This window comes from Simochromis diagramma, unplaced genomic scaffold (genome assembly GCF_900408965.1).
Source record: "Simochromis diagramma unplaced genomic scaffold, fSimDia1.1 OVJJ01000297.1, whole genome shotgun sequence".
NCBI classification, from domain to species: Eukaryota; Metazoa; Chordata; class Actinopteri; order Cichliformes; family Cichlidae; genus Simochromis; species Simochromis diagramma.
The window spans coordinates 339,696-411,784 of NW_024386796.1; the positions used below are offsets into that span (position 1 = coordinate 339,696).

At 48.2% G+C, this 72,089-nt stretch overlaps 1 long non-coding RNA gene across 1 annotated transcript; it reads left to right on the forward strand.

The window, feature by feature from the left end:
- The first annotated feature begins 25,971 nt into the window (after positions 1–25,971).
- On the forward strand, positions 25,972–42,544 carry LOC120729310. The gene is made up of 2 exons (XR_005694885.1): positions 25,972–26,136; positions 39,466–42,544. It is a non-coding gene; the product is annotated as an uncharacterized LOC120729310 (long non-coding RNA).
- Positions 42,545–72,089: the final 29,545 nt, after the last annotated feature.

Below are 72,089 nucleotides of genomic sequence, written 5' to 3' on the forward strand. Positions count from 1 at the left end.
CATATCTGCGCCAAACTCGGGGAGGTGAAATCCCCTAAAAGAAATTAAGTAAGTCACCCCCAAGAATTTGAGCTTGCCTGGGTGTTTGTCCCTAGTTTAAGCCAAAATCCTAGGGGATTGAAAAAAAATCAGTGGGGGAAAGTCAAATTTTTTATGTTTTTCTTACCCTGGAAACAAGTTGGTCAATCATTTGGAATGTATCCTGGGCAAACTTGTTAAACACATCTGAACTAAACTGGCCAAAACTGTGAAAAATCACCCAACCTTTTAGTAGGTAAGAATCGAAGTAATACAAAGTTGTAAAAACAAGTTTGAAGCACTCTGAAAGTTGCTTGCAATTTTTCAAACTCTGTGCCCCCCAAAAAGTAATTACATAAAAAACCAAAAATGCATTCCATACACGCAAAAGTTCCCCCGCTAAAATTCCTGGGAGAAATTTAAGCAATGAAGGAATTTCCCCTTGTGCCATGGTTGCCACTAACCATAACCTCCCTGAAGCGCTCCCCCTAAGGAGGCAAGGCGGTTGGATATGAAACCCGACCTAAGTTTTTGTTTGTGGGAAAATAATTCCCCCCCTCTCCCCCGTTTCCCCCCCCCCCCTTTTTTCCAGGTACCTAAAGGGAGAAAAAGTGTTTTTCTAAAAAGGAAAAAAATCTCCAATTCAATGGTGGTAAACAAGACCTCTGGTTCAGAACAGTTCCTCCATGCAGAAAGGTTTTTTTGTGGATGTTTGTACGACTCGCCCGGGGGCGTAAGGAAAAAGCGACAGAAGTGTGAAGATTTGCCAAAAGTGCAAGCAAGTTTTTGCAAAACACTTGGACCCGAGGACAAGAGGGTGGAAGGTTTTGTCAGGAAAGAATGGAGTGTACTGGATAAAAGTCCAAAAAGGGCGGGGAGGTATGGGTGAAAGGAGAAGGATGGGGATGTGGGTGTGGATGATTGAAAAAAGTAAGAGGTTTAGCGTGGATATGGTGTTGTATGTAAAATGGAATTACAGAGTATTGTGGTGCAGAGGTAGAATATAGTTACAATGTATATAATATATGTACAATAACAGATAACAGTTAGCGAACAAAAAAAGAAAAAAAGAAAAAAAAAAAAAAAAAAAAATGGGGGGACCAAGCAGGTGGCCGCAAGAACGCAATGTCTAGTGAAACTTAAAAGCCTTTTGTAAAAACCAAAACTAAGTGTGTTTAAGGGTCCCAGTGGAATACGCCCTAAAAAAGTGAACCTTTTTCCTCTCCTTTTGAGTGGGAAAAACCCCAATCCCAGAAAGTGGTATTGATAAGGGAGGCCCTGTTACAAGGCTTTCTGCTATCTGAAAATCTTACCACAAACATGACCCAATAAATTGGACCAACAGCGTGTTAAGTAGAACCAGCCAAGGAGGCTGGCGCCCTGTGTTTTCCGTTTTGAGTGCAAAGTGGGTCCCCACTTTTTCCTGCTCCGGTAATATATGGTTTTCCCCCCCCCCCCCCCACCCTTTAAAAAGGGTGGTGAAAACCTGTTTAACAAACCCTTGTTAAGGTCCGTTTTTGGCACAAATCTCTAGTTTGTTGGTCAAAGTTGCAAGAAAAAAAGAACCTGTAGGGAAACAGCTGTTTTTTTAGCCTTTTTTGTCTGCCTCAGAATGACCTGACAGAGGAAAAACATGAAGAAGCACGTGCAAAAGGGTTGTCCCCCGAAAGCCCATGTTTGTTGAAAACAAATTGTAAAACTTTGCGGTCTTTAGGTGTGGGCTTTGCGAATTAACGAGGCCGGCAATAGGTGTAATGGAAAGTTTTGTGTGTTTTTTATTTTTTACTTTTTTCAGTATCATGAATATCCAAGGAAAAATGTAAAATACAGTTTAATAGTGGTTTTGGTAAATGTGGTTAGTCATGATGTTCAAAACAGAACCTCGAGTCCTCCCCTCATTTATAGAAACAGTGGGTTTTTTTTTTTGTTTGTACCCACTGTTTGTTTTTTTTTTGTTAAAGCTGGGTGTGTTCTATTTTCCTCCATGGCTGATTGTGTGGGCCTTCCTTTTCCCTGAGTATCACACACTGCTTTTCAACGTATCTAGCAAAAGTTGGTAGATGACCTGAGCAATAGTAGTTTTGAAATAAGGTTAATTCCTTGTTTTAAAAAAATAAAAATTATAGCAAGTTTTTTTTTTTGTGTTTTTTTTTGTGTTCTTTCAGCTTCAGTTGTGGAACAAAACATAACAGGCCCCTTAAAAGCAACAGAAGATTGCTTTCTTCCATGTTGCTTTTGTTGGTGGCAAAAAAGGGTGAGACTGGGCAGAGTGAAAGAGTGAAGTAAGGGAAAAGGAAACTGGATAGAGGGATGGATAGACTGAAGAGAAAAAAATGACAAAGGGGAGGGAAGATCATACACTAAAAAGTAAAACCGGCCCAAGCCTTTAAAGGGTTGTTGCCGGTAAGTAGCAATGCGGGGGTTGGGGGGAGGCAACAAGAAGTGTGGCGGGAAAGAAGGAACGCTGGAATGGTGAAGAGGGAGGGGAATGACTGGGAATGGGATAGAATTGGAAAGTGGGAGAGGAAAAGAGAGCGTGAAAAAAAATGCTTCCAGTGGCATCCCACGTTGAAAACAGCTGAGTGGAGAGGGGGAAAGCGGAAGTGGGCTACTCTATCTGAATTTGTGGCGGGGTTTTCCCCAAGTGAAATTGCATGCAGAGCATTGATACCAACACACAACACCCTTGGCCTTAGAGGTGTAGAGGCTGAGTGCTGCAGAAGAAGAACAAAACGTGATTCTGTAGTTAGTGTGTGGGTTACGTGTAACACCACCCTATAGGTGAACTGTGTGTGTGTTGGTGTTCTCAAGACCATGTTCTCCACCACGGAGGCGTGGCTGCAGCTCAGAAGTTAGAGCACGTCATCTGCTCTCTGTGATGCCAACATCAGAGTGTGCATGTTAGAGAGAAAGCACTTAAGCATAGAAAAAAGTGCTTGTGTGAATGAGGTGAGTTGTATAAAGTGCTTTGAAAGCTCAGTAGAGTAGAACAGTCTAAGAACCAATCCATTTACTGTTTACACGGGACAACAGGAGTGATTGTTTAAGAGCTGTGAGGGATCTGCTGCAGTCTCCACGCCTTCATTTTCCTCTAAATCTCATATTTTCCTTTTTCTTCTCTCTGCAGACTTCCTCTCTTCCTTCGTTTTACTTCCTTTGTTTCTTTACTTCCTGTTCCTCAGTGCCACCCTCCAAATCTTCAGTCTTTTTCTTCCTCGTCTTCCTTTAAAACTCCCAGCACTTAATTGACATTCAGCTTGTGTTTCAGCCAAATTGAATGTCTCTGTCCATTACACTGAGTGTCAAGGAGCGACTTGACGACGCGACAAACCAATTACAGCTCGCAGACGAGCCGTGAGACGTCTGTCCGCCGGTCTGTCTGCCTCTTTATTTACACGTCAACGTTTCTAAAAATGATCCTCGTTCACTTTTAATTACCACTTTATTGAAATGAAATGAAACACAGAAGAAAAACATCGAGGCGAGGAGATGGGGGAGGGTTGCAGTCAGTTTGAGGAAAATGATGAGAAACATAAAAACGGGATGGAGGAGGAGGACGGGAGAATGAAAGGATAATTGGAAGTGATCTAACTGCTGACCAAGCGATTCAGAGACAGCATGAGATGTAATGAGATTACAGAGAGCAGGAGTGTGAATCAGAGCTGCAGTCTGAAGCGTTGGCATGAGTATGATGCCAAGTGTGCTATATCTGTAGTTTATGGTATAAACCAGGGGTGTCCAACTCCAGGCCTCGAGGGCCGGTGTCCTGCAGGTTTTAGATGTGTCCTTGATCCAACACAGCTGATTTAAATGGCTAAATGACCTCCTCAACATGTCTTGAAGTTCTCCAGAGGCCTGTTAATGAACTAATCATGTGGTTCAGGCGTGTTGACCCAGGGTGAGATCTAAAACCTGCAGGACACCGGCCCTCGAGGCCTGGAGTTGGACACAACTGGTATAAACTGTACCGGCGTGTCTCTGCTGCTGACTGCGTGAACATCTGTTTTTGGACTCACTACATTTAAACATATGAATAATATTAATGCTGAGCAATAAACCAGGAGTAATTTTACACAGACAGTCAGTGCTGCTGATCATCGATCCTGGACCGGGCACCAGTCTAGCACATGAACATTCACACCTGTGGGCGATTCAGAGTTTCCAGTTGACCTAACCCCACTGTCTGTGGAGTGTGGGAGGAAACCTGTGGAGAACCCACACAGAAAGACCCCAGGCTGATGGTGGAGCTGAACCCAGGTCCTTCTGTCTGTGAGGCAGCAGTGCTGACCACCGTGCTGCTGATCATTGTGTGAATAATAAAACTACAGGCTGGCAGAAGTCTATAAGTCATCTATAAATGACTGTAACGTTTCACAGATGAGACGCTGTTATCCTCTGCAAAGGTTACAGCAACAGGATTTAATATCACGTGCCTTATAGAAGCGAGCAAGGGAGTTCCTCTTATTACTGTGTTTGTTCCTGACAGACAACACAAGACTTTTTCACGAACGTGGCTCGGCACACGGGATTAGCTGACAACGAGGAAAACAGAAGATCTCACAGTTTCTCTGTGCTCGTCTGAGTTTCCAGCAAAAACAAACAGACAGACGTGTCGGAGCAGGACTCTGTGGAAACCGAGAAAAATAAATTAGAGCGACGGGACGAGAGGAGGCAGGGAAAATAATAACGTCAAGACAACAAAGAAGGAGGGAGACAATAAAAGAAATGATTTTACAGCCTGATAACGGGAGCGAGGAGGAGCAGGGGGAGGCTGATCCGACTGAAGATGAGCAGATCGATCGTGTTTATCTGCAACGACCTCAACCACACCACGGGGGTCTTTCCTCGCCCGTTTCTCTCTCCTCACCTTCATCGCTGACATTTTCCAACATTACTGTTTCAGTAAATATTCAATCACATCTTGATCTTTTAGAATCACCTCAGCATCAATCTGAAGAGCGTCTGTCTGATTTTCTACAATAACTTTATTGGAGTAAACCGACATATGCATATCTTTTTTATAATTCCTTCTAAAGTCGCGAACTGACATCATCCGCCAGAGTTTGGAGATCTGTGATTGTGTTCACGTCAGGGTCCTGGGACGCCGGGTGTGACTTATATGACAGTAATAATTTTCTATTTCCTGAGCTCTGAGTTTGTATTTCTCATCTCCGTGTTTTGTTAGTCGGTGCTGTCATGTCGTAGTCTGAGTTACTTCCTGTTTTATTTTGATAGTCTCGTGTGTCATGTTTGGTTTTGCCTCCTGTGTGTGCCTCTCCCTCTGGTCTTTGTTAAGCTCGTTAGTTTCTAGTTTTTCTTCTCTGCCTGAGTTTTTGCACTTTTGTATTTTGTTGAGTTTTCTAAATGTTGCAGCACTAAAGCTGCGTGTCTACACGTTTGTCCTGCTGTTGTCCAGCTACCCTGCCGTGGCGTGACTTCGGCAGCTCGTTCTCATCAGGTCGCTGATCCAAAAGCGTGAAAGAGTACGCTTCTGCTCGTTGGCGCCACATTACTTCCAATCACAAACACAGACTGAGAGCAAAGCTGATGATCTGAATCGTGATTCAGGATCAGACGGTCCTCGGAGCAGGTTACGGTCCACAGCATCGATGACGAAGCCGAGAATAATTAAAGGAAGTTTCAAACATAAAACTTTTATTCCGAGTTGACAGAAAATGTCAAGTTTCGAGTTTAGTGCAGCTCACCAGATAAAGTATGAGTGGATTTATTCTTTTATGGAGGTGACATCGACCCCAAATAACGAGGAGTAATGAGAGTTATTAGAAAATACATTTTGCAGATAGTAACCTCGGCCCCGCTCGACAAAATGAGAAATATTCCAGCGCGGAGACGCTGCCTGATAAATGTGCTAATGGTGTCGTTCTTTATGGAATCCTCTTAATCGTCCTTCACCAACAAAGCTGACATTGCTCTGTCTTTTTTCTTCCCTCCTGAGCCCTGACACCACTCTGCAGTCTTTCACAGCCTCAGTTATATCTCTTTTTCATCGCTCTTTCATATTTGATGGAGGGTGAAAAGGCTGCGCACACTGTGAATAAAAGCTCCTTTTTCTATCTTCTCCAGCTGACTCTTAAGTGCTTTTTAGCCTCATGAAAGGAAGCAAAGCCAAATGAAAAGCAGGCTGGTTTTCATTAAAAATGCATGTGTGCATATAAACACTGCTCAGCCGCTCCATTAATACCAGCGCAGCGCTGAGCCCCGCCCCCCGATCGGCCCTGAGCTGCCAGGACTGACCTCGGAGGCGTCCTGTGGCATCGCCTGCCATCAAACGGGTTCTGTTTAGGACCCCGCTGTTCTGCTGTTCCCGGTCCAGAACCAGTCCCGCTCTGCAGCTGGACCCGCTGCAGGAAGATCAAAGCTCTTAGACCTGTCGAGTGTCATGTCCACCTGAGTGACATCACCAAAGCATGACTCGTGTATGCATGTGTTCAGACGCTGCCCATCAGCACGGATCCATCTGGCCTCTGGTCGCACACCTCCCACTCCACGGAGCCACGCTGTGGATCGAGGTCAGCGTGTTAGACCTCTCCGGTGTGGTTCAGCCTGCTGGGTCCCTGAATCACATCCGTGACTCTGATGATGTCATTGTTATCAGTTATCCAGGTGAGGACGTCCTTCAGCCACTCGCATGAATGCTGAAGCGTTTTACCCAGTGAGATAAACACATACCCGACTTTGTCCTTTGGTGTGGTTAATAACCGCAGACTGTACATGATGAGGCCTTTGACACCAAGAGAAGAGCTCATAGTCATTTCAAACATCTGTCTACAGATGTTTGGCTATCATAAGCTCTGTTTTCTCCTTGACGTCCACATTATCAGGCTTCTCCTCGCAGCCCTGCAGGTTGAAGCAACTTCAGGTTCACGTCCTGTTACGTTTAGTCTTCACAGCACTGCCATTCGGCCTATCAGAGAGCCAGAGCTAGCTGTCTACAGCCAGTCAGTCAAAGAGGCCACGCCCCTAATAATGCAAAGAGGTTATAGAAAGATCCTCCCCCTTTACAGGTGTGTATCAGGCTGTAAACGTGTTAATTTTAACACTCATGTCTGTGGGGACCTACTCACTGCTGCCTCTGCTGGACATCAGAGGACCTGCAGGTTTGGTGGATCATCTTCAGTTACAGTTTGCTGATTAATCGCTCTGTGAAGGTGTGTGTGACCTCTGACCTGATAACCATCAGTGCTGCAGGAGAGACTCAGGTCAATGATTTAGCTCTTTGTTTACCTGCCGAGCTCAGACCTGCTGTAACAGATGATGATCGTTAGAATTCAGCACGCACACACCACACACTCCTGCACTTACTTTTCCTGGTGCTTCTGCCGTCACATCCATCAGCTCAGCATCGATTGACAGATTAGGATCTGCACCTGCAGCAGGTTTCTGGTGTTTTCAGCCACAAACTTGTTCTTAAAATCACGACGGTGTGCAGTTTGTTATCTGCACAAATAACTGACTTCAGGGTGTCGGCAACGCCGCACATTTTCTATTCGCCTCCATTTAAATGTAAAGCAGGCAGAGCGAAAAACAAAGCGTAAAAACAGGCTTCATCACCGTCGTCCTCATCATCATCTGCAGGTGTGTTAAAGAGAAAAATCCCTGAACGAAGGTGCAGTCAGTCAGCGATGACACAAAGGCAATAAAACAGGAAATGAGTTTCACAGATAAGGAGTAGAAAAGGGAAATTAAAAAGATAAAGCAGAGTCATTAGAAATGCAAAGGTTCAGTGTGAGGAGCTCCTGAAGCTCTCAGGTGAGCCTGCGTACCTGTTTAGATGCTGCTCAGCCCAGATGTGACAAACCTCACACTGAAACTCATCAAGTGGAAACTGTCTTTTCTTTAAATGCTCTTCAGACTAACAGCAGAGAACCTCAGACCTCCATCTGAACCTCAAACCAAACCACCTCACCGAGGGAGCTCCACATCAGGACAACCGACCCCTCCTTCTGAGCTCGTCAGCCTGAGTCGAACACCACCAGGAGGAACTCGTTTATCTACTCGTGGTCAAACATGGAGGCTCAGCTCTGTCTTCACTGCGGTAGGCCGGTCACGTCCCTGCAGGTGCTGTGGTCCACACCTCGGTGTCTTCCCGACCTCAGCAACGAAACCCAAAACCCCAACGCATTCCCAATTCTCTTCCAGCCCGGAGGTGCTGATTCCCACCAAAACGTGCCCTGCAGGGATCTGGAACAGGACGTCAGCTGATGTCTGCTGGGTTCTGCTGGGTCAGTGTCTGCTGGGTCAGGTTCTGCTGGGTCAGGGTCTGCTGGGTCTCTCTGCCTTCCAGCTGGAGCCTCCTGACGGACAGTCTCGGCAGCTCCTGGATTCATTTTTCTTCCCGCTGTTTGCTGATATGGCGAGCTTGTTTTTAGCTCGTTCCTCCACAGTGAGCCGTTACCTGAACAGGTGCTCCTTCATACAGGACGACTTTGAGACTCGCTGACTTCTTGGTCGCACTGATCTTTGGTTCCTTTGCTCTTTGATGGGATGTTCTGGATTATCTGAAAGACCTTCATCCTTCCTAATGATCACGTTTTGTTGATTAACTACCAGAAAACTTTTCGGAACAGTCGTCACTGCTCGTTTATCAGAGTGAGGTCGTCACGAGGCATGCTGGGAAATGTAGGCTCTCCACAGAGGCTCCATAAGACTAAATTCATATTTGTGAAAAGCTGCAGGTGCCTCACGTCCTCCCTTCACAGCGAGTGTCAGATTAGTGGGACCTGACGAGGGAGCACTGCCTTTAATCAGTTCCTGTCTCCGTTGACGGAGCACATCTCATGTTATTAACCTTCATGTGAACACTGTAAACAAACGAAACACAGGCTGAACCTGCTTGGTTCATTTGCGACATCCAGCTTGTTAAAAGCAGGTTTGTTAATCAGCGCTGGCCAGAGTCCCTTCAAAATAAGACAAATTGGCTGAAGAGCGCAAGCAGCTTAAAGCTGTTAGCAGCGTTTGAAAGGACGCAGCGATTCACACTCTGACCCCGGCTCTAATTAATTTGGAGCGTGTTTACATGTGTGATGTCCACCTTCTCACAGCGCCGAGTGTAATTAAGGAGGATGTAAACAGGGTCAGCACCCCTCAGCGCTCCTGTCCTTCTCCTCCTCTTTAATAAAAGAGCTGGCTGCAGACAGACGGGTGGAGAAGCAGCCTGAGTTTACATTTTAATGCTGAGTAATTGCTCTGACTAAAGAGGGAACATTAAAGTACCAGCACACTTCATATTAAACACATATCCACATACGGCTTGCAAAGAGGTGGCGCAGTGGTTAGCACTGTTTCCTCAGAGTTCGCCTCCTTAATTTGCATGCTCTCCCCGTGTTGGCGTGGGTCGTCTGCTCCTCCCACAGTCCAAAGGCGTGCATTCAGTGGGGTTAGGTTAACCCACAGGTGTGAATCGGTCTCTATGTGTTAGCCCTGCAGCAGGTTGGAGACCTGTCCGGGGTGTCCCCGCCTCTCATACTCTCTGTGACAGCAACCCTGACAAGGACGAGCAGCAGAGAGTGATGTTTGCAAAGGTGCCTCTGAAAAGTGAAATCAGTGCTTCGACCTGTCCAGCAGGGGGCGACTGTTCTGTAAACTTCATGGTCAGCCCCTCGTTAAGGTCAGAGAGACAAACCGAAGGCCAGCCGTCCAAAGTTAACAGAACAAATCCTCAACACGAGGATAACGAGCACTGGGAATACTGGGAACAAACAGGCAGAACCAGAGCAGAGTGCAGGGCGGGGTTACTGACTGTAACATGATCAGGCAGGGTGAGGTCCACCTGTCAGGTAACACTCAGACATGTGCAAACGCTCAGACGTCTTCAAATGTAGAACCTGCAGGCAGGACGGGGTTTGTGGTACCTGAAGCTCTCTGATGGCTCTTTTTGCTAGAGCACGTTTGGTTTAATGATAAATTCTCTGCATTCATCAGATTGCAAACATTGTCTACAGGAAGTCGCGCCATGCCTGTCATTGGTGCAGATATCCACTGCTGCACAGGAAGCCCTGAAACCCGCTGCCTCCACAGGCAAAGTCACGACGATGGTTCCCAAAGTGAAGATAAGCCAACGCTGTGCTTCATACTGGAGCTATTAAACAGCTCACATTAGCGCATAAACACACAGTTTAATTCCTTACACTTCTGCTCATCTATTCCTGGCATTAAAAAGTCACAGACTGCACAGACTGTGCAGCAGATACAGAGTGTCATTTCTACTTGGCTGTGGTAATAAATGTTGTTGTGCTGACACGTTGCTTTTGGAGGCCAGAAGTTGCAGATGATGACACATAACAATGACTCTTTATGAATGCTTTTTCTCAGCGTCTGTGAGGAAGGACAGACGGGCAGGCCTCAAACCTGCACGCTGCTAATTATAATCATGAAACGCAACATGGACTCAGGGTCATGTTTCTGTCTTTGTGCACAAAAAAATCAAGATTGAAGAAGATTTAATGTCATTTCGTGCGGTATTTACAGAAACACACAGGCTGAAACTAAATGCTGTTTCTCACCAGCCTCTGCAGGGCAATAATCAGCAAGAATAAAAACACAGTATAACACTCGGGTGTAAACAGAGTCACTCACAGATGGAGAGAAATCCTACATCATCTCTGAGCTCTGGTCCCACAATTTCAATTCATTGTGTTCATAGCCATTAGTGTGGACGACCCTGTGAGGGGGGGTCAGTGTGAGCGGGAAAATGAGATTTCATGTTTCAAACGAGACAATTCAGAGAAAGCAAACAGCACCGGGATTGTCTGAGGTTCGGTGTGCTGCTGCTCTGCCTGCTGAGCCTGGACTGCATGTTCCCAAATGTTCCCAGCAGTACGAAGACCTCGTAAATGTTCCCTCGATGTGTGTGCGTGTTCCAGCAACGTGAACAGGCACAGCCTGCCTAAATGTTTCAGTTTGATTGACCAATCACAAGCTTTGGCCGCATGCACAGAAACAAACTATGACCTCCGGAGCACCAGCAGGTCGAGATCAGCTGTTGGCAGAAGGATGAACAGATTGGCTGTTGCCCCCCCCCAGAAACTTTTGTTGGGGGTGAGAGGTTAAAGGACAGATGAAAGTTTGTCAAGCCAGAGAGAAAGACATGTTCTGCTTTCTAAGAAATGTGTAATCAGGCCGGCTCACACCTTCTATTTCTGCAACTCTGTGTGAACCGAATTACTCATCCAGTTCCCGAGAGCCGGCCCAATCGTGCTTTCTTTCTGCCTGTCACGTAGAAACGAGGTGCAGCTCGTTAAGGCTCTGTCCCTGTCTCTGCTGTGATGAAAGGTTTAATATTGGCTCATTCCGATCTATAGCATCATTAATGCATGTAAATGTGATCACACCTCCAGCCTCGCACCACGCTGTCATTTAGGAAACGCAGCTCGGGGCTCGTTACGCTCGGGTCTGCAGTCATTAAGTGAAGCGACGAATCACACGGCTAGCCTGGACTGTTGCTCTTTAACTGCTTTTTAATGATCTCAGAATCAGCCTCATCACAACACTGTCTTTGATGGCCCTACAGTAGCTGTTGCTCTTTTATTTCCAGGCTCAAGGGCGATGCATCAGAGCCGTGTGATGTGCAGCGAGCCGCGACTCTACGTGACTCGACGCCAAACAGCGCTCTGAGCTGACGGCGCAGATCAAACGCCCGTCGGCAGATGAAAACAGCCCAGGGTGAAGATGCTGGCCGACCGCTGTGTGATGCATACGTCGTGCCTTCCTTTGTGAGCTGCTGTTTTTAGGAAGTGCTGATGGTGAGAGTCCTTCAGTCCTGTGAAGGGTGTCCACTCCACAGAGGAACTTCAGAGGTTTTTGTCTGCTAAGCAGAACGCTGAACCACCTGAGGGGGCTGGGTCTGTTTAGGCAGCAGACGGAGGCTGCATCGTGAGTCATTAACTGTAAAAATCATGCAAGCAGCTCCCAGGAAAATGAACCCTGTGCAGAGTGCCCTAAACCTGCGCTCTGTCTGAAGGCCATCAGGTGGTGACAGCTGCAGGAAGACTTCCTCTCTGACAAACGTCTGTGAAAAACAGCTCTCTGACCTTTGACCTCTGTAAACACTTTCCTGAAGTGTTCATGAGGGAGCCACTCATTTTGGGTCATACTGAATAACTGAGTGTATTTTAAAGAGAGACAAGCTGTTAGCCAACAATCAACAGGTTTCACATCCAGGTGAGCTTTGCTGTCATCATACTGATCCTCAGGTATGCAGCGTGAACACGGCTCTGACATACATGACACACAGAACACAGAGTCACATGACAGCAGGACAGCCTGCGGGTGATTCAGCAGACAGAGCAGATCCAGGAGGATTCTGCCTCTTCCTCGGAGATCTGAGTCTGACTAACTGTTGGAGCTGTAGCAGTGGATGGAGGAACAGATGGGTGGAGGTGAGTCAGCTGAGGCCGACGGAGGGACACAAATCAGCTCGGCAACATTTAAATACTAGTTTCTCATCCATCCATCCATCCATCCATCCATCCATCCATCCATCCATCCATCCATCCATCCATCCATCATCCATCCATCCATCCATCCATCCATCCATCATTATCCATCCATCCATCCTTCACTATCCATCCATCCATCATCATTATCCATCCATCCATCCATCCATCATCCATCATGCATCCATTAAGTCCTCGGTCACTCTTGAGCGATGTCCTGTTTGGTCTTTGATCCCGTTGTTATGTCTTTCCCTCATTTTATTTCTCTTCTCTCAGGTCCATCTGCTCTATATCTCCCATCTCATCAGTCTTTCCACATTTCTTCCATTTTTTCCCCTTTCATGTGCTCCTTTTCTTTTGCCCTGTATTGTTTTATTGTTTGTGTTGCTGACTTCTCTTTCTGTTCTTAATTCCCTCCATCCTTGTGTCCGTCCCTCGGGCTCAGAGCTTAAACACTCAAATCTTTGTGGTAAGCCTTTAAAAAGCCGGTGTTAAAGTGAAGCTTCCATCTGTGATGAGCCAACTCTCATTTAAATGCTGCTCTGAAACCAAAAATCACAACACAACAAAAACAGAACAACACAAAATTAGTTTACTTTTGTACAAGTTCAGTTTAAGGTCTTTGACATTTTATCGTTTGTATTGTTTCACTGGTGATGCTTTAACTAAGCACTTTCATCCTAATTGTGAGTTTTTCTAATTCTTAATAGTTTTTTTATAACCTGTCATTGCTTCATAATTTATTTTTAATGTAAATCAATTTAACTTTAATTTTATGGCCAATTTTTCTTTATTGTCTTATGCATGTGATCACTCTAGAGCTGTCCACCATATTGGACTGCAGCTGCAATCACATTCATTAACTCATGGCTGCTATTTGTTTTCCCACGCCTACTTTCTGCTGCGCTTTAATAGCGATCCTGTTGTTTCAGATAGAAGAAGGTGAAAAAACCTCTAATGGCTCTGACATAAGAAGCCCATCATGAACATAACTTATTGTCAGGAGATCAGACTTGCGACCCTCCATCTCTGGATGGCTGACGAGAGATGGCTAAACAACATCACAATGTTACAAGCTAACGTCATGCTGGCTAACATTGCAGTCTAGCGTCCTAAATCTTTTGAACTACTTTCTCTCTGATCAACAGTTTGATTACAGTCTCACATCACAGGGGTTTATTTGCTAAGTTTGAGTCTGCCCACTTTAAATCATCCACTTTAAAAAACATATCAGCGGCTAACAGCAGTGCTTGCTCACTGAAAACAACAAGTCACTGTCGTCAATCAGAAATGAGTTACTCTGACCTGTCGATGGTTCTAATTAAAACTAGGTAAGTACCTGAGCAGTTCAAACTTCTGTAGACCTTCAGTTCTTGTCCAGTTTAATTTGATGGGCTGTTTTTAACATAATGACATGAATCATGAGGCAGGTCACTGAGAAGCCTAGCGACTCAGTAAACACAGTCGGAGGAAGTAAGTAAACATATTCAGCCCAGTTTCTCCACGTAACGAGCAAGATGCAAACCTTCCTCTGAGACGAGTGGTTTATCTTATCCACGTTTGGTTTTTATTCACTTGATGTGTCAGGATTGTTACTCATCCAAAAGGTCAGTAAACAAAACCTTTATAGATTAAATTTTTCCTTTATTCCAGCTTTTTACAGACGATGTGACTTATTAACTTTCAGCATAATGAAATGGATAAAACTAACTGTTAGATGCAGCACGTGTACCTATGATTATATGATTTGAGCATCAGAGGACGCCAAAAAATCTAAAACTTCCCATCCTCTTTTTGTTAAATCCAAACAAAGTGGAACACTGCAGTCAAACGAACACCACCTCGTCTGAGAGATAAAACGCAGCTTCACAAAGTGTTTAGACGAGCAAATGGAAACGCTTTCATGAGCTGAGAGGAGCTGACAATTATTTACAGGAAAATATCTTGCATTTTAACCGAGTGCCTCAGATGCAGCTGAGGCTGGTGGATCTGATGATACAGCACTTTTGATTCTGACACTAAAGAGAAGAGAAGCAACAGACAGATGGATTCACAGAGGTTCAAATGTGAGGAGAGTCTTCAAGACAACAACAGAGAGCTGGAGGAACACCTGAGGAGGAAGATGGAGGATAAACTGGAAAGAAAGACGGGGGGGTAAAAAGGGCGACAGAGGGCAGAGAGGGCATGCGTGTGAATGAAATGAGGGGATAAATATTTAGGAAACAAGGTGCCGGTAAGCAGGAGGTCGGGGAGGATGGTTGGCAAAGCTCTCAGGCACGTCCTCGCGGCACCGTCCAGAATGGTCTCTGCTAACAAACCTGACACAGGAGACAACAGCCGAACTGAAGAAAATGTCCAACAGAGGCAGCAGTGAGGCGGTCCTTGTAAACCCTGATGTTGACATTACAGCACACATTGGTGTGTGTACTCACCTCTGCAGCAGCCATCTGAGCCAGATTAATCTAATTATAGCGAGGGGTTACAAAGGTCAAAGGTCGATCTTCCTTCTTTTCTCTTTCCCAACCTCTGACCTCTCACTGATCTCTGCCTCCCTCCATTATCTCTGCCTCAGAGGCTTCTGGGAACAGCGCTCAGCGTCTCTCAGCCCTGCGGGGATTTGGAGCTGGCAGCAGAAATGTTCCCGGGACTTTAAGTGTGTCTCGTAGGGACGGCGAGCTGCAGCCTCAGGATAGCCCGGGCGGATGTGTGGCGTTTGGTCCCGCGGGACGGAGCACAGACTGACAGCCAGAGGTCAAAGGTTCAGGTCTTCCCGGGCTCGCCCTCCCCACACACCCCCGCCGCTAATAAGTGTCAACTGCTAAATCACCTAACTCTGGTCGAGTCAGCGAAAGCATCGCGGTGCATTTACAGGAAGACAAATGGGACTGTAAAAAGAGATTTAATGCTGGATTTATTACAGCAGCGCTGCAGGCTGCACGAGGCAGACTCGGGTCACGCAGAGCGGGAATAAAACTGTTTTATTGAGCCGTTTCTGATTCATAAAAGCACGCCGAAGTCCTGTTATCGCCTCCATTTAACTTCACCTCAGATCTGCTCGCAGTGAAGCGTGACGCTCAGAAAGAGCTGCAGGACGAGAGGAAGACGGGCAAAGACCAACGCTTCAGCGCTGTTTCAGTCCAGGTTCAAACGCTGCACAGAAGCTCCACGAGCAGCTCCTCAGACGCCCCTCGCTCTACAGTCATCGTCACGTTACCCTCTGTCCTGCTCCATCACAGAGGACAGCTGACCTGCAGCTTTGCGTCACTGGACGCTCATTAACCAATCACCGCACACTGTGCTGGTTTGAGGCTCTCCGCTTCAGTTTGGATCTAATCAGTGAAAAGCTGCTGTGCCGGCCTGAGATCAGCTGACTGACTGTATGAATCTCATTTCTTGTGCCGCTGCTGCACTTTGATTTGGCTCGCCGTCGTCTGCTCTGTGGAGCTCAATGTGAGAGACTAGAGCGCTGTACGCGCCACGCTTCATCCTGCTGAGACGCCAAAGCCACCGCCACAACCCCGCCCATGCCATAACACCGCCTCCCCCACATTTGAGCCCACGCCACAACCCCGTCCACGCCACAACACCACCCACGCCATAGCACCGCCTCCCCCACATTTGATCCCACGCCACAACCCCGTCCACGCCACAACCCCACCCACGCCATAGCACCGCCTCCCCCACATTGGAGCCCACGCCACAACACGGCCAAAGCCCACGCCACAACCCCGTCCACGCCACAACCCCACCCACGCCACAACCCCACCCACGCCATAGCACCGCCTCCCCCACATTGGAGCCCACGCCACAACACGGCCAAAGCCCACGCCACAACCCCGTCCACGCCACAACCCCGTCCACGCCACAACACCACCCACGCCATAGCACCGCCTCCCCCACATTGGAGCCCACGCCACAACCCCGTCTCTCTAAGCTAATGTTTAGTGATGTCACCAGTATGCGCCCGTGGCCTCAGCAGAGTGTGGGAGAAGCGTGCTGGCACACATGGACCTCATATCTTTACCTCCCTCACTCAAAGCAACAGACAGGTTGTGTGAACGCCGCTGGCTTCCTGAACGACGGCAGCCTCGTAAGGCTGGTGATGACTGTGTTTATTAAAGGTGTGCTGGGCCAGTGTGGTGTGCTGCTGTTTCTGCCTCCTCGTCTCAACCACTGAAAACAACCCACATTACAAACTGGATTCTTCAGATCCTCTCAGTTTGTCTTCTCCACCCTTTCTCTCCATCACTCCGACACAGCTTCATCTCGGCTTCACCTGTACAAAGAGATTTTCCACACCTGTGCATCTCTTTAGACGGTTTAAAGCCTGACCTTTCCTTCCTGTTCCTGCGTGCACCCAGAGGTTTGCACCTTGTTGTAAACTCGTCTCCTGGTTGCAGACCTGTGATCCTGCTCCAAGAGCCTGGTTCACCTCACTTCCACTCCCTGGTCATGGTTAGGCACTGAAAAGCAGCTGGTTACACAGTTTAATCACAAATTACCAGGAACCATCACCCTGGTTAACTACCGCTGACTCCTGCACAGGTACGCTGACACTTCTCCCCCCTGAGCTGTTAGCAGAGGCATTTATCAGCACTTACTGGCTAATTAGTCAGATTATTTGAATAAAAAAGAGTCACAGACAGATGGATCAATAAGTAAACAATGATCACATGACATTAGAGCTGGAAATCAATCGGCTGAATCGCACCGACGCTGTGACCCAGAGAGCAGAAAGAGAAAGTCAGCAGGTTTAATGTGACAGCAGAGAGGCTGTGTGTGTGTGTGTGTGTGTGTGTGTGTGTGTGTGTGTGTGTGTGTGTGTGTGTGTGTGTGTGCGCCTTTATTTGTGGTATTGTGGGGGCTCACAGATCATAATGGAGCATAAACTGCCTGATGTCCAGATGTGGCTGCACATCAGGCCAGTGTTAGTTGTTCTTCCGAGCGAACGACTGAACGCAGGTAAAAGGAGATCCATGAATCTTAAGGGACTAATGTTTAATCACATCTCAGACTGAAGTGTCGTTTTCATTTCTCCTGTTTTTCACTAATTGTATTTAAAGCAAAATAAAAGCATGTTTTCCTGTGTGATGACAGAGGCTGTGATTAAAGAACCATTATTGTTTTATGGGGTCATTAGCTGAATAATGGCCTTATTTTCCAGATTTCAGCTGAGAGGGTAATTATAGTGTGCACGTCTGTGCTGGTAGTTTCTGCAGTCACTGGAGCTTTGGCAGTGATAAGGCCGTTGGTATTCACTGCAGAATATCTCAACCAGAACTGCACAAAAACAGACCTCAAACATTTCCTCCAAAACCCTCAAAATCAGACGCAAGCACACCAAAGAGAGGCCGAAAACATCCAAGATAAGACACTAACCACAACATTTTAGCATTTTAGATTAAAAAATAGAATCGAACAGAGTCGAAAGTAGAAACAGAAGTGTGAGAGAAGCTATCAGCACAAATTAGACCTGAGGAGACAGGAAACTGTCTGTTTGTGTTTTGGTTGATTTATCTCTATATGCTCAGGTTTCAGCCGCACATCATGGTTTTGGTTGGTTTGTGTTTCACGCCTTGAGTTCCTGTGTTTGCCTCGCTCGTGTCTGTTGTGTCTCTTCCTGTTTTATTTTGGTAGTTGTTCTTCTCTGGGTTCTGTGTTAGCGTTCCTTTGTCTCGTTTCCTGAACTAGTTTCAGCTGTCTTCGTCATCTCACATAAATATTGTCACTGATGTGTTGCCTGTTGTGGTTGTGAGTCCTGTTCTGTGTTCCTTTGAAAATTCCCTGTTTTTGGACTCCTTACTCCTGCCCAGCTGTAGTTTGGGATGTTTCTAGCTGTTTTGGGGTTATTCCTGTTCCCCGCCGGGCTCTGACAGGAAACCACCAAAATCAGACACCAGAGAAACTAACCAAAAAGACCAGCGCAGAGTGAAAATCACCACAAAGACACACAAAACAAGCAAAAAGAAACCAGAAGAAACACATAACACCTGTCAAACTTGTAACCAAACCCAGAATTACAACACAAACAAGCAACATGATACATTTACCTAAATCTGCAAATAAGTCATAAAAATCTGGATGTAAAATAATCTAATGTAGCGTCAGAGTGTTTTAAGGCTGTGACTTGAATGCTGCTGGATTTTGTCTTAATGTTGGTTTTTGCTGAATTCTGGCTGAGAGGATAATTACGCTGCTGTGTGAGTCTTTTCTCCCGCGAGGACGCTGCTCGCTCGTGGTTTCTGTCATTCACATCTTCAGCTCAAGGTGACCCTTCAGCTGCAGCAGCTGCTGTGAACGCACACACACACACACAAAGGTTTGTAATCTGATTAGAACTGGGATAGTGACACACACACACACACAGCTTGGAGCTCCAGCACACAGGCGATGATTTGAATTTAAAATATGATTTGAATGATGATGTGCGCTCGCTCTTATTCTCTGACACACAGCAGCAGGGAGCTGATTTGCATTAAGAAAACACACACACACACACACACACACACACAGAGCAAAGATGAGAATTAAGATAAAGAACGAGTCTCATTCAGACACAAAAGATTAAATTATGAGTGGATTTCAGATAAAATGAGACATTATGTGTTAAATAATGTTAATCACTGTGATAATGTCTGTGTGAGGCGCAGAGGAGGAGATGGATGGATGGATGAATGGATGGATGGATGAATGGATGGATGGATGGATGGATGGATGGATAATTCAATTAAATTTTATTTATACAGCGTCAAACCACAACAACAGTCACCTCAAAGAGTAACCCTACAGTAATACAGAGAACCCCAACAATCACATGACCCCCTATGAGCAGCACTTTGGTGACAGTGGGAAGGAAAAACTCCCTTTTAACAGGAAGAAACCTCCAGCAGAACCTGGCTCAGGGAGGGGCGGGGCGGGGCCATCTGCTGTGATTGGTTGGGGTGAGAGAAGGAAGACAGGATAAAGACATGGGCCCTGTCTCAACATGCGTACTTGTGCATACTTGCGTTCTCGTGTACTCGTGATACGTCATCAGTCGGAGACCAAGTACTGTTCCAGTTCAAAGTACGCATCAAGCCGAGAACGCGAAAAAGTCCCGGATGTGTTCTCGCTCCGCCCGTTTTATGGAGCATGCATCGGTGGTGACTTGTGTGTAGTTGGTACAGCTAAACATCCCAGAATGCATTTCGTTCCAAACGCGGCAATGGCGGACGAGCGGGGCTTTTAAATATTACTCTTTCTGGGTCACAAAATAAACTTTTAAGTTATTTTCAGGCGAGAATGTAGCTGTGTGAACTTCAAATATCTGCTCGATTTATCAAGATATCATATATTTCCAAACGCGCTCCGACGTTTTCGGAGACGTCTGTGACCCGCCAGCTCCACAGCAGACAGCGAGGTCGAGGGTCACTAGAGCCGGCGAGAACAGCGGACTCCCGGCACGTTGTTTACAACCCCCCCACTCAGGTTAAACATGATATGTAAGTCACTTAGATCACTTCTAAATGTTAATGTTTGGTGTATTTCAGTTTTATTTGTTCCTGAGTAAACCGGTTTGGCTGTGATCAAAGTTAAGCTTCATGACATATTACTCACAGTGAAATTAAGAGGCAGTAAAAACTCCAGACCTGAGACATCATCAAGTACGCTGGTGTTCCAAGTGTACAAATCACAAGTCCGTGCTCGCGTTCTCGCCAAGTCTGGACTCGCCGAGTACACGAGCACGGACTCACTTGAGAATTGAGAAAAGGCCAAAGTGAGTGAAGAAGAAACCCCCAGTGCATCATGGGAATCCCCCGGCTCCTACGTCTGTTGCAGCATAACTAAGGGAGGATTCAGGGTCACCTGGTCCAACCCTAACTATATGCTTTAGCAGAAAGGAAAGTTTGAAGCCTATGATTTCTCACCATGATTCATGAATCATGATTTCTCTTCACTCTCAGAGAAACAGGTGAGGCGCTTAAGAACTGGAGACCTTTCAGAGGTGTTTCTGGCGTCATGTATACAGGAAATGAGGCCCGAGGTCTCGATTTTGTCATTTCCAGACCAACAAGCACAGTTTACAGGGGTGGTCTGAACTCCAGATGGAGATGTTTGACCTCTGATTAACCTGTCTGACCTGTTCATATAGCCACATAGCCCCCTGCTAGCTTTCACACACCGCTAGCTTCTCCTGCAATCAGATCACTTTCTATGGGAGTGTAATCCATCACAGAGCCCAGGCACACCAAAGCTGCAGTTCCTCTGCTGTCCAGCAGAGGTGACATGCTCCTCCCAACAGCTGTTATGCAGGGGGAAATTATCTCTAGGGACCAGAACAGTTTGTGTATCTGGCTGTATGCATGTTAATTTTGACATGGGACTCGATGGTGACCGATTCACTGCTGCCTCTGCTGGGCGTCAGAAGAACTGCAGGTGTGGGGCTTTGCAGTTGGAAGCTTCGTCCAACGAAGGCGTGTTTTCGGGGTCACGGAGCGCATTCAGCAGGCAGCAGGATCTTTGAACGTGTCCCATCCAGATGATTGTTCTGGATTTATCCACCACAGACTGGTTGTCTTTAAAGTATACAGCAGCAGCTGTGTGCTCGCTCTGAGTGCTGTTTTATATGGAAACATTCATTTTGATGTGAATGCCGTACGGGCCATATCTCCAGCTTTGGCTCACACACATTTCACCTGTCGTGGCGTCGGAGCCGCTCTGATGTGCTGCAGTCATTACAGCGACACAGTGAGTAAACAGTGCAGAGGCTGATCCATTTCTCCCATCATTAACTCCTCCGACGGGAGCGCTCACAGGATCCAATGAAGCCTCTGCATTATGAAACTCTGTTTATCACATCTGCTGATGTGATTTAATATCGAGCCTCTGCAGCCGTTAAAGTTTCTGCCCCGATTTATTGTTTCCATACCGACGAGAGAGCGACGGCACAAAGCCGGCCGAGACGGGAGTGCTCATACATTTATTTATTTCATGCATTTCATTCTTTTCAGGCTCCGTGTGGAAGCGGTGGTGCTGCTGCTCCTGCTGTTTAAAATGTGAGCTGTATACATGTGCCCTAATCTACTGTTTACATCTGATCTGCCTGCAGACCCAGATGCTGCTTTTTTACTTAGCAAACAGTGACTTAGTGAAAGCCGGTGAATGCCACTGTGACGGGCTGGAAATGTGTTTGGAGTAAATGTGTGAAAGATGAAATGTTTTCAGTCATTTTCTCTCACAGTAAAAACCTTTTCCAGCATGTTTAAAGAGGCTGGAGCATCTGCACAAGTGTGGAGCTCGGAGGAAGCCCAACGTTTCTGCTGCTCTGGAGGTCTAAGGTCGTCGCTGTGACCGTTGGACCCACACCGCTGTGATTTTGTTGATGTTGCTCCACAGCGCCTTTCTGTTGTGGGACTCGGTGAGGCAGACGTTTGCTTTTGAGGTTCCTGACATGAAGGGAGGGACTTGGAAAAATGGTTTTGGACTTTGTGAAAGGCAGTCGACTGGTTTTTGTTCCTCCTGGTTATTGACTGGATCATGAGGACTACCACCAGCAGAATGAGGCACTGGATGAAGTGGAAATCAGCTGGATGATCACAGGTTGTTAGATTAGACCTCGTAGTTTTAATGCCTGCTCAACATTTCCACCCAGGTGGGACTTACGTCACAGATTCTGAAGGTGAGTTGTCTGGATCCCAAAAAGTGGATTCTGTTCATTTGGACGTAACGTTTTCAGTGGGAGAAATGTTCCACCATCATCCAGGTGGTTAACGTTTCCCCAACTTTATAAACCTTCTCTGGATGATTGAGCATCAAGACACCCGGATGATGAACCCCAAGAAGAAGCAGACTCCTTCAACATGACAGTCCAGCAAAGCTGGGTCTGATGCTGATGCAGGAACCAGTAGGACCTGAGGAGAAATGTTAGTCCAGATGAGGAAAGTCTGGAGCTCACAGACCTGCTGAACTGGAACACAAACAGGAAGTCCACACTTCCTAAACCAGTGATGAATCCTGTCAGCAACAAGAACCAGTGGCAGCAGACAGAGTGGCGGCCCATGAAGAAGAGGCTGGAGGAGGTGGCGAGGATGGCTCGGGCCCTAACCCTAACCGAGCCTGCGAGGTAAAGGCAGCTCAGGACGCACAGCTGACCTCAGCTGCAGCCTCATGTCGTTGGAGCAGGTTGGAGCTGGAAGGAGTCCGCCTGAAGTCTGCCCGAAGTCTGCGTTTTACCAGCGTCTTCTTGTTTTTCTTTATTTTTTTCTATTGATTTTTAAAATGTTTGTGAGCAGACAGAAGCTCAGGACTCGACGGCTGATTTGGATCAGAGCATGCTCGATGCTTCGCTCTGGTCCAAATCAATGAGCGACATCAATGGGAATATCTTACCACCTCCACTCACACAAGTGCAGATCCTCCACCTGAAGAAGCCTGAATATCAAAGGTGCGTGTGGAGGCCGAGGCGCCTGTGTCTGTGCCGAGCGACCGGGCGGTGGGCCGGAGCAGCTGCCTCGCTCGCGGTAAACAGGAACGCTAACTCCAGCACAATCAAAGCTTATTTCCCCAGACATCAGCAGCCCTCATATCCTGTAATTTGCTGTTTTTCATAAACAGATGAGCAGGAGGAGGAGGCGCTGTGGAGGACAGGCAGACGTGCAGACACACAGATGGATGGACGGAGACGCTGCAGAGGGATTTGCTTTCTAATCCCAGCCCTGCTCGTGTGGATTCTCCTTCACTTTCCTTCTCCTCCACTTGGCTCTAATTATCCTGCAGAGAAACAAACTCAATTTGTCGGACGGAAATTTTAATTGAAGCTTCCTTGTGGTTATGATTTTACGGCCATGAAGAGCACTCCGGAGACGACGGCTTGTTATTATTAGCGATAGCAGTGTTAGTAGTTTTACGCGCTCACACACTCAGCTTCACAAAACACTCTTTTAATACGTCCATAAAATGAAACCCACTGTGAAGACTTTTCCATGTTTCTCCTTCATCCCTGTCACTGCTGAATCATGATGACAATGCTTCGTCTGCTCCTTTGCTTCATTTCAATTATCAGTGTGATATCAGACAATCCTTCTAGCCCAAAATCTTCTGTGTGGGATTTCTGTTCTGTCACTTCCTGTTTTATTTTGAAATCTCTCTCATTTGGTCAGTACTGCTTCCACCCATTGTCTGTTTTCCTGCTTGTGCCACACCTGTGTTCACAGAGGTGTTCTGCAAAGGAAGTTTTCCACTTTGACCCAAGTGTGCTTAGTGCTGCTGTTTGTTTGTTTCTAAGGTGATGGCTGGATCCATGGAAACATGAAAGCTTCCTGTCCCACAGCCTGATGAAGGAGGCGACAAGTCAGATCAGAGGGAATGAATGTGATTGGTCAATCAGGTGGTCAGGTGTGTTCTGTGTTTGCGGCAGAGTGACAGACGCAGCAGGATCATTTTCTGCAACAGCACGTGATCACGTGTACATGTTGACATGAACATATTCACATGATCACATGAACACTGGAACACATGTAAAGGTCCAAAGATGCATTATTTATGCATTTATTACAGTCACATGACCTGTGAAGTGCCTGTTTTAATTAGGGCTGGGTATCGTCACTGATTTCTAGAATCGATTCAATTCCGATTCACAAGGTCCCGAATCGATTCGATCCACGATTCGATTTAATTCGATTCGATTCGATTTGAATCTGGGAAATTTTGACAGTCAGAAATATTATAATTCAGATCAGTACATTTACATATTTTTGTATCTATTAAAAGGAAGCTGACACACGCGAGACTTTATCAAAGGTGTGAGCGTCACAGCAGAGGCCTTTGTGTCAAAGTAGCTGAAGATAAAACACAGAAAAACATGAAGGTGATTTTCCTGGCCTGGATTTTATAAAAATAATCTGCAGTACATCAAAAACGAAAGAAAACCATTAATCAACACATGAACATCACCTCTGAAGTTACAGCGGTTTTATTACAGACACGGCTAAGCGTTTTGCATTTTGCTTAATTTTAAAAAGTTTAAATTTGTTCAGTATTGAACGGCAGAAATTAGGTTTACTTTTCGGAAGTAAGTAAAAGGGGAAAAAAATGTCGGCCGACAGCGCTGTAAACAATGGTAGACTGGTGCGTAACAAGCAAGCGAATAATGCAGAAAAGAGAGAGAGAGAGAGAGAGAGAGAGCTGTGCATGAAGTGTGATTTTTATCCTGTAAAGTCAGCAAAAGTCAGAGGGAATTCATGACGATGTTTATGTGAAGCGTAGTTTGGATCTTCTTTTGCTGCTGGTTCGGTCAATATTGTTTGGAGAGAGATAAAACTAACAGCCATATGATCAGCGCAAAAAGGGCGTAAACACACAGTGGACCGCGGATCAGAATCAGCAAGCTGTCGGCTTTCAGCCCCGACCGTGAGAAAGGCGACATCTCACTGATTCTGATCCGCGGGTCACGCTGTGTGTTTACGTCTTTGTGCAGAAGCCGTGTACCTGCTCTCATTTACTGTCTTAGCTGTTTGGTGGTTGTTGAAATTTTGTGATCTTTCACCTGAGATTCTGGCATTTCGGGCAAAATAAATTAATATTAAAAAATCGATTCAGGATTTTAATGAATCGATTTTACGTTATCCAAGCCAGAATCGATTTTAATCGATAAATCGATTATAAAAACCCAGCCCTAGTTTTAATGTGAGCCGCTCAGAGCCTGCAGCAGAGAGCCCGGTTTATCAGAGACCACTAATAACCACCGTGGCATAGCTGTTATCTCTGACTGGGCTTTTAGGATCCGCGGATCCAGCTAACGCAGAGGAAGCCTGGATATGTTGAACCTCCTCTGTAGCCACCCTCCTGAGAATGAGTGATAAATAAAAAAGCACACACAGCAAATTTCAGGGAGGTCTGTTGATCTTTGTTTTGTCCGACAGAAGAAAAACGTTCTTAAATGATTTTTATATATTTATATCAGTCTTACAAACTCTGCACACTTATCTTTTTTATGGCTGTTGACTGGCCAGAATTTCGACAGGTTGTGTGATGTCATGTGCTATTGTTTCTGGGTGGGGGGGTTGTATAACAAGATATTTTTCAAAATAAAAGCAGATGATCCCTGCTGTGTTACTTGGTCCATGTTTGTGATTCAGACCTCTGTTATAAATAATAAATGAATAAAACGTACAGTCAGTATTTAACACTCACCATATCTCCCTTCTTTAAATGCTTTTTCAGAAATATTGAATATTTTGATTGTTCGGAAGGTGTTTTAATATTAAATGTATTGATGATGCAATTAACAGATCCGAAATAAGACATAAATAATATAAAGTGAAAATAAAGAACATAAAATAAAGAAAAATAAATACAGAATAGAGGAAGTAGTGCATGTTTCAGGGCTGAGCAACCAGAACCGCTAACACAGGGACTTTAAATTGAGAGGGGGCGGGGCCAGCGGCTGCAGCCCCGCTCCGTGATAGGCTGCAGTAGTCTATTATGCTAATCAGAGGGCGTGGCCGTTTGCCGGAGACGCTGGCTGCTCGGAGACGGCTCATTGTGTCGTTTGGACCCGGACTTGCAGTAGTGCGTGCGCTCGCGCCGTGTGGTGGATTTACGGTGTAGCGGCGGAGCTGCGGGGTTCAGCGGCCGGGAAGAAGCAGCAGGAGGTCGGCGTGGATTACCGCAAAGAACTCAGGAGGTGAGCCGCCGCTTCTTCTGGGGTTTAACGCTGGGCGCACGGGGTGCGCGTGCGTGCTTGCTCGTCCGGTACCTACTGTCTGTGGGCGCACGCGCAGCAGGGAAGGGGACGCTCCTGTGCGTGCGACTGTGCTGCTGCTTTGATTGCCCGCCGTCAATCAGGCGGACGGGACGAGCACGCGCGGCGCGCACCCTCGGACCCTCGTTAACTCCAGTCACCTTCTCGCGCGAGCTCCAACTTCAGCTCCGCGCGGGGCTGGGTGTGCGCGTGTTTCCCGAACCTGCGCCGCAGGAGCGGAGCGCGTGCGTTCGGGTGGGCGTCTTTGTCCTCCGTATTTAAGGGCGCACACACCGCTGCGCGTGCGCTGGCGCGTGTGAGAGAGTTCCGATCGTCGTGTGGTGCGCAGCGGGAGCCGCGCAGGTGACTTTGAACCGATCAGTCCGATCACATGATCGATAGCTCCTGTCATGGATACTGTGTGTGTGAGAGAGAGACTGTGTGTGTGTGTGTGTGAGAGAGAGAGAGACTGTGTGTGTGTGTGTGTGTGTGTGTGTGTGTGTGTGTGTGTGTGTGTGTGTGTGTGTGTGTGTGAGAGAGAGAGACTGTGTGTGTGTGTGTGTGTGTGAGAGAGAGAGAGAGACTGTGTGTGTGTGTGTGAGAGAGAGAGAGACTGTGTGTGTGTGTGTGTGTGGTGTGGGGAGAGAGAGAGACTGTGTTGTGTGTGAGAGAGGGAGACTGTGTGTGTGTGGTGTGTGTGTGTGAGAGAGAGGAGAGACTGTGTGTGTGTGTGAGAGAGAGACTGTGTGTGTGTGTGTGTGAGAGAGAGAGACTGTGTGTGTGTGTGTGTGAGAGAGAGAGAGAGACTGTGTGTGTGTGTGTGAGAGAGAGACTGTGTGTGTGTGTGTGTGTGAGAGAGAGAGATGTGTGGGGTGGGGGAGAGAGAGAGAGACTGTGTGTGTGTGGGTGTGTGAGAGAGAGAGGGAGTGTGTGTGTGGTGGAGTGTGGGGAGGAGAGAGACTGTGTGTGGTGGGAGATGAGAGAGGAGACTGTGTGTGTGTGGTGTGTGTGGTGTGAGAGAGCAGAGGAACTGTGTGTGTGTGTGTGTGTGTGGTGGAGAGAGAGAGACTGTGTGTGTGTGTGTGTGTGAGAGAGAGAGAGAGACTGGTGTGTGTGGTGAGAGAGAGAGCGACTGTGTGGTGTGTGTGTGGTGTTGTTGAGAGAGAGACTGTGTGTGTGTGTGAGAGAGAGACTGTGTGTGTGTGTGTGTGTGTGTGAGAGAGAGAGAGAGACTGTGTGTGTGTGTGTGAGAGAGAGACTGTGTGTGTGTGTGGTGTGAGAGAGAGAGACTGTGTGTGTGTGTGTGTGTTGTGTTGTGTTTGTGTGTGGGAGAGAGAGGGAGACGTGGTGTGTGTGTGTGTGTGTGTGGGAGAGAGAGACTGTGTGTGAGGTGAGAGAGAGACGGTGTTTTGTTGTGAGGGATGTGTTGTGGTGGTGTCGTGTGTGTGTGTGAGAGAGAGAGAGACTGTGTGAGAGAGAGAGACTGTGTGTGTGTGTGAGAGAGAGACTGTGTGTGTGTTGTGTGTGTGTGGTGTGTGCGTGCGCGCGCGTGCGCGCGTGGGGTCTGGTTGAAGGTTTTTGTGGATCCAGATGATCAATATTAATCATCAGTGATGGTCAGTGAGGTGGTAGAATAGAAAAGCCTTTGTTGTCACTGTACTGATGTATTGATCTGAGTCAGTGAGATGTGATCGATGTGATCGATACTTTGTTGCTTCCTGTGATAAACAGAGTAAATCTGAAATAAATTGAATCTATTTCATTGTTTTAATTCTTGGCTTTACTTTCCTGATGTTTACTTTTTTTAATTAATGATTTATTTTGAATTTAAATGGTTTATTTTTATTCCTGAGTTTCAGTATTTTAACTATGATTCATTATTTTTCTGCTTGTTTTTGTATTTTTATGTCATATTTTTGTTTTAATACATTTAGCTGCACCTTTTTACTGTTTCTATTTGTCGGATTTGTTGCAAATCTCTGCAGGTGAATTTAATACCTGAAACTTTCAACCTGTGCTTTGAAGCTCTGCTGCATGTTCATGCGTTACCTACAGCAGGTATCATTTGGCCACGCCCCTCAGAGACCACAAATGCTCTCCCTTTGAGGCAGACAAGCATTTTAATATACGCTGTGGGGCCAAAAGTACCTGTCCAGGTGTAACTGGGTTGTTCAGGGGAGCGCTGTTCCACAAGAGGCGGTGTGTGTGTGTGTGTTTGTGTGTGCGTGGCTTCCAGATGTGTGCAGACCTGGAGGAGGCTGTTCTGTCTGTGGCTCACCTGTCTCGCTCCTGCAGTCACAGGTAAAGTCACCATGCAGGTCTGATGAACGTAGAGAGCAGCTGACACACTGCTGGCACCTCTGCTGGACGTCAGAAGGACTGCAGCTCAGTGACGTATTTGTTGTCATCTGCTTGCTTAGATAATTTTTTCTGTAATGAATCAAGCCCCGCCCCCTGGAAATCCTCCTGTGTGGCGCTGAGAAAGTGACGTCCTCTGATCAGACGTTTCAGGGATTTAAGGAGGAATTCTCAGAGTCAGTTGTCTGAAGGTTGTCTGTGAAATATCGAAATGAAACTGGCCTTTGCTCCTTGACGAGCGGCGTCCCGCCCGTAAATGGCTGATTATGATGCACGGAATCAGTAAAGTGGGCGTGGATAGATTTTGGCAGAAGGCGAGCGTGTCAGAGCCTCAGCAATCATGGCAGCGTTCACCGGTGCTGTGGTGGCTCGCGTTAGCGTTAATGAGCTAATCATAACGAGTTGATTATCTCCGCCATGAAGGGTGAGAACGCCGTGGCGGCCTGTGCGTCTGACGGCGGCTGCTTGATGTGACTTTAAACCCAGTCACAGCTGCTGCTGATGGCAGAGTTTCACCTGCAGCAGACAGCAGCTGGCCACGCCCCCAAAAACACTCATCCAGGATTAAGAACGGAGGCACTCTGACCTCACCCCGACCCGACTCTGAGCGGGTTGGCTGCGGTTTTGCCTGTGAGCGTTGAGGTCAAAGGTCACGTTTTCTTTGCTAAAGAAAGAAAGCGAGGAGAGTTACAGCAGCCGGCTGTGTGTGGCCACGATGACTTTCTAAAACGTGTCACAGACGCTGCTTCAGAGTCGGGCGTGTTTGGTTTCTACTCCAGGGACGGCCGGTCTCTGAGAGACGCTCACAGGTGGATTTGGGCCTGTTTATCTCAGAGCTGCATCACCTTCAGCAAGGCGCAGCTCGCAGGTGTGGCGGTGTGTTTCAGAGCGCAGGTTTGCAGGGGAATTCCACCTTAAATGCTTCAAACGGCGACCTGCGGGGCTTCCACCACATGACCTCTGACCTCTGAAACAATAAATGCACTCGCTGCCAGGTCGGCAGTCTGACTTTTCCCTTTGCACAGCATGCAGGGCGGCTGAAGCTGGAGCGAGGGAGGGAACGTGATGATGATGTCATCGTTTATTGTCTTTATTTTATTTCCACCTTTAAGCAAAGAAGCAAAGACGTGTTCCTTAAAAAGTCAGCTGAGCTGACTCTGCAGAGGCTGTGGGCACTGCCATGGATGAGCTGTGTGGACTGTCCCAGGAGAGGGAGGGTGTGATGTCAGGTGTGATGTCAGGTGTGATGTCAGGTGTGATGTCAGGTGTGATGTCAGGTGTGACGGCATGCTGTATTGAAAACGCGTCATGTGAGTTTATCTTCGGGCTTCGGGTCCAAGGGTTTCATCGCTCACGCTCTGCGGCCTGAGCGCTCCGTGCAGCGCGTGCAGCCGGCTGTTCTTTAACGACATCACACAAACCGGCGTGTGCTCCGACTCACACTCTCACACAGGAGGATCCTTCCTCTCTTCCTGCCCTCCTTCTTCCTCTCTCCTTCCTCCCTCTGACCTCCTTCAACCTCATTAGCAGAGAAACTCCACCAGGTTACATCAGACACACACACGCACACACACACACGCACACACACACACACGCATGCACACACGCACACACACACACACACACAGTAACACACACGCACACACACGCACACACACACACAGTAACACACACGCACACACACACACGCACACACACACACACAGTAACACACACGCACACAGTAGCACACACGCACACAGTAACACACACAGCACGCACACGCACGCACACACACACAGTAACACACAAAAAACACACACGCACGCACGCACACACACACACACACACACACGCACACACAGTAACACACACGCACACACACACAGTAACACACACACACAGTAACACACACGCACACGCACACACAGTAGCACACACAGTAACACACACACACACACACACACAGTAACGCACACACACACAGTAACACACGCACACGCACACACACACACACAACACACAGTAACACGCACAAGCCACACACAAGTAACACAACAACACGCCACACACAGTAGCACACACACGCATACACACACGCACGCACACACAGTAACACACACACGCACACACAGTAACACACACACGCACACACAGTAACACACACACGCAACAACACCACACACCCACACACACACATAACACACACACCAGTAAAACACAAACACAACACACACAGAACACAACACGCACCCACAGTAAAACACCCACACACACCACAACACGGTAAACACACACGCACACGCAACACAGTAGCAAACACATAAAACACAGAACACACAACACACACACACCACAGCTCACACAACAGTACACGCAACACGCACACACACAGTAACACACACACACACACACAGTAACGCACACAGTAACGCACACGCACACACACAGTAACGCACACAGTAACACACACGCACACGCACACACACACAGTAACACACACACACACAGTAACACACACGCACACACCACACACATAGCACACACACGCACACACACACTAACACACACACACAGTAACACACACAGTAACACACACACGCACACACAGTAACACACACACGCACACACACGCACACGCACACACACACAGTAACACACACACACACAGTAACACACCACATAACACACAACAAGCAACACACAAAACACTCCCTTCCTCCCTCCCCTAAAACCCCTCCCCCCCCCCTTCTCCTCTCCTGCCTCATCTCCTCCCTCCTCTCCTGCCTCCTCTCCTCCCTTCCCTTCTGCCTCCCCTCCCCTCCTCCCTCCTCTCCTCCCTCCTCTCCTCCATCCCCTCCTCTCCTGCCTCCTCTCCTCTCCTCCATCCTGCCTCCCTCCTCTCCTGCCTCCTCTCCTCCATCCTGCCTCCCTCCTCTCCTCCCTCCTCTCCTGCCTCCTCTCCTCCCTCCTCTCCTCCCTCCTCTCCTGCATCCTCCCTCCTCTCCTCCCTCCTCTCGTGTCGCGGTCCTTGTTACATGATGTAGACTATGATGTAACACCCTGAAAGCCTGCACAGGAAGTTGAGGGAGGGTCGTGCGTGTCGTCAGTTGAAGTTAAACATGGAGTGGTGTTTGCGCAGCAGGGTGGAGGCGATGCCCTTCATCGCTGCGCTGTACTTCCTGAGCATGTCTTCTGCTGCTGAGTGCTGCTTGGTCAGTTGAGAACGTAGACGTGCTCTCTCGATGGCGCCCGCCCTCTGCTGTCTCCGTCAGAAACTTCATGAAAACTTCAAGTTCACATTTTCCAGAGAGCTGCTTTCACTGTGGCTGAGAGCGCCCCCTGTGGCACAGGAAGTCTGCAGCTGTGGACGCTGTTATGTGATTGTGGTCTCAGAAATGTGGAAGCCACTCTCCGAATCTAGTGGTTTATTCCTCATGACCACAGGTGGAGGTAGGGCGGGGCTATATCATACCGTTCACGGTAACACCGGTGTAATGTTGGGCAACGATAGGAAAATGATATATCACGATAGAATATGGGTAAAATGCGCATGCGCAGTGCCTTTGTTTACATACCCACATGGCGGCGACGCAGAATGAGAAGAGCGAAAGTGGATCGTTGAATGAAACGGATGAACCTGAACTGGTTTGTAAAATGCTGCAGCTTCACTGGTGTGGAACTGGTTTAGCTTTCGTCCGTCAGATACACAACAAAGCACTATTTCTGGTAGCGCATGCTAGCGGGCCGTCGTTATTACCGTGTTGTTTGGAAAATATGGCGCACTTAAAATCAATCCTTTGATTTTTCTGACAGTCGACAGAGCCCCTTATAATCCCGTGTGCCTTATGTATGAACTCTGGTTGTGTTTACTGACCTGGAAACGATTTTATGTGCACGGCGCTCGAAAATCTGTCAAATGTTTCAGTACGACTTTGTTAAGCTACGAAGCCGCACCGCTTGATGGATTGTCGGAGCATTACGGCTATCGTAGGCGGAGCCTCGCGGAGTGATACGTACTGTGCTTCAACATAATATTACCGTATTGTGTGTGTATAACCTCTTTTTAAGTTGTGTGGATATTATACATGGTTATGCTGAGGATGTGTCGGCCAGTTTCCACTGGAAACGCCTTTTGGTTAAACTGTCAGCGAGGAATTTGCATTTGCACTGTTAAATTTTTATATAACTTTAATGCAGATAAACAGCTGCTTGTTTAAGTGAAAATACATTGATGTTTTGTTTTTGCACTAATAAAGTTCAGGAGTTGTAAAGTATTTTGTCTCGTGTCAGTTACATCATTATCGCAAATTTTCAAATGTATATGGTGATAAATATTTTTGGTCATCGCCCTGCTCTAGGTGGAGGTGTGCGTGTGCAGCGGATGCTGTGAGTGTGCGTGTTGGCTGCGTATCAGAAGCTGACCAAGCGTCATTCTGTAGCACGTCCTCAGAATTGTCTCGTTCTCTGCGGGTCTGAGCCCGGGTCGCGATGTCCGGCTCCGGGTTGCGATGTCCGGCTCCGGGTTGCGATGTCCGGCTCTGGGTCGCGATGTCCGGCTCCGGTTTGCGATGTCCGGCTCTGGGTTGCGATGTCCGGCTCCGGGTTGTGTGTGTGTTTTTGTGTTCTGTCTATCTGTGCTCTCACACACCTCCTCCCCCTGCTTCTCCTCCTTCTTATGTTATTGTACTGGTTCTGCTCGCCTGCACAGACCCCTCCCCCTCGCTCAGGTTGCGGGTAAATTGAACCTCAGAGATAAAGATAGATGAAATTTCTTTGGAGTGAGCGGCGGCCAACCTCAGTGCGTGTCCCGCTGCTTCTCTGTGATTTCGTTTGTCTGACCTTTACGTGCGGCGGGGGAGATCAGGAGACCGTAAAGAAGGAGATGAAGACAGCGGCGGTCCGCGGGAGCCAATGACAGCCTGTTTCTGACAGCTTCATGCTTCCTGTGCGTTTCCTCTGAGGCTTCAGCCAGACTGCAGAAGGAGATTTAAAGGTTCACTCACGCAGGCTCAAAGTTTCAGGTGACATTAGTGATAACAGTAGGATATTTATTTCCTGTTTCCAGAGAGACCTAGCAAAAGTCGGTCATGTGACACACTCGAGAGTGGACGCTAATGATCGCAGGTTTTTGCTTTTTGGGGTTCCTGATGATGGAAAATCAGCGTTTTTCCTTTCTGTCCATCAGAGGCACAGGCCACACCCACCTGTGCTCACACAGACTCTGTCCATAAGTGGCCCAGGTGTGGTCACGCTCCAGGAAACCCTGAAACGCTGCCGTGCACGTGCAGTTCTTATTTGTTTTACTGCAGAACAGCGACGGTGTCCTCGGATGAAAGTTTGGGCCTGTCTGTCTTTTTCGTGGAGTTCTGTGATGTCACTGAACAGGAAGCAGTCACAGGAGTGGCGAGGGTAGCGATGGCTCCTCGGCAGCGCTTCGCTTTCAGAGGCGGATAGTTTGAGCTGTATCAGCAGCTCCCTCACATCAGAGAACCCGATCACAGCGGCTGTGTTACTTAATCTGCAGCTGTCGGCGCCTGCGCCTCGGCAATGGCGGCACGTTGTAATTCACTGCTGAGCGACCGTGGCGTCCTCCGGCACGTTTCCTCTGGTTGTCCTGAGAGGCCAAACGCACTGCAACTTAATGAAAAACGCCACAGATATAAATACAGCACAACAGAAGTGTTTCTGAGGAGACATTAACGTGACGGACCAGGGCCCAACAGTAAACAGGCGCTAGCAAACATGCATCTGCGGTTACATGAGTGACAAAAACACACCTCCGAGTCTGTAGCTGTGTCCCAAAGCGTCGGCTGCATCCTCCCGAGGCCGCATTTGAAGGCCGATTACGTCACATCGACGCGACGAAGGCTGTCACAATTCGTCGGCTCCTTCAAATGCGTCCTTCATTTCCCCGAATTTGAAGGATGGGTCGGGTGTGTCCTTCGTGGCCCACCATATCCCAGAATTCATAGCGCGGCCCAGCCAAACTCCAGTTTCCGACAATGGTGGCCGCTACTAAGTTTTAAAATCACTCTTATTAATCTTTCTGGGTCACAAAATAAACTTTTAACATATTTTCAGGCGAGAATCTGTGTAAACTTCAAATATCTGCTCGGTTTATCGCATATTTGCAAAAGTGCGCCGACGTTTTCGGAGACGTCTGTTACCCACCAGCTCGATAGCAAGCTGGGGGTTCAAGGGTCACTCGAGCCGGCGAGAGCAGCGGACTCCCAGCTTCATCGTTTTCAGACGGTTTGGCTCACATCAAAGTTATTAGTTTATTAGATTAAATAAAACTTTATTAATCCATCGAGTGGGTTCCTCCGGGATTACACAGCTGAATAAACATCAAACGTCAAAGTGTGAGACGGTCGAGAGTTTACTCCAGTGTTATACTTTAGACAGCAAGGAGCAGACGGCGAGTTTATTAGACTCCACCGACACAGCGGTGACGCAGATCTGAAGGCAAGACCGTCCCATTTCACAGCCTCGCACTTCCGGCCTTCTCGGTCTTCGAAGGACCCGGCCCACGTAGACCGCGAAGGCGGGTCCTCCGAAGGATGCAGCCGACGTTTTGGGACACAGCTTGTGTGACCCCTACAGCTGGTCCGTCCTGTTATTGTGTCCCCAGAAACAGCTCCGTTCTGTTTTGGGCTTTTGCAGCGTTTTTGTCTTTGTTTCCTTAAACGTGGGTTTAAGGCCACCGTAGATTCCAGCTGCCGATGAAGACTCCGCTGTGGAGGAAAAACAGTTTCCTCTCAAAGTGAAGGAATTTGAAGCACCCGAGGTCAGAGCCGCCACCGCGCTCTGAAGGAACGCCATCGGCATCTGTTTCCACATTTTCTTGGCTCACCGTTCACAGTGAGGAGCGTAGGAGGCTCCGAAAGCAGGAAACCATCAGGCTGACCCGTGTGTGTGTGTGTGTGTGTGTGTGTGTGTGTGTGTGTGTGTGTGTGTGTGTGTGTGTGTGTGTGTGTGTGTGTGTGTGTGTGTGTTGGCTGACCTCCAGGCTACCAGGATCTACCCGCTGCCAGGCATGTGCAGGATGGCTGCAGCGTGTTTCACACTCCAGCTGTGTGTGCTTCTTTGTGTGTCTCTGAGTGTGTGTGTGTGTGTGTGTGTGTGTGTTAGGTGGCCTTTCATTGGTCGCCTCCTGCACTTTTTGTTGTGTCTTTATCCGTTTGATCCAGCAGATTCATCCGGTGACCTTTTCCCTGTCATTCAGACTGCACAAAACACAAAGACACACACACACACACACATGCGCACACAGAACAATGGGTGGATTAGCCCAGTTTTTGGTAATGCTGTGTTAATAGGCAGCAGATTACCTGGTTTTGCTGCAGGAAACAGAGACGTGTTTGTTCACGGGTAATGAGGCTTTCAGTTCAAACACTGAGACGGTCTTTATGTTTTATCAGCTGACCTCAGGTCAGCTTGTAACGACCCAAAACACAGAAGAATATCTGTGCCGTGTAAATAAAACATCATGTGAACAAGTGTAATATCAGAGTGCGATCGATGGAGTGATGTCACATGTTTATGTTTCCAACAATCACGTCTGATGGCGAGGACGTCAGCGCCCAATGATCATTTAGCATCTAAAAACACAGCGCTACTTTGAGTCTAATCAGGCTACCACTTGGTGAGGAGATGCTAGCGGCCGGTGAAACCCACACTTCAACACGAGACTCCGCCCAGCACTGGCAGAACGCTCGCCATGAGACAGGAAGAGGAAACGTTATAATCTTATTAACAAAAGATGAACGCGCCACACAGCTTTGCAGGCAGGAGACGTGTTTCCGTGTTTGTCCTGCTGCACAGTCACAGCGTCGCTGACCGAAATCGGGCTCTGGCTGCAGGACTGGAGTCTGCATGCACTGGATCATCACTCTGGGTTCTCGGCTAGCTTAGCGTGCAGATCACCAAAGAATCTTTGTAAGGACATAACTTAGTACAGTTACTGTTACTGCCTTCCTGAAAAATGTAATGTGTTTACAGTAATTTGCTACTTTGTTGCACCCAGTGCTTGTTTCAGTGAAAGGATGGAGACGATGTTCTTTGTGTTTGCATTAATAAATGATTCATAGATTCAATGAATTCATTTCATTAGTATTTGTTTGTTTTCCATCACCATAAATTTTCCTGGTATGAGTTTGAGGCTGCAGCAGTTTGGTTTTTAGTTCCTCTCAGTTTTTCTCAGCGGAGCCATGAGTGAGTGGCGTCCTGTCGATCTGCTGTGATCAGTAATCGTTAATATTAATTAACGTACGCCTGTTCTCTACATTTGCTTCTGTTTCCTTTACTGCTGGGTTGGAGCGTGAGGTCGGGTGGGGTTGGGTGAAGCTAAACAGACAGAGAGCAGACACAGCGAGCAGCTTTGGAGCGAGTCGCCGCTCGCTGTTTTCACAGTCGTTCTGAAGCGGCGCTGAAACACTGTTTATGAATTTATCCGGCTTAGAGCAGCTCTCTCCGCCCGGCTGCATCATCACACACACACAGGCTGAAGGTGAGCGGTCAGATTTAAAGCTGCTGCATGTGCAGGGTGCATGAACCCGCTGCAGTATCAGGATCTGTATCAGGCACCAGCTGTGACAGATGTGGCGGTTTCCCTGCTGGAAGATTTACACTTATTACCCCGGCGAGGCTGCAGAGAGAGAGCGAGCGTGAAGCGCTCCGGATTAGACCCGGCCTGTGTGAAACACTGCAGCACACCAGCACTTTACCCATAAGCAGCACTAAAGCAGAGAGGAATTATGGGAACTTTTTCTATCACGTATGATTTTGAAGAGTCCTTTAGTGTGAGCGTGGACTGCTGTCACACTCCCGGATGTGTGATGTGCTTCCGTGAAGCTATTCCTGCACATGAACTTCTCCCAGAGCTCCCACTGCTGGGAATACTCCCCGTGATCGAGGCAGGAGGTTACCTGCGCCGGGGCACTGGCGTGGAGGACTGAGTCTGATGGCGAGGAGGACGTGAGCGTGTGTGTGTGAGTAACAGCACGGGACTGCAACGAGCTGTGTGGGGCTCAGCACCGACACCGACAGGTCGGTGGTTGGAGCATCTCCGCGCTCGATGGCGTCCTCCTCGCGTGGTGCTTTTGTTGCTTGTGGAGGAAATCACTTCCTGTGTGTGTTCTGATTAGCGTTCTGTGGGATCGTTGGCTTTTGTCTGTTTGATGTGCAGCCAGCAGGACGTCTTTTTCCCGGGAAACCTGGTGCAGAACAAACAGAAGTGGGAGCGCTCCGGCTGATTTCTCCCACAGAACGGCGGCAAACAAATCACAATCAAATCTGACTGCAGAGTTTGCATGACGCAGGGACTTGAGCGCACTCCCCGTGGCTGCGCGTCACCGCTGCAGGATCTGCTCTTTCATTATTTTCTGCCGTCCTCCCCTCATTTCTCTCCTCCTTTAATTTTCTCCCTCGCTGCCTCGTGCTCCGTCTGAACTCGTCTCTCTTTTCGGCTCATTTGCTCAGACCTGTCGGCTGTCGCCGCCCATAACTCACCTCCCGTGCTCGCCGCGCAGAGGCTCAGTGCTCACATCTCTTTTATTTCCACGACGGCTGCGGCAGACCTCCACGCTCCCTCCGCCGATCCCGGCATCGCATCCATCCACATCTGGACCTCCCGCTGCCTCCGGAGGCCCGGAGCAGCCAGAGACGTGAGAGAGTCACCAATGTGGCCCCGAGTTAGATCATCCCGCTAACGGAGGGTCTTCATCAGGATAATGGACTCATCTCCTCCCTCACTGTCAGTAAAGCTCACGTCTATTCATATATGTCCAAGAGTTCTTCCGCTGATGCTCGTTTTCCTGAGGATCCGTTTGAGTGAAAGTCCAAAGTCTGCGTGTCGACGCTCGGATTCACCAACAGGAAGTGTCAGATCCCACGCTGCTCCTCTTTCCTGTGCTGAAGCTGTCTCAGCCTCCAGGATCACTGAGTCCTCTGCAGCACAGGCTGCAGAGGACTGCTGACTGCTGCGGTCGTCTCTGCTGCTTGTGTCAGAGGTGAAAGGTCACCGCAGCAGAGACTAAGCATAAAGGCAGGACAGCTGACATGTGACGGATATCAGCTAAACAAACACACATTCAGAAGTTACTACTATGAATTATAGTTATGAGTTGTAATTGTCAGAGAGGGTCAAAGGTCATGTTCCGGCGGCACTGATATTGTATCCTGCTGTTTTAGCCGTGGTCCTGCTGCTCCCAGTGGTCACTCGTGGCTTTGCAAAAAACCCAACAAACTCGCCTGAAGGAAACAGACAGCACTGAGCATGTGCAGAAGGCCACAGTGCAGGTGTTGAGTGCTCAGCTCCAGGTGAACTGGTGGTTTTTATGTTAACTGGTCAGATTGGTTTCCATATTCTTCTCCGTTTGAGCTTCACGTGAATCTGCAGCCAATCAGACGCCTGCTCCTGTCGGACTCTCTGCTTTATTGGACTCACCTTTCCAGGTGGAACCAGGTCTGGGAACGCCCCGGCTTCCTGCTCCTCCTGCTTCTCTGGTTGGTGCTTTGCTGGAGGGTGTAGCTCGTTTGGAGGCTTGGTGGTTGGATGATGTTGTTGGTCCTTTGTGTGTGCAGGTTTTTCTGAAGCAGTTTTCATGTCTTTGCTTTTTCCGAGTGTCCCACAGTGCTTCCAGGTATGTCCCGGCTCAGGTATGGAAAGGTGGATGAATGAGATGGAGTTCATGGATAACATAAAACTGGAGCAAATCTGATCCGGCTGTGTTGTTAGAGGGGTGTGACTCAGAGATATCCTGACTGGAACAGGGATCGAGCCCTCCTCTCTCTCTGGACCTGAACCCTCCGGCCGGCTGTGGTCAGATCTGCCGGTGTCCAGGTCTCAGGGACACCTGCGCCCCTCCCACAATGCACCTGGATGAAGACGAAAGGCCTGACCTCCTCCTCTCTCCCACTGTGTCTCAGCAGATCAGGATTAGTCAGGACTACATCTGGATCTGGACTTCTGCTACCTGGATTTGGGCCTTTCTGTGCTCTGATTGGCTCTGCCGAGAAGCTGCTCGTGATTGGACCACCTGAATTCGAGGTAAGTTAACCGGTGTGTACTAATGTCTTTAATGAAGCTGCCGCTGGAGCTGCACAGGGACATGCAGGGTGTTACTGTGTGTGTCATTAATAACATGATCAGCTGATAGTCACACAGGAGTGTGTGGAGCTTTAATCTCGCTGACTCTCGCCAGATGACCTCTGACCTGTGACATCACATGAATACAGACGTGTCCTGTCATACGTGCACTCCTGTGGTCCTTGTGAGGTCTTCCGTGCGTTGCAGGAAATAAAACTGCAGTCATGATCAGAAACAACTTTCATTTATGTCTTTGTGTTGACCTCTGACCTTTGACCTCTGCATACACAGAAACTGGCTTAAAGAACCGAGTACAGGAAATAGTCTGTTCCCTTGAAGAGAGACACACGCTGCAGATTTGACTTTGTTTTACTGAACCTGTGTGTGTGTGTGACGATAACAAACCGCTGTAAGAATTAATGAGTAAACACTGGAGGATGTGCAGAGTAAATGTGCCTCAGGGTGTGTGTGTGTTTGCCTCGAGGCAGTGCAGAGATCCCACGGGAAAACTGGAGGTTAAAGGCCTGCTTGAACTTGAAAACACACACACACACACACACACACACACACACACACACACACACACACACACAGATGAGATAGTACTCTAAAGAAGCTGATAAGGCCTCGACATGCCTCAGATAATAAATCCGCACACAGTCACAGTGTGAGCGAGGAAATCTGCTCGGAGCTTCTGATGGATGAGGGCTGAGATATCCGAGTGAAACGCCTGGAAGTTCGTTCGAAGGATGTTTGTGGAACACAAGAACTCGTTTTTTCCACTGAGCTGCAGTCTGGACGTTGTTATCAAAGTCGGAATTTCTTTGGAAAGCAAAGCTGCGACTGACAGTCGGGATATTTGAAGAGATCCAAGCGCGGTGAGGAAGTTGGGCTTCTTTTGGATGTTTCTTATAGTCGAAGGTTTTTGTGCAAAGGTTCAAATTTTAAGACGCACTGTTTAAAAGTGTCCAAATGTTTGTAGACAGCTGTTCCACTGACGTAAAACCAGGATTTGTGGGGACCTGACAGGAAAATATAAAAGTTTGACGTGTGAAGTCGATCAGCGGCGTTTTGATCTTGTGCTCACGCCGTCAGGTTTGCGTGTGCAGCTGCATAAATCTCTGAAAGGGTTTGTTCAGTGTCGGTCGGCGAGGACAGCGCTGCTTCACACGGGAGCGTTTGTGAAACTGCAGAAACTCATCGGCTCATTCACAAAAATGTCATTCAAGACAGTTTTTTAAAAAGCATTTTGTGGGGACGTTTGAGTGAAGCGGTGAGGTTGGAAAATGTGGATGGTGGGGACATTTGGATTGTGCCACACAATAAGAAGTTAACCCTAACTTGTGGTGATGAGTCCTGCAGGTTCCCACGTCACAGCGACACAGACGCGGGGCCGATTCATGGCTTCATTGTTATGGCGGTGCTCGGGGTCCTTGACCCAAACCCGACGCTCCTCTCAGACAGACGCTGTGACGGGGAAATGTTTGTGTTTGACGGAGCAGATGATGGCTCGCTGCAGCGCTGCGTTCGTTTGCAGAACTCACTCCTAAAGAGCCGTGCAGGGACCGGAAGCCAAGCTGACCCGCCGATAAGACAGTTTGGAGTTTGTTTTTTGCCAAATTTTGGTTTTACTGACAGCTTAAAGTCTCACTTTGCATGCTGCCACATAAAAACACTCCTCTGCAACCAAAACACCAAATGCTGCTTCGCTTCCCTCCTCTTCCTCCTCCTCTTCCTGGTGTCAGTGCGATGGAGTAACTGATGCCAAGCAGCTCCTTCATCTGACAGGTCACAGAACGCTCAGCAATCACTGATGGAATCGGTTTCACACCGCCCTCCTACGGGGGTGCTGGGACGCGTTTTGTCAGATATTAATTCCTGACGTCCGGCGTTGAGCCCGGCAGACCTGACGTTTCTGCTGCAGTGAAGCTGGAAACGCTCGATCAAGAGAAGCTTCGACTGAGACTTTTGTTGATTAATGAGCCGGGACGTCTCAGCAGAAAGCCCTCGATCATGGAAGAATGGGAACTGGCTAATACCTGGACCACCCAGGAAGTAATCCCCACTCACGCCAATTATTACTTATTGATGTTTTGGGCCCAATGAGAACCCCAGTCTCATCACCCCAGAGGTGATAAGTGACCGTGACACGGAGCAGACTTAACCAATCACTGCACAGTATGCAGTCAGCATTTATCTGATGGAGCCAATCCCAAACAACATATGGCTCTGTTTACGTTTGTGCTCCGATCCCAACAGGAGGAACGACCGGTTAGCTTCAGTCTGTGGAGATCGATCATCGATTACAGAGAGGAGGTGTGTGCGTGTGTGTGTGTGTGCGTGTACTCGTTGTACTGATGTTTCGGTGACACCGTTCCCAGTAACGTGAGTTATTGCTGACACAGAGGACGTCAGCATAGGAATCTCGGAGCGAGTCTCAGGAAGTCTTCCTCCCATACTTCTACCTTTCTGCTGCTGGCAGATAAAGGCTCCTCTCTCTGCTCGGGGATTAAGGCCAGCAGCGATTATCTGATCTTTGTCTTGCTGAGGGCCTGAGACTCCCAGCCCCCAATCACAACAGCACTGACAGTGCTCTCAAAGCCTGGCTCGACTCGCGGTGCTGAGGAAATGACCCAGTTAGAGCGAAATGTTGGGGGTCAGCTGACTGGGAACGCCGGCTCCAGGATGACTGTGTCAGCAGGAAAATCTCCAGTTATGATGGATGATGGTCCCTTCCCCTCCTTCACTCATGAACTCGATCTGTTTCTCAGCGTGTTTTATGTTAGTCAGGATTTCTGTGATTACGTGCTGACCTCTGACCTTTGACCCCTGACCTCCTGTGAAGTAAGGTTTTGCTTTTGTCTGTGTTTTTGTTTCATTTTGATAAGCCAGCTCATGAAGTCTGTTTCCTGCTGGTTTGAGGCAATAAAACTGTTGCTGTGGACGTGTCCTCGATTGTGAGACTTTGAATGGCTGCAGGATTAATCCTGTGTGTGTGTGAGCAGGTGGTGGTGGTGGTGTTGGGGTGGGGCTGCACGTCTGTCTTTGGATTAAATGTAAAAAGATTGGACCTCCTCCTCGGTCCCTCCTGTCTTTATCTGCCTGGCTGGAAAAAGGCTCTAGACCTCATGACCCCCTCGTGCCTCCGATGGTGTATGACTGTGTCTGTCCTTACCAGGGTCACGTGGCTACAGCCTTCCTGCTGTCAGTCATGGCCCCTGAGCACCAGGCAGCATGCCTGGTGGTTGGTGCTCCACTGAGGAGGTATAAGGCCAGCAGCAGCTGGTTATACCAGGTTATTCTTCAAGCAAGCTTTAATTGTCACATACACAATCATACAGAGTACAACATGTAGTAAATGGCCTGCATTTGTATAGAGGCGCTTTACACTACATTCAGTCATCCACCCCATAGTAGTGAAATGCTTGTGTCGGAGCTGCGGACAGGCTGGAGGCCATTCCAGGACTTGGTTTTAGCATGGGGGGTCTAGCCAGGCCCCTTACTGGATCCAGTAAGGGTCTGCGCTCCAAAGGTGTGTAGTCTTACCACTACAGCTTCTTCCTCTGGACACAGAGGAAGTGCAGCTGCTGGGCCTTCGTTACCAGGGTGATGGTGTTGTGGGTCAATTCATTTCAGTGTTATTTATAACAGTGTCACATCCACAACAACAGTCGCCTCAAGGCGCTTTATATTGTTTCATTTCATTTATTTATTTATTTCACACTTGGTCAACAGTTTCACAGTTAGTTCTTTCAGACAAACCAACCACACTTTCTGTCAGTAAAGCAACCACGTGTGAAAAGCAGCAGGAAGAAGAAAATATTCTTATTAACCCCGCCCCCTATCTACAATCCAACTTATATTGCAAGTGGGCACCAAAGTCAAGGAACAAACTAACATTAACATTTATCTCCGGTCCTAACAACACATTTACAATCAGAATATACCACTCCACATAGTAACAAGGAGAAAAGATGAGTAAATAAAATAAATGAGGCAAAAAAATAATGGATCCTTTTTCAATTAACTCCAATTTCATTCACATTCTTCATATTGAGTTATCGTTTTATACATGTAACACTTTTTAAAACTATGTAAATTTATGCAATTCTGTAAATTATAATGACGACACTTCCACAGTCGTACCCGTAACCGTTGGCCTCATTAATCTTTGTGTAGTTCTAGCTAGCTGATGCTTAAAATAAAATTTCCCCCCGAACACATTAAAAATACTCTTTGTAACTTAGAAGGCAAAATATTACTTTTAGCCTTAAACATAATTAATAGTGTGCGTAGTTTCACTAATCTCCTAATTTTAATAATTTTGATTTTATAAATAATTTATTTGTATGTTCTCTATATGTAACGTTATGAATCATCCGTATCACTTTCTTCTGTAATAAGTTTAGAGGTTTTGTAGTATTCTCATATGTATTCCCCAAACTTCGACACAGTAACTAAAGTATGAGAAGAACAATGAAAAATATAAAATGCGCATTGTTTTGTGGTCTAATGAATCTCTTACATTTCCCACAATATAAATGTTTTTAACCATCTTCTTTCTAATATACTCAATATGAGATTTCCACGTCAAATTTTCATCTACACACCCAAAAAGCAAAATTCAGTAACTCTTTCAATCAATTCTCCATCAGTGGACATAATAACTTCCTCCTTTACACGATTGCCAAATATCATGAATTTCGTTGTTGTCAGATTCAAAGATAATTTATTTACATCAAACCATTTTTTTAATCTTAACATCTCAGAAGTCATAATTTCAACCAAATCTTTCAAATCCTCTCCAGAGCAATAAAAATTTGTGTCGTCTGCAAATAAAATAAAATGTAACCTTTTTGGAACGCTGGTTGCCGGTGTCTCTAGCTTCACATGTCTGAGAACAGAATCACCAATTACCAGAGTTTGACCCCCAGCGGATGTGTCGCCGAGTGGGGAAAAACGGTTGGACACATGAATGGGTTGGTGGTGTACCTGGGGCTTCTGTTTAAGACTATGCTTCCTCCTCACCGTCACCCAGCCGCCCTTTCCCCAGCTACAGGGGCCTGGCTAGCTACAGGTGAATGAAGGGTGCGAAGCCGAGTCTCCAGTTCATGGATGGAGACAGGTTCCACCTGTTCTCCAATTATAATGAGAGAGTTGTGGACCTGTCTGTGTCTCCTGAAGTCCTTTGTGAGTTCCTTTGTTTTCAGGACGTTCAGCTTCAGGTTATTTTCTGAGCACCAGCGGGACAAGTTCTCTACCTCCGCCCTGTACACACCACTTCAGTGTACAGGAAGCGCTGGTGTATGAGTGTGAGACCGGTTTGAGACCGGCCCTCTGCAGCCATGAAGCTGGAGCAGACAGTGCTGCGTGTTGTGGGGTAGCACGCCGTGGTGTTGTGTTGTGTTGGTGTTTGTGGTGTTTGCGGTGTTGTGTTGGTGTTGTTTGTTGGTGTTTGCGATGTTTGTTGGTGTTTGCGGTGTTGTGTTGTGTTGGTGTTTGTGGTGTTTGAGTTGTTGTGTTGGTGTTTGCGGTGTTGTGTTGCTGTTGTTTTGTGTTGGTGTTTGCGATGTTTGTTGGTGTTTGCGATGTTGTGTTGTGTTGGTGTTTGTTGGTGTTTGCGATGATGTGTTGTGTTGGTGTTTGCGATGTTGTGTTGTGTTGGTGTTTGCGGTGTTGTGTTGTGTTGGTGTTTGTGGTGTTTGCGGTGTTGTGTTGTGTTGGTGTTTGCGGTGTTGTGTTGTGTTGGTGTTTGTGGTGTTTGCGATGTTGTGTTGTGTTGGTGTTTGTGGTGTTTGCGGTGTTGTGTTGTGTTGGTGTTTGTGGTGTTTGCGGTGTTGTGTTGTGTTGGTGTTTGTGGTGTTTGAGTTGTTGTGTTGGTGTTTGCGGTGTTGTGTTGCTGTTGTTTTGTGTTGGTGTTTGCGATGTTTGTTGGTGTTTGCGATGTTGTGTTGTGTTGGTGTTTGTTGGTGTTTGCGATGTTGTGTTGTGTTGGTGTTTGCGATGTTGTGTTGTGTTGGTGTTTGCGGTGTTGTGTTGTGTTGGTGTTTGTGGTGTTTGCGGTGTTGTGTTGTGTTGGTGTTTGCGGTGTTGTGTTGTGTTGGTGTTTGTGGTGTTTGCGGTGTTGTGTGTTGGTGTTTGCGGGTGTGTGACGCTAACAAACCCTGTAGAATTAATGAGTAAAACACTGGAGGATGTGCAGAGTAAATGTGCCTCCGGGTGTGTGGTGTTTGCCTCGGCAGTGCAGAGATCCCACGGGAAAACTGAGGTTAAAGGCCGCCTTGAACTTGAAAACACACACACCACACACACACACACACACACCACACACCCACCACACACACACACACACACACACACACAACACACACAGATGGATGTACTCTAAAGAAGCTGTAAGGCCTCGACATGCCTCAGATATAAATCCGCACACAGTCACAGTGTGAGCGAGGAAATCTGCTCGGAGCTTCTGATGGTGAGGCTGAGATATCCGAGTGAAACGCCTGGAAGTTCGTTCGAAGGATGTTTGTGGAACACAAGAAACTCGTTTTTTTCACTGAGCTGCAGTCTGGACGTTGTTATCAAAGTCGGAATTTCTTTGGAAAGCAAAGCTGCGACTGACAGTCGGGATATTTGAAGAGATCCAAGCGCGGTGAGGAAGTTGGGCTTCTTTTGGATGGTTTGTGCAAAGGTTCAAATTTTAAGACGCCACTGTTTAAAAGTGTCCAAATGTTTGAGACAGCTGTTCCACTGACGTAAAACCAGGATTTGTGGGGACCTGACAGGAAAATATAAAGTTTGACGTGTGAAGTCGATCAGCGGCGTTTTGATCTTGTGCTCACGCCGGTCAGGTTTGCGTGTGCAGCTGCATAAATCTGAAAGGGTTTGTTCAGTGTCGGTCGGCGAGGACAGCGCTGCTTCACACGGGAGGAGCGTTTGTGAAACTGCAGACTCATCGGCTCATTCACAAAATGTCATTCAAGACAGTTTTTTAAAAAGCATTTTTGTGTGGGACGTTTGAGTGAAGCGGTGAGGTTGGAAAATGTGGATGGTGGGGACATTTGGATTGTGCCACACAATAAGAAGTTAACCTAACTGTGGGTGATGAGTCCTGCAGGTTCCCACGTCACAGCGACACAGACGCGGGGCCGATTCATGGCTTCATTGTTATGCGGTGCTCGGGGGTCCTTGACCCAAACCCGACGCTCCTCTCAGACAGACGCTGTGACGGGGAAAAGTTTGTGTTTGACGGAGCAGATGATGGCTCGCTGCAGCGCTGCGTTCGTTTGCAGAACTCACTCCTAAAGAGCCGTGCAGGGACCGGAAGCCAAGCTGACCCGCCGATAGACGTTTGGAGTTTTTTTTTTGCCCAATTTGGTTTTACTGGACAGTTAAAGTCTCACTTTGCATGCTGCCACATATAAAACACTCCTCTGCACCAAAACACCAAATGCTGCTTCGCTTCCCTCCTCTTCTCCTCCTCTTCCTGGTGTCAGTGCGATGGAGTAACTGATGCCAAGCAGCTCCTTCATCTGACAGGTCACAGAACGCTCACAGCAATCACTGATGGAATCGGTTTCACACCGCCCTCCTACGGGGGTGCTGGGACGCGTTTTGTCAGATATTAATTCCTGACGTCCGGCGTTGACCCGGCAACCTGAGTTTCTGCTGCAGTGAAGCTGGAAACGCTCGATCAAGGAAGCTTCGACTGAGACTTTTGTGATTTATGAGCCGGGACGTCTCAGCAGAAGCCCTCGATCATGGAAGAATGGGAACTGCTAATACCTGGACCACCCAGGAAGTAATCCCACTCACGCCAATTATTACTTATTGATGTTTTGGGCCCATGAGAACCCCCAGTCTCTCACCCAGAGTGATAAGTGACCGGTGACACGGAGCCGACTTACCAATCACTGCACAGTATGCAGTCAGCATTTATCTGATGGAGCCAATCCAAACAACATTATGGCTCTGTTTAGTTGTGCTCCGATCCCAAAGAGGAGGAACGACCGGTTAGCTTCAGTCTGTGGAGATCGATCACGATTACAGGAGGAGGTGTGTGGGCGTGTGTGTGTGTGCGTGTACTCGTTTGTACTGATGTTTCGGTGACACCGTTCCCAGTAACTGAGTTATTGTGACACAGAGGACGTCAGCATAGGAATCTCGGAGCGAGTCTCAGGAAGTCTTCCTCCCTACTTCTACCTTTCTGCTGCTGGCAGATAAAGGCTCCTCTCTCTGCTCGGGGATTAAGGCCAGCAGCGATTATCTGATCTTTGTCTTGCTGAGGGCTGAGACTCCCGCCCCCAATCACAACAGCACTGACAGTGCTCTCAAGCCTGGCTCGACTCGCGGTTGCTGAGGAAATGACCAGTTAGAGCGAAATGTTGGGGGTCAGCTGACTGGGAACGCCGGCTCCAGGATGACTGTGTCAGCAGGAAAATCTCAGTATGATGGATGATGGTCCTCCCCCTCCTTCATCTGAACTCGATCTGTTTCTCAGCGTGTTTTTATGTTAGTCAGGTTTCTGTGATTAGTGCTGACCTCTGACCTTTGACCCCTGACCTCCTGTGAAGTAGGTTTTGCTTTTGTCTGTGTTTTTGTTTCATTTTGATAAGCCAGCTCATGAAGTCTGTTTCCTGCTGTTTGAGGCAATAAAACTGTGCTGTGGACGTGTCCTCGATTGTGGAGACTTTGAATGGCGCAGGATTATCCTGTGTGTGTGTGTGAGCAGGTGGTGGTGGTGGTGTTGGGGGTGGGGCTGCACGTCTGTCTTTTGGATTAAATGTAAAAGATTGGCCTCCTCCTCGGTCCCTCCTGTCTTTATCTGCCTGGCTGGAAAAAGGCTCTAGACCTAGCCCCTCGTGCCTCCGATGGTGTATGACTGTGTCTGTCCTTACCGGGTCACGTGGCCAGCCTTCCTGCTGTCAGTCCATGGCCCCTGAGCACCAGGCAGGCATGCCTGGTGGTTGTGCTCCACTGAGGCGGTAGAAGGCCAGCAGCAGCTGGTTATACCAGGTTATTCTTCAAGCAAGCTTTAATTGTCACATACACAATCATACAGAGTACAACATGTAGTAATGGCCTGCATTTGTATAGAGGGCTTTACACTACATTCAGTCATCCACCCCATAGTAGTGAATGCTTGTGTCGGAGCTGCGGACAGGGGGAGGCCCATTCCCGGACTTGGTTTAGCATGGGGGGTTAGCCAGGCCCCTTCTGGATCCAGAAGGGCTGCGCTCCAAAGGTGTGTAGTCTTACCACTACAGCTCTTCCTTCGGCACAGGGGAAGTGCAGCTGCTGGGCCTTCGTTCCCAGGGTGCATGGTGTTGTGGGTCAATTCATTTCAGTGTTTTTATACCGTGTGCCGTAACAGCACGGGACTGCAACGAGCTGTGTGGGGCTCAGCACCGACACCGACAGGTCGGTGGTTGGAGCATCTCCGCGCTCGATGGCGTCCTCCTCGCGTGGTGCTTTTGTTGCTTGTGGAGGAAATCACTTCCGTGTGTGTTCTGATTAGCGTTCTGTGGGATCGTTGGCTTTTGTCTGTTTGATGTGCAGCCAGCAGGACGTCTTTTTCCCGGGAAACCTGGTGCAGAACAAACAGAAGTGGGAGCGCTCCGGCTGATTTCTCCCCACAGAACGCCGGCAAACAAATCACAATCAAATCTGACTGCAGAGTTTGCATGACGCAGGGACTTGAGCGCACTCCCCGTGCTGCGCGTCACCGCTGCAGGATCTGCTCTTTCATTATTTTCTGCCGTCCTCCCCTCATTTCTCTCCTCCTTTAATTTTCTCCCTCGCTGCCTCGTGCTCCGTCTGAACTCGTCTCTCTTTTCGGCTCATTTGCTCAGACCTGTCGGCTGTCGCCGCCCATAACTCACCTCCGTGCTCGCCGCGCAGAGGCTCAGTGCTCACATATCTTTTATTTCCACGACGGCTGCGGCAAGACCTCCCCGCTCCCTCCGCCGATCTCGGCATCGCATCCATCCACATCTGGACCTCCCGCTGCCTCCGGAGGCCCGGAGCAGCCAGAGACGTGAGAGAGTCACCAATGTGGCCCCGAGTTAGATCATCCCGCCTAACGGAGGGTCTTCCATCAGGATAATGGACTCATCTCCTCCCTCACTGTCAGTAAAGCTCACGTCTATTCATATATGTCCAAGAGTTCTTCCGCTGATGCTCGTTTTCCTGAGGATCCGTTTGAGTGAAAGTCCAAAGTCTGCATGTCGACGCTCGGATTCACCAACAGGAAGTGTCAGATCCCACGCTGCTCCTCTTTCCTGTGCTGAAGCTGTCTCAGCATCCAGGATCACTGAGTCCTCTGCAGCCTGTGCTGCAGAGGACTGCTGACTGCTGCGGGGTCGTCTCTGCTGCTTGTGTCAGAGGTGAAAGGTCACCGCAGCAGAGACTGAGCATAAAGGCAGGACAGCTGACATGTGACGGATATCAGCTAAACAAACACACATTCAGAAGTTACTACTATGAATTATAGTTATGAGTTGTAATTGTCAGAGAGGGTCAAAGGTCATGTTCCGGCGGCACTGATATTGTATCCTGCTGTTTTAGCCGTGGTCCTGCTGCTCCCAGTGGTCACTCGTGGCTTTGCAAAAAACCCAACAAACTCGCCTGAAGGAAACAGACAGCACTGAGCATGTGCAGAAGGCCACAGTGCAGGTGTTGAGTGCTCAGCTCCAGGTGAACTGGTGGTTTTTGTTAACTGGTCAGATTGGTTTCCATATTCTTCTCCGTTTGAGCTTCACGTGAATCTGCAGCCAATCAGACGCCTGCTCCTGTCGGACTCTCTGCTTTATTGGACTCACCTTTCCAGGTGGAACCAGGTCTGGGAACGCCCCGGCTTCCTGCTCCTCCTGCTTCTCTGGTTGGTGCTTTGCTGGAGGGTGTAGCTCGTTTGGAGGCTTGGTGGTTGGATGATGTTGTTGGTCCTTTGTGTGTGCAGGTTTTTCTGAAGCAGTTTTCATGTCTTTGCTTTTTCCGAGTGTCCCACAGTGCTTCCAGGTATGTCCCGGCTCAGGTATGGAAAGGTGGATGAATGAGATGGAGTTCATGGATAACATAAAACTGGAGCAAATCTGATCCGGCCTGTGTTGTTAGAGGGGTGTGACTCAGAGATATCCTGACTGGAACAGGGATCGAGCCCTCCTCTCTCTCTGGACCTGAACCCTCCGGCCGGCTGTGGTCAGATCTGCCGGTGTCCAGGTCTCAGGGACACCCTGCGCCCCTCCCACAATGCACCTGGATGAAGACGAAAGGCCCTGACCTCCTCTCTCCCACTGTGTCTCAGCAGATCAGGATTAGTCAGGACTACATCTGGATCTGGACTTCTGCTACCTGGATTTGGGCCTTTCTGTGCTCTGATTGGCTCTGCCGAGAAGCTGCTCGTGATTGGACCACCTGAATTCGAGGTAAGTTAACCGGTGTGTACTAATGTCTTTAATGAAGCTGCCGCTGGAGCTGCACAGGGACATGCAGGGTGTTACTGTGTGTGTCATTAATAACATGATCAGCTGATAGTCACACAGGAGTGTGTGGAGCTTTAATCTCGCTGACTCTCGCCAGATGACCTCTGACCTGTGACATCACATGAATACAGACGTGTCCTGTCATACCGTGCACTCCTGTGGTCCTTGTGAGGTCTTCCGTGCGTTGCAGGAAATAAAACTGCAGTCATGATCAGAAACAACTTTCATTTATGTCTTTGTGTTGACCTCTGACCTTTGACCTCTGCATACACAGAAACTGGCTTAAAGAACCGAGTACAGGAAATAGTCTGTTCCCTTGAAGAGAGACACACGCTGCAGATTTGACTTTGTTTTACTGAACCTGTGTGTGTGTGTGTGTGTGTGTGACGATAACAAACCGCTGTAAGAATTAATGAGTAAACACTGGAGGATGTGCAGAGTAAATGTGCCTCAGGGTGTGTGTGTGTTTGCCTCGAGGCAGTGCAGAGATCCCACGGGAAAACTGGAGGTTAAAGGCCTGCTTGAACTTGAAACACACACACACACACACACCACACACACACACACACACACACCACACACACACACACACACACACACACACACACACAGATGAGATAGTACTCTAAAGAAGCTGATAAGGCCTCGACATGCCTCAGATAATAAATCCGCACACAGTCACAGTGTGAGCGAGGAAATCTGCTCGGAGCTTCTGATGGATGAGGGCTGAGATATCCGAGTGAAACGCCTGGAAGTTCGTTCGAAGGATGTTTGTGGAACACAAGAACTCGTTTTTTCCACTGAGCTGCAGTCTGGACGTTGTTATCAAAGTCGGAATTTCTTTGGAAAGCAAAGCTGCGACTGACAGTCGGGATATTTGAAGAGATCCAAGCGCGGTGAGGAAGTTGGGCTTCTTTTGGATGGTTTTTGTGCAAAGGTTCAAATTTTAAGACGCACTGTTTAAAAGTGTCCAAATGTTTGTAGACAGCTGTTCCACTGACGTAAAACCAGGATTTGTGGGGACCTGACAGGAAAATATAAAAGTTTGACGTGTGAAGTCGATCAGCGGCGTTTTGATCTTGTGCTCACGCCGTCAGGTTTGCGTGTGCAGCTGCATAAATCTCTGAAAGGGTTTGTTCAGTGTCGGTCGGCGAGGACAGCGCTGCTTCACACGGGAGCGTTTGTGAAACTGCAGAAACTCATCGGCTCATTCACAAAAATGTCATTCAAGACAGTTTTTTAAAAAGCATTTTGTGGGGACGTTTGAGTGAAGCGGTGAGGTTGGAAAATGTGGATGGTGGGGACATTTGGATTGTGCCACACAATAAGAAGTTAACCCTAACTTGTGGTGATGAGTCCTGCAGGTTCCCACGTCACAGCGACACAGACGCGGGGCCGATTCATGGCTTCATTGTTATGGCGGTGCTCGGGGTCCTTGACCCAAACCCGACGCTCCTCTCAGACAGACGCTGTGACGGGGAAATGTTTGTGTTTGACGGAGCAGATGATGGCTCGCTGCAGCGCTGCGTTCGTTTGCAGAACTCACTCCTAAAGAGCCGTGCAGGGACCGGAAGCCAAGCTGACCCGCCGATAAGACAGTTTGGAGTTTGTTTTTTGCCAAATTTTGGTTTTACTGACAGCTTAAAGTCTCACTTTGCATGCTGCCACATAAAAACACTCCTCTGCAACCAAAACACCAAATGCTGCTTCGCTTCCCTCCTCTTCCTCCTCCTCTTCCTGGTGTCAGTGCGATGGAGTAACTGATGCCAAGCAGCTCCTTCATCTGACAGGTCACAGAACGCTCAGCAATCACTGATGGAATCGGTTTCACACCGCCCTCCTACGGGGGTGCTGGGACGCGTTTTGTCAGATATTAATTCCTGACGTCCGGCGTTGAGCCCGGCAGACCTGATGTTTCTGCTGCAGTGAAGCTGGAAACGCTCGATCAAGAGAAGCTTCGACTGAGACTTTTGTTGATTAATGAGCCGGGACGTCTCAGCAGAAAGCCCTCGATCATGGAAGAATGGGAACTGGCTAATACCTGGACCACCCAGGAAGTAATCCCCACTCACGCCAATTATTACTTATTGATGTTTTGGGCCCAATGAGAACCCCAGTCTCATCACCCCAGAGGTGATAAGTGACCGTGACACGGAGCAGACTTAACCAATCACTGCACAGTATGCAGTCAGCATTTATCTGATGGAGCCAATCCCAAACAACATATGGCTCTGTTTACGTTTGTGCTCCGATCCCAACAGGAGGAACGACCGGTTAGCTTCAGTCTGTGGAGATCGATCATCGATTACAGAGAGGAGGTGTGTGCGTGTGTGTGTGTGCGTGTACTCGTTGTACTGATGTTTCGGTGACACCGTTCCAGTAACGTGAGTTATTGCTGACACAGAGGACGTCAGCATAGGAATCTCGGAGCGAGTCTCAGGAAGTCTTCCTCCCATACTTCTACCTTTCTGCTGCTGGCAGATAAAGGCTCCTCTCTCTGCTCGGGGATTAAGGCCAGCAGCGATTATCTGATCTTTGTCTTGCTGAGGGCCTGAGACTCCCAGCCCCCAATCACAACAGCACTGACAGTGCTCTCAAAGCCTGGCTCGACTCGCGGTGCTGAGGAAATGACCCAGTTAGAGCGAAATGTTGGGGGTCAGCTGACTGGGAACGCCGGCTCCAGGATGACTGTGTCAGCAGGAAAATCTCCAGTTATGATGGATGATGGTCCCTTCCCCTCCTTCACTCATGAACTCGATCTGTTTCTCAGCGTGTTTTATGTTAGTCAGGATTTCTGTGATTACGTGCTGACCTCTGACCTTTGACCCCTGACCTCCTGTGAAGTAAGGTTTTGCTTTTGTCTGTGTTTTTGTTTCATTTTGATAAGCCAGCTCATGAAGTCTGTTTCCTGCTGGTTTGAGGCAATAAAACCGTTGCTGTGGACGTGTCCTCGATTGTGAGACTTTGAATGGCTGCAGGATTAATCCTGTGTGTGTGTGAGCAGGTGGTGGTGGTGGTGTTGGGGGTGGGGCTGCACGTCTGTCTTTGGATTAAATGTAAAAAGATTGGACCTCCTCCTCGGTCCCTCCTGTCTTTATCTGCCTGGCTGGAAAAAGGCTCTAGACCTCATGACCCCTCGTGCCTCCGATGGTGTATGACTGTGTCTGTCCTTACCAGGGTCACGTGGCTACAGCCTTCCTGCTGTCAGTCATGGCCCCTGAGCACCAGGCAGGCATGCCTGGTGGTTGGTGCTCCACTGAGGAGGTATAAGGCCAGCAGCAGCTGGTTATACCAGGTTATTCTTCAAGCAAGCTTTAATTGTCACATACACAATCATACAGAGTACAACATGTAGTAAATGGCCTGCATTTGTATAGAGGCGCTTTACACTACATTCAGTCATCCACCCCATAGTAGTGAAATGCTTGTGTCGGAGCTGCGGACAGGCTGGAGGCCATTCCAGGACTTGGTTTTAGCATGGGGGGTCTAGCCAGGCCCCTTACTGGATCCAGTAAGGGTCTGCGCTCCAAAGGTGTGTAGTCTTACCACTACAGCTTCTTCCTCTGGACACAGAGGAAGTGCAGCTGCTGGGCCTTCGTTACCAGGGTGATGGTGTTGTGGGTCAATTCATTTCAGTGTTATTTATACAGTGTCACATCACAACAACAGTCGCCTCAAGGCGCTTTATATTGTTTCATTTCATTTATTTATTTATTTCACACTTGGTCAACAGTTTCCACAGTTAGTTCTTTCAGACAAACCAACCACACTTTCTGTCAGTAAAGCAACCACGTGTGAAAAGCAGCAGGAAGAAGAAAATATTCTTATTAAACCCCGCCCCCTATCTACAATCCAACTTATATTGCAAGTGGGCACCAAAGTCAAGGAACAAACTAACATTAACATTTATCTCCGGTCCTAACAACACATTTACAATCAGAATATACCACTCCACATAGTAACAAGGAGAAAAGATGAGTAAATAAAATAAATGAGGCAAAAAAATAATGGATCCTTTTTCAATTAACTCCAATTTCATTCACATTCTTCATATTGAGTTATCGTTTTATACATGTAACACTTTTTAAAACTATGTAAATTTATGCAATTCTGTAAATTATAATGACGACACTTCCACAGTCGTACCCGTAACCGTTGGCCTCATTAATCTTTGTGTAGTTCTAGCTAGCTGATGCTTAAAATAAAATTTCCCCCCGAACACATTAAAAATACTCTTTGTAACTTAGAAGGCAAAATATTACTTTTAGCCTTAAACATAATTAATAGTGTGCGTAGTTTCACTAAATCTCCTAATTTTAATAATTTTGATTTTATAAATAATTTATTTGTATGTTCTCTATATTTAACGTTATGAATCATCCGTATCACTTTCTTCTGTAATAAGTTTAGAGGTTTTGTAGTATTCTCATATGTATTCCCCAAACTTCGACACAGTAACTAAAGTATGAGAAGAACAATGAAAAATATAAAATGCGCATTGTTTTGTGGTCTAATGAATCTCTTACATTTCCCAAAATATAAATGTTTTTAACCATCTTCTTTCTAATATACTCAATATGAGATTTCCACGTCAAATTTTCATCTACACACCCAAAAAGCAAAATTCAGTAACTCTTTCAATCAATTCTCCATCAGTGGACATAATAACTTCCTCCTTTACACGATTGCCAAATATCATGAATTTCGTTTTTGTCAGATTCAAAGATAATTTATTTACATCAAACCATTTTTTTTAATCTTAACATCTCAGAAGTCATAATTTCAACCAAATCTTTCAAATCCTCTCCAGAGCAATAAAAATTTGTGTCGTCTGCAAATAAAATAAAATGTAACCTTTTTGGAACGCTGGTTGCCGGTGTCTCTAGCTTCACATGTCTGAGAACAGAATCACCAATTACCAGAGTTTGACCCCCAGCGGATGTGTCGCCGAGTGGGGAAAAACGGTTGGACACATGAATGGGTTGGTGGTGTACCTGGGGCTTCTGTTTAAGACTATGCTTCCTCCTCACCGTCACCCAGCCGCCCTCTTTCCCCAGCTACAGGGGCCTGGCTAGCTACAGGTGAATGAAGGGTGCGAAGCCGAGTCTCCAGTTCATGGATGGAGACAGGTTCCACCTGTTCTCCAATTATAATGAGAGAGTTGTGGACCTGTCTGTGTCTCCTGAAGTCCTTTGTGAGTTCCTTTGTTTTCAGGACGTTCAGCTTCAGGTTATTTTCTGAGCACCAGCGGGACAAGTTCTCTACCTCCGCCCTGTACACACCACTTCAGTGTACAGGAAGCGCTGGTGTATGAGTGTGAGACCGGTTTGAGACCGGCCCTCTGCAGCCATGAAGCTGGAGCAGACAGTGCTGCGTGTTGTGGGGTAGCACGCCGTGGTGTTTGTTGTGTTGGTGTTTGTGGTGTTTGCGGTGTTGTGTTGGTGTTGTTTTGTGTTGGTGTTTACGATGTTTGTTGGTGTTTGAGGTGTTGTGTTGTATTGGTGTTTGTGGTGTTTGAGTTGTTGTGTTTGGTGTTTGCGGTGTTGTGTTTGCTGTTGTTTTGTGTTGGTGTTTGCGATGTTTGTTGGTGTTTGCGATGTTGTGTTGTGTTGGTGTTTGTTGGTGTTTGCGATGATGTGTTGTGTTGGTGTTTGCGGTGTTGTGTTGTGTTGGTGTTTGCGGTGTTGTGTTGTGTTGGTGTTTGTGGTGTTTGCGGTGTTGTGTTGTGTTGGTGTTTGCGGTGTTGTGTTGTGTTGGTGTTTGTGGTGTTTGCGGTGTTGTGTTGTGTTGGTGTTTGTGGTGTTTTGCGATGTTTGTCGGTGTTGGTTGTTGTTGGGTGTTTGTGGTGTTTGAGTTGTTGTGTTGGTGTTTGCGGTGTTGTGTTGCTGTTGTTTTGTGTTGGTGTTTGCGATGTTTGTTGGTGTTTGCGATGTTGTGTTGTGTTGGTGTTTGTGGTGTTTGCGATGTTGTGTTGTGTTGGTGTTTGCGGTGTTGTGTTGTGTTGGTGTTTGCGGTGTTGTGTTGTGTTGGTGTTTGTGGTGTTTGCGGTGTGTGTTGTGTGGTGTTTGCGGTGTTGTGTTGTGTTGGTGTTTGTGGTGTTTGCGGTGTTGTGTTGTGTTGGTGTTTGCGGTGTTGTGTTGTGTTGGTGTTTGCGGTGTGAGGCTGTCTGCACGACTTCAAGCTGAAAGTAGAAACAGCAGCGGGCGCTATGGTAACCGCTAACTAAACGTTAGCGTTAGCCGAGGTCACCGTTTGCACTCGTGTTTCTGGTGTTTGATGATGACATAAGGTTAACCCTGGCATGTTGTGAGCTGTGACGATCTGAGGAGGTCAAAGGTCGTGTCCTTCTTGTCCACTCTGACCTCAGTGTGAGGTCGTCCAGGTTAGAGCCTCACTGTGTAGTCAGTCTCGTCTTTGTTCCCCTCAGTGTTTGTGTTTATTTGTCACTCCTGCACAGCACCTATAATTTCATTGCACCTGTACAGTGACAATAAAGGGCTATTCTATTCTATTCTATTCTATTCTATTCTATTCTCTTGCAGAGAAGCGGAGGTGTGAAGCTTTCCCCTGAAAGGTTTTTGTGTGTCTGTGCTCTCTGTCCCACTTCGGCCTGTTTTTCCTTCCTAAGGTGTAAATCTGTGTCTCTGTGTTTGACCTGGTTTCCATCACGTGTCTGCTCCGTCACCCTCCGATGAAGCGGGGTGGGGTGCTTGGACGGAGGATGGCGGCTGACCTCCGGGGCTGACCTCTGGGGCTGACCTCTGGCGACTGATCTCTGGCGGCTTGCCTGGAGCCGGCCCACTTTAAACGGGTGCTGTTCATTTGTTTTTTCACCGTGTCCCAAATTTGTTCTTCCTGTCTGACCCAGAAACCGGAGCTGAGGAGGAACTCCAGACTCTGGGAGCTAAACGCTTGTGTGGGAGTAACCGCTCTCATTTTGTCAGGGAGGCCTCGGTGGAGGTTTCACGCAGCTCCTGCAGTTGGAGTGAAGTTTCCTTCGAGGGTCTGAAGTGAATTAGACTGATGGAGTGTGTCGGCGTGTTAGCACGAGGCGTTCTGTCCAGTGTTAGGTCTGGATACAGGAACGAAGCAGAAGCTGCTGCCTCGTTGAGGTGACGGGACACAGGCAGATATCGCCTCAAAGACGGAAATGTGGATTTTATTTGAAGTGCGTGGATGTGAGAGTGTCGCTGCAGGATATTCTGAAAGATCACAAAACAAAATCACGCTGTGAAATCTCAGCGCAGAGCCTCGCTTCCTTTCAGCCAGCATCAGCCAACAATATGGCCTGCACACACACACACCTGTACGTACGCACACCTGTGCACATGTTACGAGCAGCTCCTATCAGAAGCTTCGGGTAATTGTAGTCGTGTTGGACTCGACGGGTAAACGCAGCACGCCTGGTTTAGCTAACTCAGTGAGATGAGCTGGAAAAGAACTGATTGAGGTTTTTTTTCAAGGAATCAGCCGGATTTGATGCCGGCACGCTTTGGACGGGGCGGCGGCGTTTCAAAGATCGCCCACAGGTACTCGCTGAGCGCTTGATTAAACCGCTCTGATCTCGCTGTTTCGATCCCTGGCTGCTCCGGCCTGCGTGCCAAAGTGTCCGTGGTTAAGGTGCTGAACCTGGTGCTGCTCCTGATGCGTTTGTCAGTGTGTGTGCGCGTGTGTGAGTGTGCGTACGTGCATGTGTGTGCGTGTGTGTGAGTGTGCGTGCGTGCATGTGCGTGTGTGTGTGTGTGTGTGTGTGTGCATGTGTGTGCGTGTGAGTTCAGTGGTCTAAATATGATGCTGAGAAAAGTCGACTCCCCCCGCGCAGCATCCTGAAACAGGATTACACGTCAGGCTTATTCCAGCACAGAGACGATGTACGCGTCACGTTTATTAGAGATCAGGCTCCTCCGGGCTCCTCCGGGCCGTCACGGCCTTACAGCAGTGAATTGTGGGTAGCTGGAATCCTCTCGGATATCAGCGGGGTTAATCACAAGGGCCGATATTTCAATCAGATGGAAAAAGCTGAAAATTTGCCGCGAGCTTGTTCTGCTGGCGAGCCTGAGAGAGAAACTTGTGGGCTCTGGGAGCGTTTCAGACGCGGCGAGGTCACAGAGCCAATCCGATTCTCGTTTCTGTGAACGTGTCACAGACGGGCTGCAGGAATAACTGTGCTGTGTTGATCTGGGATCATCTAACATTGAATGTTTCACATGATAGTTTAAACACAAACGTGTTTGAATGATACAGCTCGCTGACGCCATGTTTTACGTGGACAGGGATGAGTCCAAAGGGGGTCACGGGGGGCACTACACCATATTTATTTCACATTGAAAGTGAAGTGATATAAAATCGTGTGTTAATATTAAAAAGTAAAGCTTTTTCCACGCGCTAGTAAAACTGTGAGGGTTGGTTGAACATCATAACGTCTGTATTCAGCAGCACAGACACAAACCTGAGGATGCTGAGACGCTGTTCTTCATCCGTCACAACACACACACACTTCAAACCACACAAAACTCACACAGCCTTCCAGAAACACAGCGAAGAGTTTGTCCTGCCTTGGATGTGATTGCATATTTATCGTATTTTATCTGACTTTGTCCTCAGAGACCGCGATCACGTTAAAAGTCCTGATGAGTCCACAAGACAAATTACTGTGTGTGTGTGTGTGTGTGTGTGTGTGTGGCTGCCATTAGGCTCCCCCCCACCCCCCACCCTTCATTTGTCTAATGGATGAAGACTTAAGCCCCCTTAAAACACAACGTGCACGCTCACTGCATGTGCACGGTGATCCATTAATTAGCTTAAGTGGACCCTCAGCACCCCCCCCCCCGCGCGCGTCCTCGGTGAGAAAGCATCTGTAAAAGTCAGCTGATTTATCTGTGACGTTTCAGACTCTGAGCCCCCCGCCCCCCCGGCCATCCTCTGAGGTGTTTCCAGGCAGTTTTCCAGATTTTCCAGAATCCCGGTATTTATCCCTTAAAGGGCGGAGCAGCAGCTTATCTGAGAGCCTCAGCCTTTTCTTCTTTGTGATTGGCTCCGCTTCGTCCCAGAGCCGTGAGGAATGTTGCCTCGAGGGGAATTTTCCTTCATCTATTCCTGAGACGACTCCGATGGGGCTGCAATGTGGAGGGTGCTCAACATGAGACCGGAGGACCCGGGGGGGTGCGTTAGTCCCGTTCTGGGGACCGGGCTCAGTGTGTCGTTCAGATTCAGAGAAGCTTTATTTACCATTTCATGAGTACAACATATCAACAACAAGAACTGTTTCCATGGTAACAATAGGAGGAGGAGCTGGAGGGCAGACAGTGGCAGTTTTCAGATGTGAGCATGTTGGAATAATACGGTTAATCCAGCATCGGCACAGAGCTTTAAACACACCTGCACACACAGAGGAAAGCCAAAACGATGGAGCTGTGCAATCAGAGCCAGTCATTTCCTGCTGGAAGAGCAGATTCAAGCTCAGGAGAGAGGTCAGACTCCATCAACCATCTTAAACAGGTGTTCTTACCTGAAGAAGGTTTTACTGGAAAGCAGATCAGAGACTTAAGGATTAATTTGCTGAGGAGCAGCAGACCTCAGACCTGCAGCAGAAAGCTGATTTATTGATCCGTTTCTGGATCAGCTGTGCAGGTGAGCACTGACTCGCTGCTTCTTCTTCATGTCTTTGTTTCCTGTGATCACACACAGACGGCACGAGGAGGAGAAACGCTGCTTTGACTTTATAGTTTGGACCTCCACCTCCTCCTCCACCTCCTCCTCCTCCTCTCAGCTCAGCTTTGTTTTAGTTTGGTTCTGATTAGCAGCGTCTCTGTGAGTCCGTCAGGGTCAGTCGTCTGTCTGAAACCACACACACAGTTCAGAATAATCCTTCTTCATATGACTCTGCCCTTAGTGCAGCTCATCGTCTGCTACTGTTTCCATGGTAACAGTAGGAGCAGGAGGTGATAGCTTTGATAGCTTTGTTCTGATTGGCTGGCTATATCCTGTCTCTGTGACATCACACACAGCCAAGAGCAGAAAAAACTCTGTGAGCCTGAGTGTTTCATGCAGACGCCTGGAGGAGGAGGAGGCCGCATTTTGGCTGCCATGCTGACTTTAATCATCGACTGACGCTCGTCATGTGACCTCAGCTGAAACGCAGAGTGAATTTAGCTGTTTGGAGGAAGTAAGAGTGTGACATCCTCGTGCTCGGCTGGTCGGGAAGCTGCCGGTGTCACGGCTTCCTGTGCTGCTCAGCGTTTATCGTTGGCAGTGATGGGGAAGAATGTGTTTTTAACAGCCTGCGTCGTCTCGCCATCTACGGAGCGAGGCCGGCCATCAGCTCGCATCGACCCGTAGATTTAGTCGGACAGAAACCAACCACTTAACGCTAGGTCAGGGTCAGGGTTCAGTCAGGTCAGGGTCAGGGTTCAGGTCAGGGTTCAGTCAGGTCAGGGTCAGGGTTCAGGTCAGGGTTCAGGTCAGGGTTCAGGTCGGGGTTCAGTCAGGTCAGGGTTCAGGTCGGGGTTCAGTCAGGTCGGGGTTCAGTCAGGTCAGGGTTCAGGTCAGGGTTCAGGTCGGGGTTCAGTCAGGTCAGGGTTCAGTCAGGTCAGGGCTCAGGTCAGGGTTCAGGTCAGGGTTCAGACAGGTCAGGGTTCAGGTCGGGGTTCAGTCAGGTCAGGGTTCAGTCAGGTCAGGGTTCAGTCAGGTCAGGGTTCAGTCAGGTCAGGGTTCAGGTCAGGGTTCAGGTCAGGGTTCAGTCAGGTCAGGGTTCAGTCAGGTCAGGGCTCAGTCAGGTCAGGGCTCAGGTCACGGTTCAGACAGGTCAGGGTTCAGGTCGGGGTTCAGTCAGGTCAGGGTTCGGGGAGGTTAACGCTGCATTTCATGCACGGCTCCCTCCTGTCTTCAGTTAATGTGACTTCCTTTTCTGTCTGCTGTAAAACTGAATTAGCGAGTTGAGGCTGTCGTTTCCTCTCAGTCGTTGGGATTAGGTAGTGATAGTGAAAGGTATGGATGGGGTTATGTGTGGGATCCATACAACACAGTCTTGGCATATTTTGGTGAGATCATACTGAAGTAACAAAATGTACACTTTGCAGCAGATATCTGTAGTTTATCACATAAAGTGACCCAGCGAGTGTGAAAACATCAGTGCACACACTGAGCCTGACAGACCCGCCCCTCACTCCGAGCGAGCGAACGCCTCCGTCTGCAAAACTTCTGTGGATTTGTTCACATTCCTTCCTTGGTGCACAGGTGATTGCACAGGTCACCTGACAGGAGTTCTGCAATCAGTGTGAGTGTGACTGCAGGCCCTCTCAGTGTTGTCTGATGGATAACTTCAATTCAATTTTATTCAATTTTATTTATATAGCGCCAAATCACAACAAAAGTCGCCTCAAGGCGCTTCATAGATACAGAGAAAAACCCAACAATCATATGACCCCCTATGAGCAAGCACTTTGGCAACAGTGGGAAGGAAAAACTCCCTTTTAACAGGAAGAAACCTCCGGCAGAACCAGGCTCAGGGAGGGGCGGGGCCATCTGCTGCGATTGGTTGGGGTGAGAGAAGGAAGACAGGATAAAGACATGCTGTGGAAGAGAGACAGAGGTTAATAACAGATATGATTCAATGCAGAGAGGTCTGTTAACACATAGTGAGTGAGAAAGGTGACTGGAAAGGAAAAACTCAATGCATCATGGGAATCCCCGGCAGCCTACGTCTGTTGCAGCATAACTAAGGGAGGATTCAGGGTCACCTGGTCCAGCCCTAACTATATGCTTTAGCAAAAAGGAAAGTTTTAAGCCTGATCTTGAAAGTAGAGATAGTGTCTGTCTCCTGAATCCAAGCTGGAATGCAGGCAGGTGTGTGTGGACTATAGAACCGTGTGGCTGATTAAATGTGAACGTCTGTCCGTGTAGACGGATGAGGAAGATTTGAAACCGACCGCAGCCTGGCTCTGTGTGACGGCAGCTTTCAGTGTTGGTGTGTTGGAGAAAAACACCCACTGAACAGGGACGACTCACACTGACTGACTTTGACTCCCACCTCCACTGCTAGGCGAGCTTCAGAGGGTTGGTTTGGGCTAAAGCGCGCCCCCGACAGGTGGAGCTGGGAATGACACGTCTCCTTGTTCTAAACTCCATCCTTCATTAGCTTCTCTGTCAGGTGTGGGATCATTAGCATGATGCCAATCATCATCACACACAGTGCTGCAGTGATGGCTGTTAGGCTCATTGGCTCTGTTGTTTTCCTGTCAGTGAGCATCTTTGAGCAGCAGATGGGGGGGGGTGCAGCTCAATCAGCTGTTTGAAGTGCTCAGCTTCATCAGAACAGTCACAGTTAGACTGCAGTACATCACTGTTTGATCTTATACAGCTACAAACATCAGGTATGGCTTTTAATAAGAGCGGCTCATGTGCACAGGCCTGCATCCCCACAGACTTCTGTGAGTTTGAGTTTCATGGTGTGAATAAATGAGGAGCTTGGACAGGAAGCGAGTGAAGATGTTACAGCTCCTGTAGTGTTTCAGAGTAGATCCTGGTGAGGACCTCGTTCTGGATTTAATGGTTCTGTTGTAAACAGAAATAGATAAAATTCCCGGCCGTACACTGTCAGCACTAACACACACTGACAGCAGCAGGCCTGCTTACACTAATGAATGGAGAAAACTGCAGGACTCTGGTCCTAAACTAGAATGACCACAGGTGTGTGTCCCTCTGTGTTAGCCCTGTGACAGGCTGACTACCTGTCCAGGGTGTAGCCCCTCCCTCTGCTGGGGGGGGGGGGGGGGGGGGGGGGTAGAGAAGAGCTGGTGACCCTCTGGTGACCCTGCACTGGTCAGAAAGACGGAGCTGCGTGTGATTGATGTGACTGCATGGAGGACTCAGACCTGTGTGCAAACACACCAACCAGAAGCCAGAAATGGAAGCTGTTCACCTTCAAAATAAAACTCATCAACTAGTCAGGGAATACTCATTTGTCCTTAGCAACCACTGACCATGGCAACACGTTTGTAGGCCTGCAGAGCGAGAGCGGCCTGCGTGAGGAACAACATGAGAGATCCCAGAGCTGGAGCTCGTTACACGTGTACGGCGTGAAGCTGAGCTGCAGCATCAATAACCTGTCAGATGTTATTTTTTGTGATTGATTGTTATAATACGCTGGTCAGACGTTAGTTTATGGCTATGTGACTTGATGAACTTACATATGAAGCAGTTTACCTGTGCAGTGAGGGAAACCGCTGCCCTGAGCCTCAGAGCCACGAACACGCCCTCGTCCTGTCCTGCAGAGTCGGTGATGGCCGGCGTTTCGGTGTTTCAGCAGTGTAAGTGTCAGAGAGACACGGCGCCCTGACAGGCTGCAGAAACACCAGCTGCATACATTTAACACCTCAGAGAGTGAGTGTGTGTGTGTGTGTGTGTGTGTGTGTGTGTGTGTGTGTGGTCTGAGACTGCAGCACACTGCACGCTCACCGCACACTTTCTGAAAAACCTCCGAATGTCGGAGTGTTTCCGGATTTCAGCTGTCAGTCAGGCGCGATCCGAGCTGTGCCGGCTCTCTGACAGTTTGAGGCCGCCGCTCGCTCGGCGCCTCGCTGTATTCGCGTCTCTGCTGACCTGTTTCTGTGTGAGGCCAGTGCTGCTGCTGTTCAGACGTTTGCACTCTAAACTGCTTTCTGATGCTCTGTCCCACGAGTTTAACATTTATTGACCAAAGTGCTCCACAGCCATCATCGTCGGCCTGGTTTTAAGTAAAATCACTGAGAGCCGAGGAGGCGGAGCCTTTGTCTTCTTAAAAAGAGTCACGTTTGTCCTGAGGTGCTAAAGCCAGCCGTGCAGCTCCAACCTGAAGCTCGCCGTCCTTTTAAATGAACGAGTACTAAACATACAAGTCGCTGAACTGTGGAGATGCTGTCGCGTAGCTGCTCTGAGGTTTTCGTGCTTTGGTTGTGAGACGTTCCTTCTATTTGTGCTGCATTTAAACTAACCTCTGTTTCTTTGTCTCTTTCCATGTGCCGTCTGTGTCTGACCACCGCTCCTCAACAGGTATGTGAGACATGAAAATGTCTTTGTGTTTGCTGTCATGTTTGTGGCTTTTCTCTCACCTGTACAGGTGAGCGTTGGTGTGGTTTGGTGATGAGCTTTTGAAATGGTTCGTTGGTGTAGTATTCTCAGTCTTATCGTCATGGATATCAAAAGTTTACACAAACTTACTGGATTAAACTTGATGTTAGCCGTGTTGGTGTTTTCTGACAGAGCAGCGCCCCCTGCTGGTTTAAGTTGCATTTACAGGATAAATCCTGGGCCTGTTACGTTGAGCTCTGAGGTTTTAAACCTTAATAGGTGTTTGAAAGTCTCGGATGGTTACTGGACGGTTAAAGAAGAGTCGAGTCTGGCGTTTGTTATTTCTGTTGCGTGCTCGTGGTGTTGCTCAGGGAAGCGTCCTGGGGCCTTTATCGTTGCAGAAAAAGGAATCGACTTGCCTGCTCGTCGTTATGCAGGCTGTGCTCTGAAAATGAATGAGCAGCAGTATTTTGGGGGCTGAGCTCAGTTTAATCAGTAAATATTGCATATTTATGGTTATCTTCAGCAGAGAAGAGTTGGCTGCAACAAAAACCCAGCAGAGGACAAAATGAACCAACCAGCACGCTGTTATCAAGTAAAATTACAGATCAGTCCCTCGCTGCCTGTTTGGAAAGGATTTAAAAAGCGTGTTGCAGACTGAGCGTGTGCAGCTGCAGCTCTCGCAGTGATTAAAGCGACTGAGCTTTTTATGAAAAATCCACTTTTTGGAGCAAATGAAAAAGTTCCCGTTTTTTGTCCCCGCTCCTCCAGAATGTAAAGTGTGACGGCAGCGAGGCTGCCAGCACCGCTTAACTTCACTTCACTGAGTTTTAACAGCTAATCTGCCAGATGGTGAGCTGTACCCGAGCCGAGATGGAGAAATTCCCAGGTTAACTTGTCTGAACACGACCCAAATCAGCATCGCGCCAGCAGGCAGCTCGCACAGGTGGGGGGCTTTTCTGCGTCCTCGTCTCAGAAGCTTCGGGGACCGAGAGAAAAACCGTCAGAAACGATGGACTGCTGGTTCACAGTGTCAGGTGTCTGCTGCTGCTCCACCCGTGATCTTCCTCGTGAGTCAGTGACTGATGGTGGAAAACACATCGGCACTCTTTATCTTCTCCTCGCACTGACAGGACTCTGCTTTTCACTGTGAGAGAAATCTGAGCCGATGTCGACGATCAGAGAAACCTGCAGCCTTCGGCTCAGGATTTACAGCCGTCTGACGTCTGCAGACGCCAACGTTTCACCAAGAAAATGACGTTTGTGTTTCGCTTGGAGAAACCAGAAGGAGCAGCACGCTGCAGCGACTCTGGTGTGTCAGCAGCCCCCAGTTTCCTGCAGATATCCAGTTGTGCCTAGCTTAGCACAGACTGATAGCGGCGGGCCGTTATCACAGCGCTTCGCTACATTTGGATCTGCTTGGACAGCTGCAGTGGTGCAGCTGCCAAATAATCACGACTGCACTATTTCAGGGAAACTGCTGCGTTTCTGTCCAAACTTTGATGACACATTTCTGTGTTAGCAAATCAGGGCCAAGCATCAGCGTTGCCATGGTAATCCAACGCTGAGCACCACAGCTTCATCACGTTCATGTTTAAACTGATGTCTGGACCGTACACCGTATATAAAAGATGGACATGCTCTGTAAAGCCTCAGTGTTAGTGAGTTGGCCTATCAGTTACCAGCTCAGGAGCTCTGTCAGCACAGTGACCTCACAGCAGCCGTGTTATTGGTCAGACACGCTCCGCACGTCAGCTAGCAGCTACAGCCACCTGTGTCAGCGTACACCTGACAGTCAATGAGGCCACGCCCCCACGAACAGCTGTTGTATGAATAAATATGTTTATTTTAACATGGCAGTCTCTGGGGACTGACTCACTGCTGCTCCTGCTGGATGTCAGAGGAACTGCAGGTTTCTTTGTCCTTGTGAAGCTTCGACGCTCACGCCCGTCTCAGAGAAAGAGATGGAGCTGATCTCTGCAGGCGACGCTCTAATCCCGCCGAGAGCAGATTAACCCCTGAGAGAGAGCTTCTGTGTCGTCAGATCTCAGCAGTAATCTGATTTATACCGACTGTCGCCGTCTCATCCCCTCATCCTCTGACCTCGTCTTCTCTCCTGCCTGTTTTCTCTCATCCTCCTCTTCCTCTGACCTCGTCTTACTTTAATCCGTCTTTGCCGCTTCTTCCTTCAGCCTCCTCCCCGCAGAGCCTGTCTTTCCGTTGCCACGGCAGCCGTGGTATCCCAGCATGCTCAGCAGGGGGCTCTGACTGTGGAGCGGCCGAGCGTCTGCTCATGTCAGAGCTGAACGTGACGAAGCAGAGGCAGAAGTGATGAGGGAGGCAGGAAGAGAGCAGATAGAGGATCAGACGGGAGGAGGCAGGTCAGGCTGCGTCATCTTGCTGTTTCTGAGAGGAAGTACGACGACTGAACCAGTGTTTAAAAACCAGCTTTAAGCTAAAGTCTCAGTTATCATTGAATATGGAGAGTTTCTGTTTGGCTCACAGAGGCCTCAGAACATCATTATTAATCACATGTGACCTCAACTGCAGTCATGAGACGTCACAGGTCAGCTGGTAGCAGAGAAACCGCCTCAAACCTGCGTTCTGTCTGAAGGTCAGCAGGGGGCGATGGTAAGACTTCTACAGGAGGATTCCTGACCTTTGACTCACCAACAGTCATGTCAAGGTAATCAAACGACCCCCTATGAGCGAGCACGTTGGAGACAGTAGGAAGGAAAAACTCGCTTCTAACAGGAAGAAACCTCCAGCAGAACCAGGCTCAGTAAGAATCTGGTTAGAGACCATATTTCTAAGATTTTCAGGGCCGAGTACAATAACCTCAGTTTGATCTGAATTAAGAAGCAGAAAGTTAGCGGCCATCCAGGTCTTTATGTCTTTAAGACATTCCTGCAGTTTAACTCATTGGTGTGTGTTATCTGGCTTCATGGACAGATAGAGCTGGGTGTCATCAGCATAGCAGTGTAAATGTATGCTATGTCTTCTAATGATGCTGCCTAAGGGAAGCATGTATAATGTAAACAGAACTGGTCCTAGCACTGAACCCTGTGGAACTCCATAATTAACCTCAGTGTGTGAAGAGGACTCTCCATTTACATGCACAAACTGGAGTCTATTAGATAGATATGATACAAACCACTGCAGCACAGTACCTGTAATACCTACAGCATGTTCTAATCGCTCTAATAGGATATTATGGTCGACAGTATCGAACGCTGCACTGAGGTCTAGCAGGACAAGCACAGAGATGAGTCCACTGTCAGAGGCCATAAGAAGATCATTTGTGACCTTCACATGTGGTCTGCAGACTGACCTGTCTGCGTGTCACGATGTTTGTGCTGTTCGCTGCTTTTCTTTCATTTCTGCAGCCAATCACAGCAGCTCTTGTTCTCGCAGTGATTGGCTGCAGGCTTGTTTTGTGGTGCACATCTGTGCAGCTGGGCTCATGTAGCAGCAGTGTGGCCTCAGAGGGCGGGGTGGGTGTGTTGCTGTAACGGGTGGAGAAATGAATTCATTCAACAAAGGTCCTCAGAGAGATACATGTACAAACGTGTGTGTGTGTGTAGGCACAGTTTGGCAGGCGATTGTTCCTCCTTTGTGTAGCCTTCATTGCCTGTGTGTGCGTGCATGTGTGTGTGTGTCTGTGTGTGTCTGTGTTTGTGTGTGCGCGTGTGCGTGCGTTTGCGTGCGTTTGCGTGCGTTTGCGTGCGTGTGTGTGAGTGAGTGGGAGGTACACAGTGAGATGCGTCTCCTGGCTGGTTGCAGCTCTAACAGCAGATCCTGCCTCGTGGTGGGCGTGGACAGACCTCCTCGTTCACCTGCAGGTGTGCGCTGACACACACTGAAACACTTGTGTTACCTGGGTGAATGTCCGCCCGCTCAGTGCTCTCTCCTTCTTGTTTTGTTGGTGTTGTGTATGAATGAAAGTCCCTGGTGTGCGTCCCTTTGAAGCTCTGAGGTTTGAATTCGAGTGTTTGAGTCGATTGAAAAACAGCCACAGAACAACGAGCAGCAGGAAACGCGTGTGGTCGCAGGTGAAGGTCAGGTGACCTCGAGGGTCAGATGGGTTTGTGCTTCAGTTTGTCTAAATCCAGAAAAGCTCCACCTGTTGGTGACCGCTCAGTGTCAGAGGTCACCAACGAGGCATCGTGAGCATGGGCGGAGTAACGAAGGCGTAACGCTGTCACTGAAGAATCTGCAGACTGTCTGGTGTGCAGCGGGCGGCGGCGGTTTGCGAGGACGCTCGCTGTGATGAGATTTCATTTCTGTGTGAGGCCGCCTGCATTTCCACGGCGATTATGAACCACATTTATTTTATTGGGTGATTGGACTCTGTGATGACCCTTTTAGCCTCACAATGAGTGATTATTTCGAGCTTTTTGTGAATCCAATAAATTGGCCTTTAAAACGAGAGCGAGGGAGGCGGGCTGCGGCGAGCCGCCGCCGCTGCTCAGTTTGCATTTTGATGGAAAGAGTGGAATGTGTGAGCGCCACGCGGCGAGGCTTAAAAACACAATGAATCTCCTCCAAATGAGCACAAAGTCATTTACTGTGAACAGCTCAGTGAGTCACACTGTGTGTGGTCAACACACGTGCACGCACACAAACACACACACGCACACAAACACACACACACACGATGACATTCAGTGTTGTCATCAGACGATCTGTCTTTGTTATCGCTGCTGTCGAGAGGAGCTTGTTAGTCTGAGAGATGTTGGCCAGCAGGAGGGTGAGTGTGTGTGTGTGTGTGTGTGTCTGTGTGTGTGTGTGTGTGTGTGTGTGTGTGTGTGTGTGTGTGTGTGTGTCTGTGTGTGTGTGAGTGTGTGTCTGTGTGTGTCTGTGTGTGTGTGTGTGTGTGTGTGTGTGTGTGTGTCTGTGTGTGCGTGTGTCTGTGTGTGCGTGTGTGTGTGTGTGTGCGTGTGTCTGTGTGTGCGTGTGTGTGTGTGTGTGTGTGTGTGTGCGTGTGTGTGCGTGTGTGTGCGTGTGTGTGCGTGTGTGTGTGTGTGTGTGTGTGTGTGTGTGTGTGTGTGTGTGTGTGTGTGTGTGTGTGTGTGTGTGTCTGTGTGTGTGTGGCTACACTGTAAGTCGACTTCCTTTTGGACATCAAACATTGGTGGATATTGGTCGTGGTGGGCGGGTCATGTGGTGTTCACCTGGGCGGGAGCGTGGCACAGGTGAGTGTGAGCGGTCGTTGCCTGTGAGGTCAGCTCGGCGCCCGGCTCAGCTTTTGGATCCATTTTCAGGCGTCTTTCCCGTCAGTCCGGCAGAGACGGAAACGTCTGGCGGAGCAGCCTGTGTGCTTTCCTGCGGCGTCACATCCAACCGGCCCGTCTGTGCGGGCGGCGAGGAAAACCACACGGTGCTGCTGTTAGGCTGTTATTTAAGATGATGGATGACGGGATCTGAGCATGCTCAGTTCAGAGGCAGCACCAAATCACAATGACACGCCCACCAGTCGCTCCAGGCACTCGATGATTATGATTACTATCAGAATCAGAATACTTTATTGATCCCTGGGGGAAATTATTTTTTGTTACAGTGCTCCATTATAAACCAACATTAAGACAAGACAGACAATACGCTAACTAAGAATAGTACAATATATACATATATATACATACATACATAAGTCACTCATAAATAAATAGCTGGAAAAGAAACGTGTGTAGCTGTTGCAGTAAACAGTGTGTTAAGTGGATGCGTTGTACAGGGAGCCACAGGCAGGAAAGATTTCCTGTGTTGTTCAGTGGTGCATCATGGGTAATCTCAGTCTCTCACTGAACGAGCTCCTGTGACTGACCAGCATGTCATGGAGTGGGTGGGAGGTATTATCCAACATTGTCTTTATCTTGGACAGCATCCAGCTCTCCGACACCACCTTGAGGGAGTCCAGCTCCATCCCCACAACATTGCTGGCCTTATGGATTAGTTTATTAAGTCTGTTGGCATCTGCGACCCTCAGCCTGCTCCCCCAGCATGCAACAGCATAGAGGATCGCACTGGCCACAACAGACTCGTAGAAAATCCGGAGCATTTTCTGGCAGATGTTGAAGGACCTCAGTCGCCTCAAAAAATAGAGACGACTCTGGCCCTTCCTGTAAAGTGCTGTGGTGTTTTTAGCCCAGTCCAGTTTACTGTTTACTATCAGTATTATTTGATTAAGTCAGTGAATCGGTTTAAATGGGAGACATTAGAAATGGTTTCTGGAGTCTTTCTTCAGTATGTCCAGATTAAAAAAATACTGTGACATCATTGATTGCTCCTGTGACATCACTGTTGATCTTTCTGCTTTTATGTCACTTTAATGGAAAGAAATCAGCTGTGAGAGCTTTAACAGCATCAGCTGTTGTTCATCCACAAAGTAAAAAGAAGCTCCATATTGTCATGAATCAAACACCAGAGCATCATTTGTCCCTAACCTGTGACTTTAATGAGTAAAACATGGCGGTGGCGTGCTGACAGTCAGGTTCTGCGCTGCTCTCGGTGACAGATCAGCGACGCAGGAATGAGCAACAGATGGCGGCGACGCTCGGATCAGATCAGAGGCTTTAACGCAGATTTAAAAGCTCCTGCAGGCCGAGCTCTTGAGTTAGTCACTGTTATTATCCGGGTGGGGGCGCAGGGTGGGCGCGCTGTGCAGCACCGCACGGCGCCGGTCGCTGACAGGTGAGACGCTTCCTGAAACGCCACAACAGTGACATGAAGAGGTGACCCTCTGTCAGCTGATGCTGCCCAGGTGTTCATCAGCGCCCTTCATCCCTTCCTGTTCATACTCTTCCTCCCTCCTCTGTCTGTGACCGTGTCGGCTTCACTGACCCGAGGATCGCAGGAAACCTGGCTGTCTGTGTCTCCGGCATCTTCTGTGGCTGTTTGGCGTCTCTGTTAGAAAGCGAGGCGTCCCAGTTAACCTGTCTGTTTTA